The sequence below is a fragment of the Rhinolophus ferrumequinum genome, chromosome X (assembly GCF_004115265.2).
Source record: "Rhinolophus ferrumequinum isolate MPI-CBG mRhiFer1 chromosome X, mRhiFer1_v1.p, whole genome shotgun sequence".
In the NCBI taxonomy this organism is placed as follows: Eukaryota; Metazoa; Chordata; class Mammalia; order Chiroptera; family Rhinolophidae; genus Rhinolophus; species Rhinolophus ferrumequinum.
Window position 1 is genome coordinate 11,578,297 of NC_046284.1, and position 72,089 is coordinate 11,650,385.

The following is a 72,089-nucleotide window of genomic DNA, read 5'->3' on the forward strand; positions in this document are numbered from 1 at the left end:
AGATGCATTACAAAATACAAGTCTAATAGATCTATGTTTTAATGACAAAGCACAGTTAAAACTAATACCTTGGAATCAACATTTTAATGTAACTGTTCACATTAAAAAAGAATCTTCACATGCTTGCACTCTTCCCGACTCTAGTGTTTAGTATTGCTAAATTGGTATTGTATTTTTAGGGACACAGTTTTACTGGAAATGTACAATGTAAACAATTTCATCAACATTTCAATGAAATAAAAGACATTAAAGAATAGCAATCTTCACTCTGCCAACAAGAATGAATTCTGACAAAGTTCTAAAATCAATCGACAGGAAACTATTTACAAAACAGATCTACGTTGATCTGCCCAAAGTTCCATGTGACTACGCCATTCCTAGATCATCCTAAGCTCAGGACATCAAACCAGTCTTCATTACATTTATTTACTAAAGTAAACGGAAAAAGGAATCTTTCAGGAACAGGGAAAAGACTATTAAGTATTTCTCATGACCCTTTTACCTCTCTGCAGCTTTTGACATGCTAGTAAGTCAAGATGATATGATTTGCCAGATGACATACGGGAAGCCCAGTTAGTTACATTTGAATTTCAGATAAACAACAAATATTTTTTTCAGATAAATATGTCCCGTGCAATATTTGTTTTTAATTATTAGGTTCAGGTATACAAAACAACATAGGGATTAGATATTGACACACCTCACAAAGTGATAACCCCAATATTGGAGGCATACTTATACTAAAAAAAAAAATCGTTCACTGTTTATCTGAAGTACAAATGTAACTGGACATCCTGTTTTTTGTTCAATCCTGCAACCTTACCTCCTGCCATGTCTACAGTTGCTCCTCCATTATTTTACCGTTCACGTTCTTTTCACTGTGGGCACCAGACCTAAGCCTCTGCATTCACTTCTCACCGTCCCCACTCACAGCACCTTCCATTAACATTATGCTGGCACCTCTTGAATTGATATTTCTCCTAAGAAAAATTCTAAGCAGACATTCTAGCTGTCCGCAGGCTACCTCTGCTTGAGTATCTCACCTTCATTTCATACCTGACATAGCAAACATGAAGCTTATATGTTTAGCCTCCAAATGGTGTCCCCTGACCCATCATAGCTATTATTTCAAGGGGTGCCACCATTCTCCAGGGTCACAAAACTTTTTTGCTGAACTTCTATTGGAGGGGCAACTTCCCCTTGACCATCATATGCAGACAATTACTTAGACGTGCTGGTCCCTCCTTTGTAAGGCTTTATCTTTTCTACATTGCTGCTGTCATCACCACGTGTCCAAGCTCCCCATATAACGTGCCAAGAAACTAGTTTCTCTGTGGACTTCTTTGAGGGAGAATTGTTTACCCAGAATATTTACCCAGAATATTCAACCTGGCCATTGAATCAGGTGAGAAGGTAGTGTACTATAAGGTGAGGATAATTATACTTAGCCTACATAGATAGATGGAAAATCATCCTTATTATCAGTATTAACCACTGTACAAGGGTAACTATAGGGTAGGTTATGTGTTAAATATCAATCACTGTTATTGATATCACGGTAAGGCAATCGCTGTAAGGCAGTAAGACCACGCAAGTATATTTGCTCTCACCTGGGTCTCTCTCTTCCTTTGGAATTCTGCTCAAAACATCTCATGGTTCCACATCAATCTAACGTATCTATAGACCAGAACAGATATTTGAACAGGAGCGTGCCCTTCGTGTCAATGTCTGCAATTTAAGTACAGAGACAATTTGACTCAACTACAGAAATTTCAATTGTCTATAGTTTTAGCTCTTTGGGGGGCCTATTTGCTGTTTAACCCAAATGCATGCACACTCTTGAAATTCAGAGGTGTGGCTCTCCTCCAGTGTGAAGTCAAGCCACCATTGACGGACACATTGTCCATGAATATGTCACATAGTATTCCTTTTGTGGAGTGGAGGTTTCTGGACTTCAGTGGCGTTAGTTGGGAACAAAACTACTCAGAGAGAGAGAGAGAGAGAGAGAGAGTGCTACTTGAAAGCTAATTCCTTGTGGAGCTCAGAAATTCTTTCCTCTTTCTCATCTTCTACTGCCAAACTTGTCCCCAGTTAGAGTTAGTTGGGGGATAAAACAAAATGATCAGGGCTGGCCCGGTGGCTCAGGCGGTTAGAGCTCCGTGCTCCTAACTCTGAAGGCTACTGGTTCAATTCCCACATGGGCCTGTGGGCTCTCAACCACAAGGTTGCCGGTTCGATTCCTCGACTCCCACAAGGGATGCTGGGCTGTGCCCCCTGCAACTAGCAACAGCAACTGGACCTGGAGCTGAGCTGCGCCCTCCGCAACTAAGACTGAAAGGACAACAACTTGAAGCAGAATGACACCCTCCGCAATTAAGACTGAAAGGACAACAATTGACTTGGAAAAAAGTCCTGGAAGTACACACTGTTCCCCAATAAAGTCCTGTTCCCCTTCCCCAATAAAATCTTAAAAAAAAAAAATGATCTCTCTAGGGCAAAATGCTCCTGCTCTGTGGGTTTATTTCTTAAATCTTTCATGTGCAACGCACAATTGAAATATCGGTTTCTTCCTTCTTGGTCCTCCCCCTCTGCTTTAGCTTCTCCCAATTTATCTTACACTGTTGCTAAGCTACTCTTCCTAAAATCTGCCCCATCTTATTCCTCTATTAGCTTCTGGTGATTCCCTGCTGCTTAGAAAGTCATGGCCAATGCCAGGGCCTGATCTATGAAGTCATACGTCACCAGCCCCATCTTCCTCACCCACAAGTCCTCTCATCACACATTGCTTCCACTCCTTCTGTCCCTCTCAAAAGTGAACAGGTTTATTTGCTACTGCTGTCTGCCATCTTTTCTCAACCCTCGTGATTGCCCCACAGCTTATAATTACTTCTAGGAGAGCATATGATCTTCCCCCTCCATCAGGTCTTAAGAAAGATCACAAGCTAAGAGGGACCGTTTCCAGTGTTATGTATGATACTCTCCTTTTTGAGGCATTTTGCATTTTGTATCCCTAATCAAATTAACAGGGTGTGACAGGTTAGGACGGCCTTCTACTTTTTTTAATTAAAGTTTATTGAGGTGACAGTGGTTAGTAAAGTTACATAGGTTTCAAGTGTACAGTTCTGTAATACATCATCTATATATCACATTGTGTGTTCACCACCCCAAGTCAAATCTCCTTCCATCACTATATATTTGATCCCCCTTTACCCTCATCTACCACCCTCCTCCTCTCTTACCTTCTGGTAACCACTAAACTATTGTCTGTGTGTATGAGTCTACTTCTTTGAGTCCCACTTAGTACGGTCTTCACAAAGTTGATACCGCTAGGATGAATAAGTGAATGGTATAGTGGAAAGATCACTGGACTTAAATTCAGCAGATCTGGCTTGAAGTCCCAGTTTTACTGTTGACCAGATTGCATTCTTTCACACAAGTGATTTTAGACAGGATTGCCTATTCCTTTACCTGTAAAAAAGGAATAAACAACCTGCTCTAATTAGGTAAGTTGTAATGTTGCTGGTTACTGTAAAGACAAAACCAGATAATATTTTTGAAAACCATCACTGTGTAGCTTAAAGGAAATGCAAGTGTTAGTGTCATTGTGTGTCTAGTGCATTTACAGATGAGAGGCCTAGCAAATGCAAAGGCAAGGCCATTAAATGACCCTTCCAAGAACATGGAAATAAATCAACATTGCTTAGCTTTTCTAGCTGGAAGTCAGATCACTGTGGTAGATTTTCTATTTTCCCATATTTCATTATGATAATACAAAATCAATCACCTACCCATGAATTTATTCAGGGATGATTTCTATGTTGGCACGGTGCCTTCTGCATAAATCCATATTTTTCTTTTCCCAAAGGTCAGATGTACTACTGAACATCTGCTCCAAGAAAATGTTTATGGAGACAATGGTGTTCTAGAATAAGGCCCACTTAATGCTCCCAGAACATGCCTCCTATTGTCTCCCCCTTGTCTAAATGCCTGTGCCTAACTGAAGATGGTACTTCACCTGACACATAAAGCATGTTGGGATATGCAAAACTATCTTAAAGAATTCAATCTGTAAGACGAAATAGCCAAAGCATTTCTGAAAACACAACAACATATACGAGGTCTGACAGTTTGCGAATGTGTTGCAACGATGGTGCTGACCTTTTTTGATATCAGAGGGATTATTCATTATGAATTTGTACCAACTGGACAAACAATTCAGCAAGTTTACTATTTGGAAGTGCTGAAAAGGCTGCGTGATGATAAAGTGAGACGACCTGAACTTTTCACCAATTCATGGCTCTTGCATCACGACAATGCACCAGCTCACACAGCACTGTCGGTGAGGGAGTTGTTAGCCAGGAAACAAATAACTGTATTGAAACACCCTCCCTACTCACCTGATCTGGCCCCCAGTGACTTTGTTCTTTACCAGAAGAGGAAGGAAATATTGAAAGGAAGACATGTTGATGACATTCAGGACACCAAGGGTAATACGACGACAGCTCTGATGGCCAGTCCAGAAAAAGAGTTCCAAAATTGCTTTGAAGGGTGGACTAGGCACTGGCATCGGTGCATAGCTTCCTAAGGGGAGTACTTTGAAGGCAACCATAGTGATATTCAGCAGTGAGGTATATAGCAGTTTTTCTAGGATGAGTTCGCAAAGTTAATTGTTAGACCTTATATCTGTTCTTATCTGACTATAAGCATCCAATAAATGATGATGGAAAACATTTATATAGCAACTTATTATATGCCAGGCAACACTTTAAATCCTTTACCCAAAGAATTAGCTGCTACTATTATCCATATCTTATAAAAGGAAACTGAGGCACAGAGAGGTTAAGTGAGTTATCCAAAGGCTTACAGTTAGTAGATGGCTCCTCAGAATGCAAACCCAGGTAGTTGGGCTCTAGAGTTTATACTTTTAACCACTGCATTACGTGCCTGAAAGAATAATAAATTTTTTAAAAAAGGATTCTCACTCGTTCAATAAATATTTATCAAAAAAAGAATAATAATTAATTTTCATTTTTAAATTGACATAGTACTGTATTATATGAATGGGTCATAATTTATGTAACCACTTATTAATGAAAATTTTAGTTGTTTTATCCTTTTTGCTATTATAAACTTCTCAATGAAATCCTAGTACAACAATGCTTGCATATTTGTCTAAGTACTGCCTTGGGATAAATCTCTATATTTTCTGGAATAAAGTGTTCCATAAAGCTTATACTTTGAGATGTTATTTTCACACATAATATCTCATTGAATCAACACAGCAAACCCATGACTTGGGTACATTTAATTATCTCAGTTTTAGGTACAAGGAAATGGGAATCAGAAAGGTAAAATGAAGTGCTCCAAGTCAGATAGCTAATATGTGCTGACAGTGAGAATCTAACTTAGAGAAGTCCAAGGTCAAACCTGCTACTCTTTTCACTTATATTCCACTGTCTTCCTACAATCAAAGCTTGCACCTTCTCAGGTTACATGCAATGGACGGAAAGGTTTGTTTCCCCTTTGGGTCCAAGTCCACCCTGGGGGAGCTCCTCCTCCAACTACCCATCTTCATTTTGCTGTCTACAGAAAGCAAGGACAAAACCCAAAGCAAGAAATCTCATTTCACTTCAGACCTTCTAACCCCGCACTGCAATTTTTTTTCAGATTTTGAAAGTTTAATAAACAGATACTTTTGAATAAATACCATTCGTATGTCATAATATAACCATAAAATTACCCTAGGCCAAAAGCAGTAAGAAAAACAATCTAATGAAAATCAGCCATCGTTATTTGTGGATGTGACCTCTTATCTGCGACCTCTTCATAAACAAGCTCCAAATAAGTACTGTAGAGATAGGAACGTAGCTGAAGTAGATTAAAAAGGGGCTGAAAGGGATGTCTGGTTCGAAACGGCAGACTAAACATAAATGATTGCTACCACGCCTTCCAGAATCTTCAGTACAATGACAATAAAAGAAAGAGAAAGGACAAAACAAATGAGAGAAGAGAAAACGGCAGAGAAGAGAGGTTCAACAGCATGTGAGAAGATGGAAATCGGATGGGCCTTCATTAAGCACTTAGTAAACTAAGCAGATCTGAAACCTAAGTGCTTAATGACGTAGTCTGTGACGGTGATGAGTGACATACAAGGCCTGCCAATTACGTTCGCGAGCTCATCCTAGAAAAAGTGCTACATACCTCACTGCTGAATATCACTACAGTCACCTTCGAAGTACTCCCCTCGGGAAACCATGCACCGACACCAGTGCCTAGTCCACCCTTCAGAGCAACACGTCGTTAGGACTTAGACCTTTGCGTAGATGCTTCATCTTGACCCTGGACTGGCTCTGTGGTTTGCTTTAATCAATGGTGTGTCAGAGGAGTGAAGCCGCAGCAATTCTGAAGGTAGGAAGATCAGTTTTTTCCTTCCTGGCCCTTAAAAATCTGACATACATCCACTATGTAGGTGACTGGACAATCCTGTCAGAAGAAACTGACCAACCCAAGGGAAACTAACTCCAGGGAATCTAATTCAGGCAAATGGCGAAGGGGATTCAAAGATAGGCCTCAATGGAAATAATAGGATTCCAACTGTGCAGCAAGCCAGAGGACTCCAAGAATAGCTGTGACAGAGGGCTCTCTGAGGGGAAAAGATGAAACTGACATAACACTTGATGTGCTTGAAGAAAGATTTTACAGTTACTTTGGAGAGTTTGGGGTGGGAGGAGAAATTAATTATTTTATATTGAAGAGTAATCAAGTGGAAAATCAAGGCCATTTTTAATTCTAGGCAAAACAAAACATCTTAACAGACGTGGCTCTTTCATGGACAATTCTTATAAATACAAAATAATGCAAATACTGAGTATTCAGTAAACCACACATTCTGATAGTATTAGATAGTAATAGTAGGAAGACAACACCTAATGTCTAAAATTGAAAGAAAAAGAAAAAGCAAGTATTGGCAGCATATGTGTGTTATTTAGAAATATGGAAGGAACATCCAGAAGAAGCAGGGCAAAGATTTGGAAGTAGATTGCCTCTGAGGTATGGGGCTAAGATGTGTAGGCAGAAGAGTGCTGTTTTTCTTTATGAGCCTTGAAATATTAGTTTAAACTCTGTACGTGTATTGCTTGAATTAATACACACGATGTTAGAAAACCAAAACAAAAACAAAGGGGAAGAAAAGGAGGGCTGCATAAGTGGGAAGGGATAATCCCATTTGCTTGCAAAACTGAATGTGTAGACCTAGTAATTTTTTAAAATCTCCTCAAAAGACTGTTCAATATAAACACTGAGAATCTAAGTGCTGATTTTCTCTTACAATTACACTGGCAACGTCACACAATTTCCCAGGTTCAGACATTGACTAAAAAACAGTCTGCAGCCAGATTAATTTATATTTACAATTTATATGTTCCTTTTACTTTTATCCCAAAATAAAGTCTTTATTTTCTTCTAGATATTGGGCAAAATGAACCACATATGGGAGTAAAAATTATTTCCATTAAAAAATAACATTATGGCAGTTTTATTTTAGTGTTTCAGTTTTACCATCCTGGATAGCTAGAGAGAAAAAAAAATGCCCAGAATTTGTCTCCAGGCAACTACCCAAATGCAGCAAGCTGAGGAGCAAATGAAATCAGCAAGTGACAAGATATGGGCAGAAGCATAGGGAGAGATGGTGAAATTTGACTAATTGAAGAACTTGCACAATGTAGGGGAGACAGCCAACGAGTGGAGACAACAAAGAGTCCAATAAGATTTTGAGACAACTGGAAAATGTAAGACTTAAAATAGAATTGAAAGCATAATAAGTAGAATGGCAGCTTTCCATTTTTCTGTAATATACAAAAATAATCATCTGAATTGAGTATAAAGACAGCAAGAGAAAGCAAAATAAGCCAAGTAAAGTAAAGAGATCAAAACATCCAGGCATAGAAAGGAAAGAAATAGGAAAAGTGGATGAGAAATACCAATAGAACAAAAACCACAAAGCACAAATACTCTTCTTAGAATTACAGAGCTGCAAATAATCCATTATTGAACTTCCAGTCAGTATGGTCAACTAAGCTAACACAGAAAACGTCCCCCCTGGCTTCAAACATATAGTACTGGATGAAATGCTTTTTTCTTTTAAAAAGTGTACACCCAAGTCTCAAAGCGAAAAAGGGAAACCCCTAGTAACAAATATAGAGCTGGTCCTCCAACCCAGAAGGTAAGCAGGAGGGATACGATGAACTTGAGAGAAGCCCTGAGACATGTGTGTGGCTAAGAAGCTGGAACTGAGCTCCCTGAAAAAAAAGTCTACCAAATAAAGTCTACCAAAAATGGAACTGGGGGCGGGGGGAGTATTCCCACAGGTCCAAGAACAAGGTAAAGCATCTTTCCTGTCCTGTCCTGCCCTCCCCCCACCCCTGTCACGCTGAGGAGAAAAAGAGTGACCCTGTTGAAATGGAACTCAAAGATGAACCACCCACTGGAGAGTGAAAGGTCTACACTGAGAATTAACACGAGAGTAGAACTGGGGAAATCCTGCAGCAGTTAACGCAGAACTCCCCCAGAGGTATGCCTCCCACTTTAAGAGCATGAGACACCTCCACAGAAAAACGATTCTATGTTAATAAAGGAAATCGGACCCATAAGGGAGAAGTAGGATGAAAAAGCAAAGAAATTGTTTAAACTATATTGTTAAATCTAAACAAATAATGACAAGAAATAATAATAACAACAGTAGCGAAAATAATAGCAACGGCAAATTTGGAGGGGTTGAAAACAAGATCAAGTATCAGACACACATAGAATGGAAGATGGAATGGGAGAATTTGAATTTAATCTTTCCGAAGGCTTAAGGAGCAATGCTATTGATTATAGTTAGAGTTTAAATACGTGTGTTAAAAAGGTTAAGGGTTGACATTAAAGGAACAGAAATCGAAGCTTATACTGAATTTTTCCCATTTGCCCCTTAAAATCAGTCTCCGCTCATCTGTGTCCTGCTCTGTGCATCTAGAGACTTATCTCTAATAACTGCATCAACTGGCCTCTCTTGCTCTCTGATTTCTTGGCTTGGCAGTAGCTGTGTTCCTCTACTGAAGGTCACAGCTCCTATTGGATGGCACTCTCTGCAGCTGCTGCACTTGCTGGGCCCTGAAAATGGTCCCCTTGTCTTGCCGCTCAGACCTCAAGGTAGTAATAGCTTCTCTTTGTCTCTTACAGCCTGTTGTAGGAAGCCCCAGATTATCCATGATCCCCTGTCTTTGTTAACCCTGCCCACACCCTTGCGTGCAGTCCTTTTGTTAAATTCTTTTCAATAACCCCCTTTGAATGTGTAATTTGTGTATTGGACCCTTACCAATAAAAAGAAATAACTTTCAAGTCAGTATGGAGAGCAAAAAAGTAGGGCTGGAGCAGGTAAAGACAACTTTAAACCCTACAAAGACAGGGAAAATAAAGGTCAAGAAACCAAACAAGCGTGCTTAATAGAAACGCTACATGATGCAACTGAAGTAAGTCAAAATTATATAAACAGTGGGGTACCATTTATGTATATTTTAAAATGAACAAAACAATATTATATATTGATTATAGCTACATACATACATAGTAAAAATGATAAAAGCAGACTGGAATTACATATACAAAGTTCAACCTAATGGTTGCCTCCAGGAAGAGATCAAAAGGGATTCAAAAGGAAGAAATTTAAATGTATCTGAAATTATTTTATTTCCCATTCGAAGCAAATATGCAATATGTTAGCACTTTTGCTTATTTTGAGTGGTGTATATGTGGGTGTTATAAAACTGTCTTTAGGGCTCTGTGTGTCTGAACTATTTTATAATAAAAGAATCTATTATGCCAAATGAGAACTGTTTGGTTCTTACTCAAATCCTGGTGTATATTGATTGGGTTCTCTTTTATGTAACACTATTATTATCTTAGAATGTAAGAAATCTTAAAACGTCACAAGTGTAGCAACAGAGATATTTTCTCCTTTGCCCTGCCACCATTGACATACAAAATGTCATCCTCAAGTGTCTATTAAAACAACAGGTGCTGTGGGATTTACAAAACACTAAGAAGGCATAGTCTCAGCTCTGAAGGACCCAATAATAATGAGACTTTAACACCTCTAGACGATATTAATTAAAAAAGGAAAATAGTTGCGTTACAGAGACATGACATCCATATCACATTTTGGTTTGCTAAAAACCATCCACGGACATTTCAACAAAAGCCATACAATGATTTAGCACATGGAGAAAATAAAAGCTGGCTCCCACTGACATTGATAGGTCTTAATAAAATAAGATGGATTCTAATGGCTATCTTTCGGAGAACTAACTGTATTATTTACATTTTTCATTTTGGCATATGACGCTGTAGATATATGAAAATGTAATTCAAATTTCCTTGCAATCTTCATAGGGCTTTCTGCCCTAGATATAATATTCTGTTATGCTCTAAGAAACAGAATAAATGTAATAAAAATTGGTATAGTGTTACTTTGAGAATAATAAACATATTTTAATTCAATATTCTAATGCTTTATTATTTTCCCTGTGCATTTTTATGATCATAAAAGACAGGTCTCACTGGAACTTATATCTAGGAAGGATACCCATAAACCTGTGTATCATCTAATACAGAAGAGACAATACTTTCAATTAGTGAAAGGCTGATTTTCCCAAGTTTCGGGATTACACAAAGCCTCTGAGCTCCTTTTCACTACCAAGTAAAATATGGGGGAACTTTCCATGCACCTGCACTGCCAGTCCTCTTTCAATAGAAGAGTAGAATGAGTGAAAGAGAAGAAATCTCAATTCAGGCTAAATTTGACATGGCAGTATTCCAGATAGGTTTTCTTACAGAGAAGGATATTAATATAAGCCAAAATGGAATCTGGAGACTATACATAATAAATTCATTCATGATACCAGCTTCCCCATAAGCATGAAGAAAAGATTGACTATAAAGTGCTTAATCAATGGCCAAGTAAATAGTGAAATGTGCTCCTATTCTTAAAGAGGAAGGAAAAAAGGAGTTGAAACATTAATTTATCATCCCCTGTGGGTCATGAAGCTTTGAATGTATTATCTCATTTAATCCTGTCAACAAGCTTAATTTTATAGATGGAGATACTGAGGCTCAGCGACGCTCAACAATTTGTCCATGGTCACACAGCAATGAAGTTCTGGATCCAGGATTCTAGTACCAATAGTTAGGGCTCTAAATCACAATTGTAGCGATAAGTGGAATTGAGGGTATGGATTCTAAACCAGAATAAAAATTCCAGTATCCCATATTCTTTATAGATACCCATGCAGAAAACACTCCACTAATGCTAGATGGAAAAAATCAAGATTACGTCATCAAAATGGCAGCATGAGGTGAGCCTCTGGAAAGCTCCCCTGGAATTTACAACTAATCGAACAACAATAACTCCACAAAGGACTCCCTGCACAGCAGACAGGCAAGACGAAGAGGTCCACTACTGAATTCACTCAAAGGTGCGCGAGTCGCTAAAGCGGGGGAGGCGGGAAGGGGGAAGTGCGGAGACAGAGCCACGTGGGCGCAGGACACAGACCTGGCTCAGTGCTCCGAGCTCGCTGCATCCCAGAACTACCGCAGCTGTGGGAGAGGGAAGCACTCGGACTGCTAGGGCTCCGCTTATGGCCCACAGGGCTGAGGGGGCAGCACATGACATGGCTGAACCCAATGCTCATGGCAGAGACCTCGGAGCAAAGACTGAGGGAAGAAGGCTGAAAACGGTGGTTTAAGCCCTCACTGCTGCAGAGAATGGAAGTCTTAGGCTCTGAGACTAGCCGCCCCCTCTCTACCCTCCCAGAGCTCGCTCGTCCCCACCTGCTCAGTGCTAGAAGTGGACCAGTAGCAGTGTCAGATCAAAAGAACAGAATATTTGCTGTTCTGAGAACTGTGGACCGCAGACACAGATTCGCAGCCCAACTAGCTCCGGCAGAGGGGAGGGAGCTGTGGAAGCAGGACCGGCTGTGGTGGTGGTCACTGCCATTGTTCTGGGCCACCTCTCACAACTCACCCCGCCCCTGGCCCCACCTATCTGGGTGGATCCCTGCAGGAGTAAACAGAACTGCTGAAACTCACAGGCTCTGAATCTGGTGCAGGAAGAGCTTTGGAACTTCAGAAGCTCTCCGCATCCCCACAGGGACGCAGCGCCCTATGACCCAGGCGAACTGTTAACAGAGGAGAAGCCCGCCTTCCAGGGAATACCCCGATTGTGTGAGAAGCTGGAATAGTGCAGAGAAAACATAACGCTACAGTGTGAGAGAGAAAAAAGGGCTACACTCGGAGAGAAAATAAAACATTCTACCAACACATACTGGAAAACAAAAGAAAGACCTCTTCCTATCAACCTGTTGCAGAACCCACTCCTGTAGATGTCTAGGAAGAGAAATAATAAAACATTAATTGCCATGAATAACCAAGGCAAAAAGACAGCTCAGAAAGAAAGTGAAAAGTCTCCAGAAAAGGAACTTAGAAATATGGAAGTATGTGAGTTAAATGACAGAGAATTCAAGATTGCAGTTCTGAAAAAACTCAATGAGATGCAAGAAAATACAGCAAGGCAGTTTAGTGAACTCAGAAACACAATCAAAGAACAACATGAGCATTTTACCAAAGAGATTCAAATTTTAAAAAAGAACCAAATAGAATTTCTGGAGATTAAGAACTCAATGGAAGAAATGAAGAATGAAATAGCCAGCTTAGGAAGTAGAGTTGACCAGATGGAGGAAAGAATCAGTGACATCGAAGATAGAAACCTGGAAATGACATGGATGGAAGAAGAAAGAGGCTTGAGACTTAAAAGAAACGAAAGAACTCTACAAGAACTTTCTGACTCCATCAGAAAGAGCAATATAAGAATAATGGGCATACCAGAAGGAGAAGAAAGAGAGAAGGGAACAGAGAGTATATTCAAACAAACAGTCGATGAGAACTTTCCAAACTTATGGAAAGAACTGGATCCTCCAATCCAAGAAGCAAATAGAACATGTAATTATCTCAACCCCAACAGGCCTTCTCCAAGGTACATTGTACTGAAGCTGTCTAAAATCAACGACAAAGAAAGAATCCTCAAGGCAGCCAGGGAGCCAGGGAAAAGAAGACGGTAACTTACAAAGGAAAGCCCATTAGATTATCATCAGATTTTTCAGCAGAAACTCTACAAGCCAGGAGGGAGTGGAACCAAATATTCAAACTATTGAAAGAGAGAAATTGTGGGCCAAGAATAATATACCCAGCAAAGATATCCTTTAGATTTGAAGGAGGAATAAAGACCTTTCCAGACATACAGAAGCTGAGGGAATTTTCTAATACACGACCTGCACTACAAGAAATACTAAAGGAGGCTATTCAACCACCATCAACAGGGACAATTTGTGGCAACCAAAACATAAAAATGGAGAGAGTAAAGGCCTGAACCAGAATATGGGAATGGAGAAAGTAAGCGTGCTGAAGAAAACGGAATACTCTAAAATATCAAGCTTTCTTTTACATAAACTTAATGGTAACCACTCAAAAAAAAAAATCCAGAACTCCAATGTATACTCTAATAAAAGAAGAAACAGAGGGAAACATCATAGAATACCACCACACAGAAATAATAGACAACAACAAAAAGGCAAAGAAACCATGGAGACACAATCTTACAGGAAAACTAAAGATAGAATGATAGGAAATCCTCACATATCAATAATCACCCTAAATGTAAATGGACTGAACTCACCAATAAAAAGGCACAGAAAGAAATTCTGTAGCAGATTGGATGAAAAAACTAAACCCAACCATATGCTGTCTCCAAGAGACACATCTCAGCTATAAGGACAAGCATAGACTGAAAGTGAAAGCATGGAAATACACACTCCAAGCAAGTGGTATCCAGAGAAAATCAGATGTAGCCATAATGATATCAGATGAAACAGATAACAAGAGACAAAGATGGACACTTCATAATTGTAAAGGGGACTATACAAGAAGAAGACAGAACAGTCATCAATATTTATGCCCCCAATCAGGGAGCACTGAAATATACCAAGCAACTACTAACAGAACTAAAGGGAGAAACTGACCAAAACACAATTATACTAGGGGACTCAAATACATCATTGACAGCTATGGATAGATCATCCAAACAGAAAATAAATAACGAAATAGCAGCCCTAAATGACACATTAGATGAAATGGACATAATTGACATATATGGAGCACTTCATCCTAAAACATCAGACTATACATTCTTTTCTAGTGTAAATGGAACATTCTCAAGGATAGACCATATATTGGGACATAAAATCAGCCTCAGCAAATTTAAGAAGATTGAAATCATACCAAGCATATTCTCTGATCACAAGTCTTTGAGATTGGATATCAACTGCAAAAAGAAAGCAGGAAAAAACACAAATACATGGAGATTAAACAACATACTTTTAAAGAACGACTGGGTCAAAGAAGAAATTAGAGGAGAGATCAAAAGATACCTGGAAACAAATGACAATGAAAATACATCCTACCAAAATTTTTGGGATGCAGCGAAAGCAGTTTTAAGAGGGAAATTTATATCATTACAGGCCTATCTCAAGAAAGAAGAAAAATCCCAAATAAATAACCTCACGTTACAACTTAAAGAACTAGAAAAAAGAACAAATGAAACGTAAGGTCAGCAGATGAAAGGAAATAATAAAATCAGAGCAGAACATAATGAAATAGAGAACAAAAAGACAATAGTAAAAGTTAATCTGACAAAGAGCTGGTTCTTTGCAAAGATTAACAAAATTGACAAACCCTTGGCTAGGCTCACTAAGATAAAAAGAGAGAAGACACTAATTAACAAAATCAGAAATGAAAAAGGGGAGTTATCACGGACACCACAGAAATACAAAGGATCATCCAACAATACTATGAAGGAGTATATGCCACCAAATTCAATAACCTAGAAGAAATGGACAAGTTCTTAGAAACATATAGACTTCCAAGACTGAACCATGAAGAACTGGAAAATCTAAACAGACCCATCACCAGTAATGAAATTGAATCAGTCATCCAAAACCTTCCCAAAAGCAAAAGTCCTGACCAGATGGCTTCACTAGTGAATTCTACCAAACCTTCAAAGAGGATCTAATACCAATCCTGCTCAAACTCTTCCAAAAAATTGAAGAAGAGACAGTACTCCCTAACTCATTTTATGAGGCCAACATTACCCTGATACCAAAACCTGGTAAGGACAACACAAAAAAAGGAAACTACAGCCAATATATCTGATGAATACAGATGCAAAAATCCTAAACAAAATTCTTGCAAATCGAATACAACAATGCATTAAAAAGATTATTCATCACGACCAAGTGGGGTTCATCCCCAGGGCACAAGGATGGTTCAACATCTGCAAATCCATCAATGTGATACATCACATAAACAAAATAAAGGACAAAAATCATATGATTATATCGATTGATGCAGAAAAAGCATTTGACAAGATACAACATCCATTTATGATTAAAACACTTAATAAAATAGGTATAGAAGGAAAATACCTTAACATAATAAAGGCCATATATGACAAACCCTCAGCTAATCTCATAGTTAGCGGTGAAAAACTGAAGCCCTTTGCTCTACGTTCAGGAACACGACAGGGCTGTCCCCTATCACCTCTGCTTTTCAACATAGTGTTGGAAGTCCTCGCCAGAGCAATCAGGCAAGAGAAAGAAATAAAAGGCATCCAAATTGGGAATGAAGAAGTTAAATTGTCACTCTTTGCAGATGATGTGATGCTATATATAGAAAACCCTAAAGACTCCACCAAAAAGCTATTAGAAACAATCAACGAATACAGTAATGTGGCCGGCTACAAAATCAACGTACAAAAGTCCATTGCATTCCTATATACTAACAATGAAATTCAGAAAAAGAAATAAAAAATACAATTCCTTTTGAAATTGCAGCAAAAAGAATAAAATACCTAGGAATAAACTTAACCAAGGATGTGAAAGACCTATATGCTGAAAACTACAAGACATTTTTTAAAGAAATTGAAGAAGACATAAAGAAATGGAAAAACATTCCATGCTCATGGATTGGAAGAATCAACACAGTTAAAGTAGCCATATTACCCAAAGCAATATACAGATTTAATGCAATCCCCATCAAAATCCCAATGGCATTTTTTAAAGAAATAGAACAAAAAATCATCAGATTTGTTCGGAACAACAAAAGAACCCGAGTAGCTAAAGCAATCTTTAGAAAACAGAACAATACTGGAGGTATCACACTTCCTGACTTTAGCTTGTACTACAGGGCAACAATAATCAAAACAGCATGGTATTGGCAGAAAAACAAACACTCAGACTAATGGAATAGAATTGAGAACCCAGAAATAAACTCCCATAAATATGGACAGATAATTTTTGACAAAGAAGCAAAAAACACACAATGGAGAAACGACAGCCTATTCAATAAATGGTGCTGGGAGAATTGGAAAGCCACGTGCAAAAGAATGAAACTGGAATGCTATCTGTCACCATGTACCAAAATGAATTCAAAATGGATCAAAGACTTAAGTATAAGACCTGACACAATAAACTGCATAGAAGAAAACATAGGTACTAAACTTACGAACCTTGGGTTCAAAGAGCATTTTATGAATTTGACTCCAAAGGCAAGGAAAGTAAAAGCTAAAATAAATGAATGGGACTATATCAAACTTAAAAGCTTCTGCACAGCAAAAGAAACCATCGACAAAATAAAGAGGCGACCAACTGAATGGGAGAAGATTTTTGCAAACTGTGCCTCCGATAAGGGGCTAATATCCAAAAGATACAAGGAACTCATGCAACTCAACAACAAAAAAACAAACAACTCAATTGAAAAATGGGCAGACGACCTGAGAGACATTTCTCCAGAGGACATACAAATGGCAAATAGACATGAAAAAATGCTCAACATCACTAATCATCAGAGAAATGCAAATAAAAACCACAATGAGATATCACCTCACCCCAGTCAGAATGGCTATCATCAATAAGACAAATAGTAACAAGTGTGGGAGAGGCTGTGGAGAAAAAGGAACCCTCATACACTGTTGGTGGGAATGCAGACTGGTGCAGCCGTTATGAAAGGCAGTGTGGAGGTTCCTCAAAAAATGAAAAATAGAATTATCCTATGACCCAGCAATCCCCCTCTTAGGTATCTACCCAAAAAATCTGAAAACATTTATCCATAAAGACACGTGTGTTCCAATGTTCATTGCAGCTTTATTTACTGTGGCCAAGACATGGAAACAACCAAAATGTCCTTCGATAGATGAATGGATAAAGAAGTTGTGGTATATATACACAATGGAATACTATTCGGCGGTAAGAATAGATGAAATAGGACCATTTGTGACAACATGGATGGATCTTGAGAATATAATGCTAAGCAAAATAAGTCAGACAGAAAAAGCCGAGAACCATATGATTTCACTGATATGTGGTATATAAACCAAAAACAACAAAAGAACAAGACAAACAAATGAGACACAAAAACTCATAGACACAGACAATAGTTTAGTGGTTACCAGAAGGTAAGAAGGTTGGGAGGTGGGAGATGAGGGTAAGGGATCAAATATATGGTGATGGAAGGAGAACTGACTCTGGGTGGTGAACACTCAATGTGATTTATGGATGATGTAATACAGAATTGTACACCTGAAATCTATGGAACTTTACTAACAATTGTCACCCCAATAAACTTTAATTTAAAACAAAAAAAAAGAAAAAAATCTTATTTCCCTCTATCCCTTGGAATAGACTCATCCGTCATTTCAAGAAGAAAAACTGACCTCAAGGCTGGATCTTTACAAAATCAAAACATGTTACAAAATGACTTTCTTCACCAAAAAGTCAAGTAGAAAGAGGCTTTCATGGTCTGAAGACACAGCGTTGCTGACACACTTCATTCCTTAATAATTCAATCAACACACCTGTAGGGTTAAGACCAAGTGCAAGGCTTTATATTATAATGGCACGAATCAGAAAAGAATACTTTAGTCCTGGATGGCACCCAAGAAAACTAGTCCAGTAGTTTCAATGAGTCTCTCAGGAACTGTGGACGGAAGTGGGGGGAGAATTCAAGGTCAATAACCTAGGCCCTTCACCCCTACGTTAACCAGAGCAGTTCTGTTTGTATCTGTGTTTAACAATAAGCTTCTTCATGAGGCCTCATTTGAATAAATCGTTCCACCTATTATACCAGGGGTGTCCAAACTGCGGCCCGCGGGCCAACTGCTGCCCGCAATCCATTGTTAATTGGCCCGCAGCAAATTCCAAAAATATATTTAGTTTACTTAAATAAACCAGGTGAGGCAATACGTACTTCACCTCGAGAGAGTGGCCCGGCTGTTTGTGTATTTTACCGCATATGGCTCTTGGTGAAAAACGTTGAACAAAGTTTGGACACCCCTGTGTTGTAACAACTTGACAATTATTGTTCTGGTTCAGCTCACTCATTTTTCAGATAAGGAATACGGGTCCAATTTAGGGAAAAGACTTGCTCAAGCTTGCGTAGGTTAGGGCTGAGCTGGAATTTAAAAAAATAATAATTCTGCTTCACGTCTTATTCTACACTTCAAGCTCTTATGATAGTTAGCATACAATTAAAGGTCACTAATAAATTGTAAGCCTATGGTAGATCCTGAAAATCACTCTTACAGTGCATTACAGTCTTATGCGTTGTACGTTTATGTATGTCTGTGCTCATTACTTGTTCCTTATAGTTTTTTCTATGAGCTGGGCAATGTTAATAATAATATCCTTATTTACAGAAAAAGATTTGAGGGTCAGTAAGTGGTTGAACTAGGGCTAGAAACTACTGTGTTTCCCCAAAAATAAGCCCTAACTGGAAAATAAGCCCCAACATGATTTTTCAGGATGACATCCCCTGAACATAAGCCCTAATGCGTCTTTTGGAGCAAAGCTTAATATAAGACCCGGTCTTATTTTGGGGGAAACACGGTATTCTCTGAATTTTTACTACAGTACCCTTTCTCCTACTCCCGACAGTATCTCCGAATGTCTTTCCTGCCTCAATTTGGGATAAGCATCAGGACTATTTCCTTCCAAGAATATTTTGTACTTTCTAAAATCGCATTTATTTCTGTAAAGTGTTACTTAAAAGAACAAGGTGACTCGTGACCTTGATGGAAATTCCAGAACCCGCTGTCCTTGCAGTGAGCTAACTTAGAGGTAACATCCCTGCTTATTTGAAGAGATGGAGAAAACAACATTTTCAAACATAGATAGACAAACATCAAAGACCTATCATTGCTGATCAATGAGAAAAACCCACTTTAGATATTCTTCTCCACAAGGTTCAAAACAGAAACAGAATTTAGTGAAAACTTCTCAAGTGCTTTTTCCATAACGCTGATAATAAATTCAGATTCGTTTCATCAATCACATATTCTACTAAAAAGCAGCATTGTTACTCACCTTCACCATGGAGGGAACGTATGAAAAAAGAAATGCTATGGTTTTCTTTTTTTTAAAGATGGTAAAAGATGCTACGGCTTTCCTTTTTTAAAAGATGGTTTTCCTTTTTTTAAAGAATTGCCTCATATATACCTCTGCAACTGCAAATGGTAATTGAATCTTATCGTATCACAGCCCAAAGTCCTGACAGTTTCCTTAAGGAAAACATCACTTTTGGTTTGCTCTAAAACTGCTAGTTTTCAACCAACACAAGTATGTGGGTATATACACAAACATACACTCTTCATTTGGCGTTGCCTTCCATTCTGACCCTCCAAGTGACATTTAGATAGCTCTTAATTTTGCTTTCCATTTACTCTGATAGAAAGTGAATGCTGCTCTGCGTGCGACACAAATTTGTAAACTGTAACTCTTATTTAAGTGTACTGAATCACTATTACTAGATTTTTAACAATCTCAGCTGCTCCAGGAGAGTTTGGGATAATAGTCAGCCATAGCTTTTCACTTGAAATACTCATCCATCACACCATTTCCTCAATCTGCCCTGGTGAATATCTCATTTTGCATCTTCATTATCAAGTCAGTAAATTTTGCAGTGATAGAATTTACTAATTTTCCACTGAAATTTCATTGTTCTATGGTTAATCTCCTCTTCACATTTACTTGAATCAAAAAATAAGGGTTCTTCCCTGATTTCCTACTGTGTTCCCTCCATTTGCCTGAAGGAGTTGTTTACATTCTGCAACAGAAAGAGACCTGGAAGGACATTTAATCCAACTCTTTCTTTTGCCTGATAAGAGAAAGTGACTTGCCTAAGACAGCACAGTGACAAACTTTGTTTTAGACACTTGTCTTCTGATTACCAACCAATCCTTCTTTTTTTAACACCAAGCACAAGCAAACCGAAAAGGGTGACTTTCCCAGGAGAAAGCCGCTTCAAATGAAAATGGGTCAAAAGCTGTGCTTTATCTCTCATTTACATCTCTGGCTTCTCTCCTGAACGTACGGGCACCCAGAAGGCAGAGAGAGTTTTTCTATTAGTGCCAGAAAACACCACGCCATTATGGTGTACAAAATATAGTGGGCATCGCATATTCCATTCTATCAGCAGATTTTGTATAATAGGAAACACAAATTCATGGCTCTTCTGCTCTCCCATTCAATTATGAATGCACTAAAATAGCAATACCAATATTATGGAGTTTCCCCTAAGGGCTACTTCAGCTATGATTTTTGATGACATATATAGGCTTAAAGTATTTCACAATACTTACTCAAAAATAGTTACAAAAAGTGAATTCGGGAAAACAATTCCACCTGAAAACCTATTGAAAGCTTAAGACAAAGCCTTCACAAAAAGTGCAAATTCATTTTCATTCATTATGCCTCAAAAGACAAAGGGTAATGGTTTTATTCTGCATAAAATATCACCGTGAGGCATCCAGAGAACATTCTTAATGTATTTTGTTTGTCACCTTTTTTGAGAAAATCATGAAAACTCTTCTTTCCTCCTCCCCTCGAACAGAGGCCCTATTTTCTTCTTCCACACTTGGTAATAAAATATACCTGTGACTGGGCATTTTTCTAAAAATCGTACAGGGGAGAGGAAATCTGAACCACCATTTTCAATCTTTTGGGGGATCTTTGGTGCACTCACTGGACGCCTATCAGAAATGTGAAGGGGCACACTTGAGTGTTAGACTATACAACTCAAACTTAGGTATTTCGCAGCCCTCCAGGCTTTATTAAGGTGTAATTGACAAATAAAATTGTATCTATTCAAAATGCACAACCTGATGATTTGGTATATGTATACATTGTGAAATGATGACCACAATCAGGTTACTTAACACATAGAGCACCTCACAGAATAACCTTCCTTTTTTATGGTGAGAACACTTAAGATCTACTATTTTTGCAACTTTCACGTATGCAATACAGTACGAACTAGAGTCACCACGCTGTACGTTAGATCCCCAGAATATGTTCATCTCATAACTGGAAACTGCTACCTGCATCTCCCCATTCCCTCCACCCTTAGCCACTGTAACCTCCATACTTCTCTCTATTTTTATGAATTCAACTTTATCTTTTTTTTCTTTTCTTTTTCCTTTAGATTCCACACACAGTGTATTTGTCTTTCTCTGTCGGGCTTACTGGCTTATTTCACTTAGCATAATATCCTCCAGGTTCATCCATGTAGTCACAAATGGCAGGATTTCATTCTTTCTCATGGTTGACTAAATATCATATTTCATATATTATATATATATATATATATATATATATATATACACAAAATACCATCTTTATCTATTCATCGGTCAATGGACACGGGTTGTTTCCATATCTTGGCTCTTGCAAATAATGCTGCAGTGAACATGGGGGTGCAGATATCTCTTCGAGATAGTGATTTCATTTCTTTCAGATAAATACCCATATGTGAGATTGCTGGAGCATTTAATAGTTTTATTTTTAATTTTTTGAGGAACATCCATAACGTTTTTCATAATGGATGTAGCAATTTACATTCCCACGAACAGTGCACAAGAGTTCACTTGCTAGCACTTATCTCATATCTTTTTGCTACCATTTCCCTGAAAATAACACCTAGCAGGACAATCAGCTTTAATGCGTCTTTTGGAGCAAAAATTAATATAAGACCGGTATTTTATATTATATTATATTATATTATATTATATTATATTATATCATATCATATCATATCATATCATATCATATCATATCATATCATATCATATCATAAGACCCAGTCTTATATTATAGTAAAATAAGACTGGGTCTTATATAAATTTTTGCTCCAAAAGACGCATTAGAGTTGATTGTTCAGCTAGGTTTTATTTTGGGGGAAACACGGTAATAGCTATCCAAACAGGTATGAGGTGATATCTCGTGCTTAGAATTGCATTTCCCTGACGAGTGATGTTGAGCATCTCTGCATGTCTTATTGGCCATTGGTATGTCTCCTTTGGAAAAATGTCTGTTTAGGTGCTTTGCTCTAATCAGATTATTTGTTTTTTTGCTATTGAATTGTATGCTGGATATTGTTGTATGCTTATACTCATATATGCTGGATATTCATCCCTTATCCAATATACGGTTTGAAAATATTGTCTCCCATTCTGTAGACTGCCTTTTTATTTTGTTAATTGTTTCTTTTGCTGTTCAGAAGCTTTTGAGTTTGATGCCGCTCCACTTGTTTATTTTTGCTTTTGTTGCTTGAGCTGATGGTGTCTTATCCAAAAAGTCAATTGCCAAGACCAATGTCAAGGAGTGTTTTCCCTATGTGTTCTTCTAGGAGTTTCAAGTTAAATGTGCAAGTCTTTAATTTACTTTGAGTTAATTTTTGTGAGGGATGTAAGATACATGGGTCCAATTTCATGTTTTTGCATGTGGGAATCCAGTTTTTCCAACACCATTTATTGAAGAGAATATCCTTTCCTATTGTATATTCTTGGTCCCTTTGTCACAAATTAATTGACCATATATGCATGGGATTATTTCTGTGCTCCATTTTGTTAACATTGGTCTATGTGTCCATTCTTAAGCCAGTGCCATAGTGTTTTGATTACTATAGTTTTGTAATACAGTTTTAAATCAGGAAGTGTGATTTAAAGTCTCCAGCTTTGTTCTTATTTCTTAGGATTGCTTTGGTTATTTGGGGTCTTTTCTGGTTCCATGAGAATTTTAGGATTGTTTTCTATTCCTTTGAAAAATGCCATTGGAATTTTGACAGGGATTATATTAAACCTATAGATGCCTTTGGGTAGTATCGACAGTTTAACAATATTAATTATTCCAATCCATGAACATGTGATATCTTTCCATTTGTTTTTCTCGTCTTCAATTTCCTTCATTAAAATCTTGTAGTTTTAATTTTACAGATCTTTCACTTCCTTGGTTAAATTTATTCCTAAGTGTTTTATTGTTTTTGGTGCTATTGTGAATGGGATTGTTTTCTTTATTTCTTATTTTTCAGAAAATTTGTTGTTAGTGAATAGTAATGCAACTGAATTCTGAATGTTGACTTTACATCCTGAAACTTTACTAAATTTGTTGTTTAATTCCAACAGTTTTTTGGTTGGATCTTTAGGATTTTCTGTATGTAAGATCATATCAAATAACAATTTTACTTCTCCCTTTCTGATTTGAATGTCTTTTACTTATTTCCCTTGCCTGATTTCTCTAGGTAGAATTTCCAGTATTATGTTGAATAAGAGTGGTGAGAGCTGGCACCCTTGCTCTGTTTCTGATCTTTAAGGAAAAGCTTTCGATCTCTCACTATTGAGTGCGATATTAGCTGTGGGTTTGCCTTATATTGCCTTTATTATGCTGAGGCATGTTTCTTCTATACCCAATTTGTTGAAGGCTTGTTTTTGTTTTTGTTTTTGTTTATCATGAAAGGATGTTATATTCTGTTGAATGCCTTTTCTCTGTCTATTGAGGTGATCATATCATTTTTCTTTCATTCTATTAATGTGCTGTATCACATTTGCTGATTTACTTATATTGAACCATCCTTGCATCGCAGGGATAAATCTCACTTAGTGATTAATGGTTCATGATCCTTTTTAACATGCTGTTGAATTTGCATTGCTATTATATTGAGAATTTTTTCATCTATAGCCATCAGGGATGCTGGCCTGTAGTCTTCCTTTCTTGTAGAGTCCTTATTTGGCTGTGGTATCATGGTAATGCTGGACTTGTGAATTAATTTGGGAGTGTTCCCTCCTCTTAAATTTTTTGGAAGAGTTTGAGAAAGATTAGCATTAATTCTTCTTTAAGTATCGTTAGAATTCATCAGGAAAACCATCTGGTCCTGGGCTTTTCTCTGTGGGAGGTTTTTTGATTACCGATTCAATCTCATTACTCATTTTTTGGTCTGTTCAGACTTTGTATTTCTTCAAGATTCAGTCTGGTAGATTGCATGTTTCCAGAAATTTATTCATTTCTTCTCTGTTATCCAATTTTTTGGCATATAATTGTTCATGGTAGTCACTTATGATCCTTTGTATATCTGTGGTGCCAATTATACCATCTCCTCTTTCATTTCTGATTTTATTTATTTAAATTGTCTCTCTTTTTTTCTTAGTCTAGCTAAAGCTATGGCAATTTTATTTATATTTTCTAAAAACCAGCTCTTAGTTTTGTTGATCTTTACATTTATTTCCACTCTGATCTTTGTTATTCCCTTCATTTTGCTAACTTTGCTAAGTTTGATCTTTTTCTGGTTCCTTGAGGTGAAAAGTTAGGTTATTTGGCATCTTTCTTTTCTCTTAACATATGCATTTATCACTATAAACTTCACCCTATCAACTGTTTCTGCAGCATCCCATAGATTTTGGTGTATTGTTTCCATTTTCATTTATTTCAAGCTGTTTCCCTCTTTTGATTTCTTCTTTGACCTTTTTCATTGTTCAGGAGTATATCATTTACTTTCCACGTTTGTAACTTTTCCAGCTTTCCACTTCTTAATTTCTAGTTTCATAGCATTGTAGTCAGAAGGAAAATACTTGGTATGATATTAATCTGCTTAAATTTGCTAAAAGTTCTTAAATTTGCTAAGACTGGTTTTGTGGCCTATCATATGATCCATCCTGGAGAATGTTCCATGTGCACTTGTGATGAATGTGTATTATGGTGCTGTTGAATGCAATGTTCTATAAATGTCTGTTAGGTCAATTTGACCTAATGTATGTTTCAAGTCCAATGTTTCCTTGTTGATTTTCTCCCCGGGTGATCTATCCATTGCTGAAATTGGGGGATTGAAGTCCCCTATACTATTAATGTAATGTTGTCTATTTCTACCTTCAGTTCTATTAGTATTTGTGTGATATATTTAGGTGCTTCAATGTTGGTCACATATATATTTACCATTGTTATATCTTCTTGACCCCTGTATCATTAAATAGTGATCTTTGTCTCTTGCTACCAATTTTGGCTTAAATTCTATTTTGTCTGATAAGAATAACTACCCTGCTTTCTTTTAGTTTCCACTTGCATGGGATACTTTTTTTCTTTTTTGATCCCTTCATTTTGAGCCTATACAGGTCCTTAAACCTAAAGTGAGTCTTTTGTAGGCAGTATATAGTTATAGTTGTGTCTTTTTTTCTCTAATCCATCCAGCCACTGTGTGCCTTTTGATTTATAAATTCAATCCATTCACATTTGGAGTAATTATTGATATGTAAGGACTTACTAATGCCATATTATTAATTGCTTTCTGGATTTTTTTTTTTTTGGTATTTCCTTTGTTCCTCCTCATCCCCCCGCCTTCTACCTACCATTATAAATTGGTAATTTTCCTTGGTGATATGCTCTGATTCCCCTCTCTTTATCTTTTTTGTATCTACTATAGGTTTTGCTTTGTGGTTACCATGAAACTTATATTAAATAGCTTATAGATAGAGTCCATTTTAAGCTGATAGAAACTTAACTTTTATTGCATACAAAAGCTACACGCTTTTACCCCCCTTTTATGTTTTTGGTGTCATAATTTAGCTCTTTTTATATTGTGTATTTGTTAACAAAAATTACAGTAGTTATATTAATACTCTTTTCCTTGAAGTTTTATACTACAGAGGCACTTTTATTCATAGATGGATGCTGAAATTTAGTTGTTAAAAAGGGGGGCAAAAAGGAAAGCTGTCTTGTGCTGCTATGATGCTGATATCACTCCTCTCCAATTCTATTTTACTTCTTATTTGACCATGGGTTATTTAGAAATGTGCTATCTATTTTCCAGATAGTTGAGGTTTTTCAAAGAGATCTTTTTAATACTAGTTTTCTTTCTTTCTCCTTCCTTCCTTCCTTCCTTCCTTCCTTCCTTCCTTCCTTCCTTCCTTCCTTCCTTCCTTCCTTCCCTCCTTCCTTCCTTCCTTCCTTCCCTCCTGTCTCCCTCCCTCCCTCCCTCTTTCTCTCTCTCTCTCTCTCTCTCTCTCTCTCTCTCTCTCTCTCTCTCTCTCTCTCTCTCTCTCTTTCTTTCTGCAGGGTTTATTTTAGGCAACCTCCCTCCTGCCTGACCACTGGCTGTGAAAGGGCCCACATTCCCAGGCAGCCACTCTGAGAGAGCACACCCCCTCCTAGAGTGTTATCGTGCCTCTCCTGGACTTCTGCATGTGCACCTACCTGCACCCCTTGGGGCCTCAGAGGAAGCTTTCCCGGGAGCCACATTGGTAAAGAGAAAAGGCTGGGGCTTGGGAGTGTCCTTGGGCCTGCTGCCAACACCACCGCCACCTGCAGGCCTGCTCTAGCTTTACCATGCTGGGAGCAGCTCCCTGAAGCCTGCTCCTGCCTTCCCTCTGCAGGCTGTGCTGTCCAGGAACCACTGGGCCTGGGCCTGTGGGACAATATTGCTGCGTTGCTGCAGGAGATGCAGCTGTGCTACAGATGCCTCTCCCACGAGGACTGGGCCTCCCTGCACCAGCAGCTGCCGAGCCAGCTGGGCCTCTGCGCATGCACTGTACCCAGGTACCAAGTTCTTCGGAGCCTCTGACAGCGGGTGCAGACCTGCCCTCATTCCCCTGACACCCTGTCCCTTTTGCCCCCACATCCCTAATAAAGGAACGCTGCTGCCGCCTCACCCCAGCTGCTGCCTGAAAGGTGGGGGGGAGGCAGAAGACTGGGTTGGCTTTGCTGTAGGGAAACAGAGCCACTGGAATTGAGGGCAGATCGGGGCTGTACCCACTGCTGAGCCCCCCGACCCTGTCCCCAGTGCAGCCCTGAGCTGCACTGGGGGCATGGCTCTTTTTGATATTACTTTTCAATTTCATTCTACTGTGGTTAAAGAATATACATTGTAGTATTTGAATTTTTTAAATTGAGACTTTTGGGGGCAAATACCAGGGGTGCCAAAAAATGTACACAGGTGGACACTTTGGTCAACGTTGCTCAAGCATTAGTTCTTCGTAATCAGAAGTGTCTGGACGCTAATGGTAACCACTCTGAGCACCTCTTGTAATTGCAGAAGTCAAACGCGACTTGTATTCATCTTTTGTTATCAGTATATATTCAGTATTACAATTTTAATACAGTTTTCCTTTCTTAAAATGTGTATACATTCTTTTGGCACCTTCTGTATTGTCTGCCTTAGTAAACGATGGTCTATATTGGCAACATAGTCTGTCCTGATAAAAACGTTCCATGTGCTTTTGAAAAGAACGTGTATTCTGCCATGGTTGAAGGGAGTGCTGTATAAATAAACATGTTATGTTGTTTGAAAGTGTTTTTTATATCTTCTGTATACTTACTAATTTTCTACTTGTTCTATCAATATTGAGAGAGAGGTATTAAAATATCTGATTACAATTTTGGATTTTTCTTTCTAATTGTAGTTCTTTCAGTTTTTATGTGATCTGTTTTGAAGTACTGTTATTAGGTGCATAAATGCTTAGGATTAATTGACACTTTTATTATTATGACATGGCCGACTTTATTTCTGGAATATTGTTTCCCTGAAATTGACTTTGTCTGATATTAATCCAGCCACTCCAGTTTTGTTTTGTTTTGTTTTGTTTTTGTTTTTGTTTTGTTAGTATCAGAATGACAGATCTTTTTCCATGCTTTTTTTTAAAACTTATTTTTGTCTTTATAGTTAAAGGATTTTTCTTGTAGGGAGAATAGTGTTTTGCTCTTTTGCCCAAGCTGACAATCTCTGGATTTTAGACAGTTTATACTTAACATGATTTTTGATAGTTAATCTTAAATCTATTATCTATTTGTTTTCTATTTGTTCTATTTTACCTTTAGTCCCTTTTTTCTTTTTAAACTTATTTTTATTGATTGTACTTTGTTATTTTTATGCTCTTTGTTGAATTATATTCTATAACTTTGTTTTTTGTTGCAGTGGTTGCTTTAGGGTTTATAGTATACAGTTTTTAATTTGTCACAGTCTACCTTCAAGTGTTATTATACCATTTAATATACAATATAAAATACCCATGAAATAAAATACATCCATTTCTCTCCTCCAGGTCCTTGTGTTACACTGTCATATATTTTACTTACACATGAATTGTAGATAATACAATCTTTTCATTATTTTCGTTTAAACAGTCGATTACAGTTTGTTTAAAATAAATTAAAATAGCAAGAAAGAAACTCTTATATATTTTTGCATGTAGTTATCATTTCCAGTGATCTTCATTCCTTTGTGTATATCCATAATTCCATCTGGTATTTTTCTTCTGCCTGAAGGACATTCTTTACCATTTCTTGTAGCATGAGATTGCTACTAGTAATGAACTCTTTCACCTCTTGTATGTCTGAAACATCTTTAATTCATCTTCATATATTAAAAAGTATGCTCACAAAGTATAGAACTCTAGGTTGCCAGTTTTTTTTTCCTTTAGCACTCTAAAGATGTTGCTACGCTTTCTTTTCCTTTGTTCTCTTCCTTAGGAGAAATCTGATATCCTTATCTTTGTTCCTTTGTATGCATTTTTCTCTTCCTGCTTTAAAGATTGTTTTCTTTATCACTGATTTTTAGCAGCTGATTATGTTGTGTCTTGGTGTAGTTCACATTTTTTTCTGCTGGGATTTGTTGAGCTGCATGGATCTGTGAGTTAATAGTTTTCATCAAATTTGGAACATTTGGAGCCATATTTCTTCAAACACTTTTCTGCTCCCCCGTTCAGAGGCTCAAATTGCACATATCTTGGAGAGCTTGCAGTTTTCCACAACTCACAGATGCTTTTTCTCAATTTATTTTTGTTCCTCTCTCTATTGCATTTTGAATAGCTTCTAGTACTATGACATCAAATTTATTAATCTTATCTTCTTTAATGTCTAATCTGTCTTTAATTCCGTCCTGCACATTTCTATTTCAGACATAGCTTTCATCTCTAGAAGTGTGATCTGAGTCTTTTTTATACCACCCATATTTCTATTTAACTTTTTGAACATATGTAATGCAGATATGATAACTCTTTTAATGTCTTTGTATACTAATTCAAAACATCTGTGTTAGTCCTGGGTTGGTCTTGATTAATTTGTATCTTCACTATGGAATTTATTTTCCTGCTTCTTTGCATGCCTGAGAACTTTTCATAGCTATCAGACCTTGTAAATTTTATTTTATTGGTTGTTGGATATTTTTGTCTTTCTATAAATATCTAAACGTCCTCAAGCTTTGTTCTGGAATGCAGTTAACTTATTTGAAAACATTTTGATCCTTTTTTTGGCTTTACTTTTATGATTTGTTAAGTGGGACCAGAAGTGTTTAGTCTAAGGCTAATTATTCTCCACTACTGAGGAGAGTCCCTTCTGAGTACTCTATCTTATGCCCCATGGATTGTGAGTTTCTCCTATCTGGCTGGTGGAAACTGGCACTATTTCCAGCCCTTTATCAACACTGAGTACTGTAGCCTCTAAACCACTCAGATGGTTCTTTCTCTGCCCTGGGATAATTCTGTCATATATACGTCCTCTACTGAATATGTGGATGAGAGCCACTGTAGGTGTCAATGCTTCTATTTCTGTTCATTTCTTTCTTCTCCAGTACTGTCCTATGGACTCCAGCCACCAGACACTTAGCTCAGTCTCCTCAAGTCAGAATTCACCTGGCTCTAGCTTGATTTTGTCTCTGTGGTGCAGCCTGTAACCTCTTTTAAGGAAATAAACTGGAACACTTGTAAGGCTCACTTTGCTTATTTTTCATTTTTAAGGCAACCCTATTTACTGTCACTTGGTATTATCCATTGTCTTGAAAACCATTGTTTCATAAAGTGTGTGTGCCTGTTTTGTCCAGGTGGTGTTTCAGGTGGGAGGGTAAACCTGGATCCTATTAGGGTATGTTTTTATATAGAGAATTCTGTAAATTATAAATCATCATACCCTGATATATCCATGAAATCACCAAGGTGGCATAATTATTTCAATAATCACCATGTATTAACTTCCAACTGTATACAGAACACTAATTTTAAGACAAGTGACAGGAAAAGAAACTCAATCATTATCATGACTTCTAAGCTAAAGATCATAATCTTCCTTTCCAGGCCATTTATCTGACCTTTGTGGTGCCACACATAAGCCAAAATATCCATACAGTACCCACATAAATAAGAAAACACCACTATGGGACTTTTCCCTGTTGTATATGAATTATTTCCCTATCAGGAGGATTCCAGTAAGGCAGATTATTTCTCAGTCCCAAAGCTCCTCCCAAAATCATCACATCTAGAAAAGAATTTCAGAACCAACAAACTTTTTGAACATTTTTCTAGAATTCTATGGTAGTTCCTTAATGGTTAGGTCAAACACAACCAAATGTCCCTAAAACGATCCCTACATCTATCTTCAGTTTGGAAGATAAACTAGGCAGTGTTTCCCAAAATTCCTTATAATAATAGTCAGTTGGGGAGCTTGTTAACAATCTAGCTTGCCAAGCTTGTCTTGGAGACTATGCTTCAGATTGGTGTGGGACTGGAAATTTGTTTTTGTTTTAGAAATTTCCCCCAAATGATTAATAACATCAGGCCAGTTTCGGAAACAACAAGTTAGAGGAGCCCTTGACCAGTGGGTACCACTCAGAAATGTACACTATAGTTACAATCTGCCTACCTACCTTGTACTTGGTCTATTTTTTTCTGTGGCCAAGACAAATCGACCCTGCGTGGGTACGAAGAAACACTCCCTGATAACAGATGAGAGTGAAATGACATCTATGACCCAATAGCAAAACCAGATTGCATTTCTATAGCAAATTTTAGGGAAGAATAAATCTTCATAGTTCCTTCATTTATTTGATATGTTTAAGGGTTATTTTCGAAATTTCTGTACTCATCATTTGCCAACTTGAATAAAATACCCCATGAACATAAGTGCTTTGCTTGATACTAGAGCATTTGACATCTTGAAATAAGTCATTTACAGTGGCTTCATCATTCAATGTGAACAGCGGAAAATATGAACAAGAAGAAACAGACAACTGAATTACACTTGATGAGACTCCAGGATTATGTCTTTCATCTTTCTCCCTAAGAGCACTCACAGGAGATGAACTCTATTTAGCCAATCTTTCCAATCTTTGATTTTCTAGTTTTAAAGAACATATGTTTGGGCTATATCAAAGGCATGGAAGTCAGAGGTTTGCTTGGATGGCATGACAGTCAGAGGAAGACCTGGGGATGGGCGATAATATAACATCTGGAAGCCGGACTCTACCAGCCAACAATTTTTGAGCAATAAAATGCCGAGCATCGTGCCAAGTGCTTTACATATATCATCTTACTTAATCATTATAATAACCCTAATGGAAAATGAGGCTTTGATTTTGGGTTACCAAGGGCCAGTCATCCCTGGTGCGGTAGGTGCACAACCTGATATCTCTCCATGGATAGGTTGTGCTGAGAAATTCAGAGGAGGTGTTAAATACTCAGATTACCAGTTAGCAAAGAGCCTAGCCTTGGGAGAACCAAATGTTGTCAATCATAGACAGTGTCCTACAGCAAAGGCCTGGGTGAGTCTTTTTGGGAGGATAGGAAAGGCAGTTGAGGGAAACTATTCCGACCCCTCCCACCCCACATGTTATCCATTAGTCAAGGCTGTGGAAAAAAAGGAAAATTACACATCTCAGCCTTTCCCCATGCTATTATTTATCACAAAGCCTAAGGAATGTGTTAAGCATTTATATTTACTTGCCATTCAGCAGTCACTGATTTAGGTATCTTATATTCTAATGATCTCAAGTAATACAACCTCAGAGGTGTGTGTGTGTGTGTGTGTGTGTGTACGCTTGTACAAGGGTACAGGGATGCATCTGTTCACAACATCCTCCAGGCTTTCAAAAACCATTTCCTCTAGGCGGAACTATGAAAATGTGTGTGAAACCTGGATAGGCTTCAGATCTTCTGGGTACTATTCCTTTCCTAACGCATAGTTTTGGGAAGTTCCTTAAGATATAATGGGCAATTATTTCAACGGACCTTCCGGTGAACTAAGATACATATCATTTCATTACTTGCAGAGGACGTTCATATGTTCTCACATCTGTAATTGAAATTGTCATATTCTAGTCCTACATGATGCTAATGCGATATGACATGTCATGTTACACTTAGGCAAGCCCAGTCCCCGCGGGCTTTGCTTCTAGCTAGAGCAACACTTAAGAGCCATTTCAGGAAACCAGTTGGTAAGTCTTAAAGGCAAAAGACCACAGCACTTAAGTTTGGAGACTTCCAAAAGCTATTTATATGTTATTATTATATATCAGGTATTTTAAGCCATAAAAAGAAGCTATGGAGCAAATGTCAAAGTACTTCACAATACTCTTTAGTGTTTTGCTTTTGATGTATTATTAATTCTTCAAATTAAATAGCATACAAATATTAAAACATATTTGAGAGTAGCACACCCTTCCTAACCATTGCCCTAACCATTCCCTTTAGTAATCTGAATACCTATAAATACCTATAACTTTATAGTTAGCACATACATTCGATCTCTATTATTCTCCACAACTTTGGGAACATAAGGATTTCCAATGAAATCCTACAACAACTTAAGCTAAATCAGGAAGTTGTCTACATCCGTGCTGTCCAATATAACTTTCGGTTATGATGGAGTTGTGCTATATCTACACTCTGATTGGACAGTAGGTAGCCACATATGGCTGTTAAGAAACTGAAAGTACATTAGTATGAATGGGGGTCTGAATTTTTAATTTTATTTCATTTTAATGAATTTAAATTTAAATAGCCACATATTAGTGGTTATCATACTGAACATTTCAAGTCTATGCCAATAATATTTAAGACAACTATCTGCATCATGGTAAAATATCATGGTAAAATATGAGCACCAAAAGAAAGAAAGATAGAAAGAAAGAAAGAAAGAAAGAAAGAAAGAAAGAAAGAAAGAAAGAAAGAAAGAAAGAAAGAAAGAAAACTGCATAGCATGTGACAACTACCTGGATTCTCTCCTTTCAACAGACAAAGTTTGCTACACAAAGCTAGGAGGAAATTTCCCCTTTAGTGCTCTAGGCTGTGGGAGACATGCATTTCTCATATTCTGTAAAATGGCAAAAGTTAACCAAATTTCAAACCACACATTTGGAAATAAGACTATATGCCATACCCATACCCCATGCCAACTTATATTGTATATTCATCAGTATATCACACAGAGGCGACAACTAAAGAGGGCACTTGACTCAGTGTTCGTTATTCAAATAAGAGACTGTGAGGTCTGACAAGTTCGAGAACTTTGTGACAACGATGTTGCTAGCCTTTTTTGATATCAGACGGATTATTCATTATGAATTTGTACAAACTGGACAGACAGTGAACCAAGTTTACTATGTGGAAGTGCTGAAAAGGCAGCATGAAAAAGTGAGACGACCTGAACTTTTCGCCAACAATTCATGGCTCTTGCATCAGGACAATGCACCAGCTCACAGGGCACTGTCTGTGAGGGAGTTTTTAGCCAGTAAACAAATAACTGTATTAGAACACCCTCTCTACTCACCTGATCTGGCCCCCAATGACTTCTTTCTTTACCCAAAGATAAAGGAAATATTAAAAGGAAGCCATTTGGATGACATTCAGGACATCAAGGGTAATACGACGTCAGCTCTGATGGCCATTCCAGAAAAAGAGTTCCAAATTGCTTTGAAGGGAGGACTAGGCGTTGGCATCAGTGCATAGCTTCCCTAGGGGAGTACTTGGAAGGTGACTGTAGTGATATTCAGCAATGAGGTATGTAGCACTTTTTCTAGGATGAGTTCACAAACTTCATTGTCAGACCTATGGTACAGGTGAAGTGCTGGTTCTGGCAGTGCCATGCATTCTAAATATCATGTTGGTGGTGGTGAGGAGTGTGGAGCATCAATAGCTTTTGAACTGTGCACAATACAAAGCACACGCTTATCCTCAGAGCACCAGCTTAAGTCAAGAAAAGACCACTTCCTTGGCAGAAAGCTTTCTCTTTAGCCTGGCTCATCACGATCTCTGTATAACAGTTATCATTTTATTTCCTTCTTTCTTCCTGCAATATGCACTTACCTAACCTGACTGGCAGAGGTTATTACATTCTAAATCCATAATCCAATATCTCTAAATGGAATGACCTCTAACGGAATAGTGCAGTATTTGAAGCTTCAAAAGCTAGCCCAGTAAATAGGGTATAATGGTTTTCTGTGGCCTTGGAAAAAAATCAACAGCAACATCTCAATGCGGCCAATACAATGAAGGAAGTTTTGGTATTCAGTATAGGAACTTGAACATCCCTTTTAAGAATCTTTAAAAGAAAAGGAATTCTGATACCGCTGGTGATGCTACAATGATTCCTCACGCATACTTCTTTATCAGGCTTCTCAGCACGGTTAATATGTATTCCTTCTCCATTTGTAAAGAGCTGGGTTTGCTCTGTTGCATTTATATGTCCTGTTCCCTAGTTTGATCCTAACTACAGGTTTTTTTTTTCATGACTCTCTTTCTTTCTATTTCTCAAAATAAAAATAGAGGACAGAAACCTTTCATTATACTGGTTGGAAGTAGACAGCAATATGTAAGCACTTCCTTTGCTCAAGCAGTGAGTGTCTTCCTGGTAACATTGATAAGGAGAGTCAAGAGATGACTGAGAGGGGTTGGGAGTAAGCTGCAAAGAGTGGCATTTCAGAATATGGAAAAGCACAGGGCATGATGGAGAATGGATTAATGAAGGGAGAGGAAGGGCTTGAAGAAAGCTTAATGTGTGAGCACGTAAGGGGAGAATTTCCAACATAGTAAACAAAAGAGTTTGAGACAAAACAAACTATTTTGTCAGCATCTGCCTGTTGGTCTCTCCTACTAGACGTGAGCTGCATGGGCAGTGTGTTGTTTACTTTTATAATGTACTGCTGGCCCTCCTCAACCCTCCAAAGCAGTAGCTTGCATGCTTGTTGACACTTGTATTATTGAGGAAATGTGGGACAAGGAAATGAATAACTGGAAGGTAGGAAGGAAGGAAAGAAGGAAGGAAGGAAGGAAGGAAGGAAGGAAGGAAGGAAGGAAGGAAGGAAGGAAGAAGAAAGGAAGGAAGGAAGAAAGGAAGGAAAGAAGGAAGGAGAGGGGAGGGCTGGAAGAAACCACAAAGATCACCCCTGGAGGCAAACATCTGATGCTTTGATACTGTCTGAAAGGGAGAGATCAGCAGCTTCCTATTGTTAACCCTTCTCCTGGAGAACTCATAGCATGACACAGACACACAGGGTGCTCAGAATGGAGAGGAAAGCCCAGTCGTGTGGCTCCATTTATGAGTTCTGCTTACCTTGCAATGTCGAACTCAGATACAAATCAGAGGAAACAAAATATTTCCATCTAATGCATAGCCTGGTGACTATAGTTGATAATACCGTATCAAATTATTGAAATTTGCTAAGAGAGTAGATATTAAGCATTCTTACCAAAAAAAAGTAATTGTGTGAGGTAATTAATGTGTTAATTAATTCAATTATGGAAATCCCATACATACACACACACACACACACACAGGATGCCAAAAAAAAGCATACACATTTTAAGAAAGGAAAAAACTATATTAAAATTGTAATACTCAATATATACCAATAACAAAAGATGAATACAAGTCACGTTTGACTTCTGCAATTACAAGAGGTGCTCAAAGTGGTTGCCATCAGCGTAATTTTAATACAGTTTTTTTCCTTTCTTAAAATGTGTATACATTTTTTGGTACCCTCTGTGTGTGTGTGTATGTGTGTGTGTATGGGATTCCCATAATTGAATTAATTAACTTAAATTAATATATATAATATAATATAATATAATATAACAATAAATTTATAATATATTAACTTGAATTAATATATATTATATATAATATATATATCATCCCATTGTGCTCTTTAAATATACTATAATTTTATTTGTCAATTACGCCTCAAAAAAGTTGGAAAAAAAATAGATGCAGTGACCAAAAACAGAGAAAACATTTCAACACAATTTACTGTTTCTGACCACACCAGGTTAAATGACATATTAAAAGTTATCTCTTTTTTAATTAGTTCAATCCCTATCAAAATACCAATGGCATTTTTCACAAAACTAGAATAATCCTAAAATTTATATGAAACCACAAAATACCCCGAAGAGCCAAAGAAATTTTGACAAAGGACAGAGTCGCAGGTATCATACTACCTGATATCAAATTACACTACAAAGCTATAGTAATCAAAACAGAATGGTACTGGCATAACAATAGACATCTAGATCAGTGGAACAGAATAGAGAGTCCAGAAATAAACTCATGCCTATATAGTTATTTAATCTATGACAAAGGGACCAAGAATTTACATTGTGGTAAAGACAGTCTATTCAATAAAAGGTGCTGGGAAAACTGGACAGATGCATGCAAAAAAAAATGAAACTGGACCACCTTCTTATGCCACATACAAGAATAAACTCAAAATGGATTAAAGACTTAAATGTAAGACCTGAAACCATAAAACTCCTAGAAGAAAATATGTGAAGTAAATTCTCAGACACTACCCTTAGTAATATTTTTACTAAGATATATTATGGTAATATATCTCCTCAGGTGAGGGAAACAAAAGAAAAAATTAACAAATGGGACTACATCAAACTAAAAATTTTTTTCACAGCAAAAGAAACCATCAACAAAATGATAGGACACCGTACTGAATGGGAGAAGATATTCACCAATGATACATCTGATAAGGGGCTAATATCCAAAATGTATTAAAAAACTCATACAACTCAACACCAGAAAAACAAGCATTCCAATGAAAAAATGGGCAGAGGACCTAAACAGACATTTCTCCAAAAGGGACATACAGATGACCGAGAGACATATGAAAAGATGCTCAACGTCACTAATCATCAGAGAAATGCAAATAAAACCCACAATGAGATACCACCTCACTCCTGTCAGAATGCCCATCATCAATAAATCAACAAACAACAAACGCTGGCGCGGATGTGGAGAAAAGGGAACCCTCGTGCACTGTTGGTGGGATTGCAGATCGGTGCAGCCACTACGGAAATCAGTATGGAAGTTCCTCAAAAACTTAAAAATAGAACTACCTTATGACCCAGCAATTCCACTGCTGGGAATTTGTTAAAAAAAAACCATACAAAACACTAATTTGAAAAGATATATGTACCCCTATGTTCACTGCAGTGCTATTCACAATAGCCAAGGTATGGAAACTGAAATGCCGTTCAATAGATGACTGGATAAAGAAACTGTGGTACATTTATACAATGCATTATTACTCGGTCATAAAAAAGAATGAAATCCTACCATTTGCAACAACATGGAAGGACCTAGAGGGTATTATGCCAAGTGAAATAAGTCAGACTGAAAAAGACAAATACCATATGATCTCACTTATACGTGGAATCTAAAGAACAGAATAAAAGTTATCTATTTTAAACTCCCTTCTATGCTCAATCTCTTCCCACAAAAATCCTGATATTTTGCTTGAGCACTCCATTGATAGAGGTTCTCTGCTTTCTGAGACAACCGACTCCATTTTAAGAGAGCTCTAGTGGTAAAAAATGTTGAACCAAATATTTCTCTTTACAACTTTTAATGTTCGCACTTTTCTCTCATACCATAGTTTAGTCTGTCTTCTACATGAAGACACATATCTATCAGGATACTGGCAGGAGACACATGTCACATTAGAAGTTATAATGAAAGAGTTTAATAATGAGACTACGTGTATTTGTAAGATGGTAGATGAAAAGGGAGTTGAAGAACCCTGGGGCTAGCAAGTTGCTGAGGGATTAAGAAGAAGGAGTCCAGAGAGAAATATACCTCTAAGAGAAGGAAGCCCAACAGGAACCATCATCTTCAAAAGAGGAGCGCAGGCATTGCCACATCGAAACGCAGTAGGTAGGACATGGGCAAAGAAATACCCTGACTTTCCTTTCCTCCTCCCTGGCAATCTCGTACTGATGCCTCTAATTGGCTGAATCCCATCAGAAGCCAGAGAACCAGGAAGTAGAGAAGGGTGGGAAAGGGATCTTGAAGGGCAAGGAACACAACATATTTAAAGGCAGAACTCATATTCTCCCTGAGCCTTCTCTTCTCCAGCCAACCATGCATTCTCCATCATTGATGCCTATTCTTTTTTTTTTTAATTAAAGTTTATTGGGGTGACAATGGGCCACAAAACTACAGAGGTTTCAAGTGTACAGTTCTATAACACATCATCTATACATCACATTGTGTGTTCACCACTCAGAGTCAGTTCTCCTTCCATCACCGTATAATTGACCCCCTTTATCTTCTTCTACCATTCTTGACCCAACATGGTCATACCAGTGCAAGGACTCTGAGACTACCATCTCTCTCAGTCTAGGTAACATACTTCCGAAGTGGCATAGCTGCAGAACTGCTTCAGTGGCTACACAATATAGTGACCCCTTGTGAATTTTACAGTCCTAAAATGTCTGCCCACCAATCCCACTAATTAATGTGAAGCTATGTCTCCAACATTCTGTAGGTGTGTAGTTTACGTTTTGGACCCAAGAACAGGAGCAGAGTGTTATCCATTTTTACATTTCACTCAGATAATTATTAGTCTCCTGCTATAGCTTGCTGCAATCTTTTTTTATTTTATTTTTTTTTTTGGATTTCACAAAAAACAGCTTTTTAAATTAAAGGACATAAATAACATCTACTCCAATTCTGTGTAAAGACAAACCGGGACCCAAAGAACAAGAAACTTGGGCAAGTGAGTAGCAGAAGAGGGATAGGATCTATTGGCTTGTAACTCAAACCTCACAGAGCTTTGATCTGGAGTCAGTGGAATTTTTAGCTTTGCTATACATATGTTTTCCTCAGACATAGGACAAAATAAACTCTTATTTATTCTGCTGAATTGGCTTTTGAAGGCATGTCTGCTGTCAGGTTGATGACAGTGTTCTCTCGAGCTATTAGGTAGCAGGCAATTTCTTGTATCCAAAGAACTTGTTGATTCATTCTGCTCTCGCAGTGAAAGCCTATTAGATGAAAAAGCCTGAATAGGGCCTCTCAGACCTCTGAAGCAATATTGCAGACTTACAGGGCAATGAATAATACTATTAAGAATCGGAAGTATATTGCTGGATGTTCCTAAGAAAATTACCCTTCCACTTTTACAAATCCCAAGAAAACACAGCCGAAGTCAAGCAAAATTCATAAGTCAGCTCATCCAAGCCCCCTATTTCACTTTTGTCTGACTTGCCTGTAAATTTCAAAATGTGTGACTTTTACCCAAAGCAGAATATTAAAACAATAACAACAACAATAAAAAAACCAAACCAAACATGTAACAAATAAAATTAAAACAACAAACAAAAAACGCTGGGGCCTAACTCCTTAGTTCCCCACTGAGTGCCTTTCCTGACAATGAACAATGCTTCTCTGCACTTTATGATAAGCAGCTGTTGAAGAGGCTTTCCATTTCGTTGTCTCATGCATTTGGATCCATGTGATAAATTCTTTTAAGAATGCAATATCTACCTCAACCCGTCCCCTCCCAATCAACAACCCCAGAAGAATTTAGTAAGCAAGATGTAGTTTTTCTCCCATAAAGAAAATATACATTGTCTTTGTATCAGCTGCTATGTAGGAATTGTGGAACACACTGTGTTTTCTTTTCTATCCTGGTGGCCAAGAAGGTCACACTGAGCCTGAACATCCGGCCATCGTTATTATATCAGTGAAGCCCTCCTCCAGGTGATTACTTCCTTCTCAATCTCCATGGGGGTTTGTTTTTTTTGAGTATTATCATAAACATATTTTTATTGTAAGCCACCTCAAATCATCTTTGCAAGCGAGCGGGATAGGTAGAACAAAGCATCTAATCACCATCATTAATGGAGATAAAATAGGATATTGGAAGAGGCTGCCTCCAAATCCTCACTCACTGCATTTGGTCAGGACTGGACGCTTCCAAACATCTAGTTTATCAACAGAGACAGTCTGTTCTGAAAGCTGATCTGGAAAACACAGAGAAAAGTCGTCTTATTTATCATTTAACTAGGCACAAAATTTCCTTGAGAGCCTTGGCTCTCGGTAATAACCAGGCCTACACTATAATCTAGTTGTATCAATTCAGAGGAATAACAGTTGGGGATGGTTGGGAGGGGGTACCAGGATAGTCATCAGAAAGGTGGTGATAGCTGATGGAAAGAGCAGGAACCTATAAAGCTGTAGTGCATTTTTAAGTGGTCTAAATATGTGCAAACCAGACACCATGCTGTTGATAACTTTCAGAGTCTATAATCAATGCTACTTAGTCTCCTTGATGTGAAAATTCAAGTGCAGATAATTCTACCATCAGAAATAGAAATGAGGACTCCTATAGATTCAAGTACACCAGTGAAAAGGGTGTATATACATAACAGCTAGGACCAAAGAGTTCATCTTATTTACTCAGTCACTTAATTTCCAGTTTTGTAGCTCAACCAGATAGGCAGAGAACCAGAAGCTTGTTTAGATGTGCAGAAGAAAGCAACCATTAAATCAAGCCTCCACTGTGGCAAAATTACTCTCATTCAGCCTTATAATTCCATCTCTCCCAACTGGACCACAAATCATCTAACACAAGAATTCAAAGAGATCAAAAGAAGCCAACAAATTTCTAGCAACCAAAGCCACACCCCGTCATGCGGCAAATATCACCTCCACATAAATAACAGATTGTTAATCAGCAAAGAAGAAGCCCATCTCCCATGTAGGTGAAGAAATTCTACGGAAGACAAGCAAGACTTTTTGTAAATATCTGGCCATTTAAAGTGACCACTCTGCCTGAGAATTCCAAATTTCAAGAGGGAAATGGGAGAATGGCTTGAGGGATGGGTATACCAAAATGTTCTGTCCATTTATGTTTATTTCAGTTCTGTGTGAACAGTACATCTCTGTATGATTAATGTTAGACCAGCATAGCATCTTAGGTTTCTTCTCAATTAACTGATAATATACCACAACAGATTTCACTTGAGCAGTCGTGGGAGCCAGAGTAGTTTTACCACTTCCCTGCGACATTTGTCCGGGGGAATCCTTAGCTGGTACAAACTCGTTTTCGGATGGCTCTGGAGGAATTGCTGTTGTCAGGTCCTCCTATAAGGATGTCTTGCATGTTCATTGGCTTGTTGACAAGAGCACAGCCCAACTGTGCACTAAATCTTATCTCAAACATACTCTGATCTCAGTTATAAGGACTATCACCCACCTAGGTGAAACTCCATAACTTTAGGTAAAGACCAAGTCTGGTAGCTCCCATGAATAGAAATATGGATAGAAACACCATGGATCATGTGATTTATGTTGCTTTCGAGGTCCTCATCTTTGCCTCTGTGGAGAGACATAAGATTCATGGATGCTTCCTGGAGTTGGCTGAATAATGGTCATCCCAAAACATCAGGTCTCAATCCCTGGAACCTGTAAATATTTCCTTATAAAGAAAAGGGTTCTTTGTAGATGTGGTTAAGTCAAAAATCTTGAGATGGGCAGGTTATTCTCGATCATCCAGGTGGTCCCTATATGGTATCACGTATATCATAAGAAGGAAGCAGAGAGAAAATTGTCAGATACGTAAAGGAGAAAGCAAGATGTGAAGACAGAGCAGAGAGAGATTTGAAGGTGCTAACCTTGAAGAGCGGGGTGATGTGGCCACAAACCAATGACTGTTGGTAGCCAGCAGTAGCTGGAAGAGATAAGAAATGAATTCTTCCCTAGAGCTTAAGGAGGTAGCATGGCTGGGCAAACACCTTGCTTTCAGCCCAGTGATACTGAGTTTGGACTTCTGGCCTCTAGGATTATGAAAGAATAAATTTCTGTTTGAAGCCAACAAGTTTGTGATAATTTGGTAAAGCAAGCACAGGAAATTAATAAAATTATATATAGAAATGATCTTATATGTCATCTCACATTTAATCCTCACATTTACCATATAGGAAAGTAAGGAAAGAGTTATTCATGTTTTTGAATACGAAAAGACTTTACGTGATAACCTTGCCTCGTCATATTGGTTCATCTTCACCAACTACATCCAGAGTCTGAAGTTTCTAGCCCTAAGGGGAGGTCCCCACACAACCCAGAAAAGAACAGTGAATTGAATTCTCAGCTTTGAGTTTCAAAATAACCAGGGAAGACAGAGCAATGACGATACAGTTGACCCTTATTATTCATGGATTCTGTATTTGCGACTGTGCTTACTTGCTAATATGTATTTTTAACCTCAAAATCAATACTTGCAGCGCTTTCCTGGTCATGAGCAGACATGTGCAGAGCAGTCAAAATTTTGAGTTGCCTTACCCGCGTGCTCTCAGCGGAAGTAGAACAAGGAGCTAGACTTCTGCTTTCTTAGTTCAGCTCTCATCCAGAGATGACCGGGGACGTGGAGACAGTAGGGGGCGGTGCAGAGTAGGGCCCCAGCTCTGGGGCCAGTTGGACAAGGTTTGAATCCCAACTCCAACCCTTCATGGGGTGGGGGGCAGCTTCCAGAAAGACACTTAACACTTTTGAACGTTGATGACTCATTTTTTTAAAAAACGGTAAAGAAAGTGGAAACTACCAAGATAAGTTGATCTTACAGTTTAAGATTATAATCTATGTGAGATATGTATATACATACATATCCACCTATTTATGCGCGCGAGCGCACGTGTGTGTGTGTGTGTGTGTGTGTGTGTGTGTGTGTCTATTTTCCCCGTAGGAGCTGTGGTTCAGTATTCACTAATTCAGTGTTCATTACTTTATAAAATATAACTAAAAGAATAATGAGAATTGACTACAAACCATAGAATAGACATGAATCTACAATATCAAAGTAAAAGCAATCAGATGATATGTGTTCTTTCTCTGATGTCAGAAGGATATGTAAGCGCCCCCCCCACTGCCATGCATATCACCCTGGGTGGGGGGGGAGGCAGGGAACTAGAGAGGAAGGAAAACAAGACGGAGGAGCCTCTTTAATTATTTACCCAAGAGAGGCTGAAGTATAAAACCTGCATTAACCAAAAAATTATTGGATTAGACTGAGGAAATGCATGCAGTGTACTAAATTAAGTATTCTAGAAGGCTAGGGACCAAGAGTCAGCAAAAAACCTTTTTACAAAATGGAAAACAGAGAACAACCTAAATGTTCACTAAAGGATTGTGAAAACAAATTCTGAAACATGCATCCCAGGAATATTATGTAACCATCAAAAAGATTAAAGTAGATCTGTTGATATACACACTGACACAAAAATGTCGCCATATAATATTGTTAAGTGAATTGTATAGTTCATAAAATTGACCATATTGCATGACTGCAATTGATGGAAACAAAACAGCATGAATGTACGGGTGTGTGCACAAATGCCATGTGAGAATCCACACAGACTAATTACACACTTGGATTTATCGCATCATTTCATCAACTCTCTTATCTCTATTTATTCATGTTTCTAAAACTATGTCACAGAAATGCTGAATAACAAGGATTTGCATGAGGCAAAACAGTTTGGAAACTATTTGTTTTACCTGCTTGGTTTTTCCTGACTGTGGTTGTCTGCCCTCGTGCACTCAGACTTTGGCCTTGTCCCCATTCCATGGGGATAGGCAGCCTTGAGCTTACTTGTCATCACAGAACACAGCAGCACATAACAGAACAGGCTATCTTGGCACCTTGCTAACACAACAGTCAGTATCTGGACTCAGGTGTCCTTTTCCCACCTTCCGTCATCTTCACCTATCCATCAATTTATTCAGTCCACACATATGCATATGTATTATGCCAGGTACTGTTCTAGGAGATATAATGATGAATAGAGTAGGCACCATCCCAAACCCTCATAAACCTGACAGTCTACACCAGGGTCTCTCAACTCAGGCACTGTTGAGATTGGGGCCCGATGATTCATTTCTTGTGGTGGGCAGTCCTGTGCATTGCAGGATGCTAAACAACATTCTCGACCCCCAGCCACTAGATGCCAGTAGCACAGACATTAACGAGAACTGTGACAAACAAAAATGTCTCCATGCATTGCCAAATGTTTCCTGGGGGTCAAACCCTGCTTTTAATAGGGTCATCAGGAAATCCATCGAGGTCTTGGTCACTCGCCAGTCCTTGAGTGTTCTTCCACCAGAACAGAATAAGGAGGAGCCCAGCATGGAAGGATCTGAAGGGTGAGTGCTCCAGGCAGAAGGAACAGAACGTGGAAAGGCCCTGAGGTGAGAACTGAGGCAGGTGTAACTGGGACACAGTGCGTGACAGGGTCAGACAGAAGAGTGGCATGCAAAAGCTTTCATCCCTGTTCCCCACATGCTCCCCATTCCTCCTCTTTTAAAATGTTTCCCGACAAGTTTAGATTTTTCAGAAATGGGGATGACTCTCATTTTCGTTCATGTGGGAGCTCCAGGAACTTTTAGGACTAGAGAGTGTTGTGTTTCGAATGTTCTACTCTATTTGTGTTACAGATCAAATGAACATCTATGACTACATACAACCTAAGAATTGTGTTTACTGATAGCACATGATTTGAAGGGAATACATGTGCATGAATTTACATCACTTGCCATTATCCAACTTTTGGATAATGTGTTCTTTTCGCTGATGTCAGAAGGTTGAAGCTTCTGTACCAGGAAAGATGCTCTTTTGAATCATCTCGCTGCTACTCTACCCCATCTTTCACCATTCCAGCATAAAACACGAGAAAGGAGCAAGCATGCTACGACTCACAAGGGAATGGAATTCCTCTCCAAGGTATTTTGGGCAAATTCGATTTTCAACTCCAGTACTCTACACTGAAAGTTTCCAAAAGCCTGACCCTACATTGGTCATTAGGAATTGTGACACAAAGATGAACATGACCTGTTCTGTCCTTTTAAGGAGTCGACACTCAGCAGCAGTGCCTTGCCCCTCACTTCTTCCCCTCTGTCCTGTGGCAATGTCAGGCAAGTGGCATGCCACACCCCTAGCCAGAGCTGCTCCATTTTCTCTAAGGCAGACGCAAAGCTCCAAGGAAACTCACAAATGTCATGGGTGCTTGGAAGCCCAAGCTTCAGTGAAAGATAGGCCTATGCTGAAATCTGGCTCTGCTATTTCCTAGCTTGGGCAAGAAGCTTTCCACTGAGTCTCAGTTTCCATGTCTATAAAATGGGAATAATAACAGTATGACTTTCATGGAGATTCATGAAGATTTACTAAAATAATTGACCTAATGTGCTTCTACAATGCTAGGTACACAGTGGGTCTCAGTGCCCATTGTCACAAGCAGACTGAGGTCCTGACAGAATCAGAGAAGCCTTTTATGGCCAACGCTCTCATTTTAATGGGCCTCAAGTACTTGTCTGCCATCCTCAAGGAGATCCCTGTGATGATTTCAAACTGGACTCTTAGCAGACCGAGACACATTAGGCAAGTAGCAGGAGACTGCACATTGAATGGGGGGACTGAATTAGATCTTAAAGCTCTCGGCCCTTTCAATGACTCATATTAATGGCACATATTTTAACAACTGGCTCCAAATACAGGGGAACATAATATAACCTTCAATATTATACTCACAGGAGACCTGGATTCTGGATCCAGCTTTACCTCGAAGGAAGTTGTATGCCTTCTCCAAATATCTGTTTACTTGTTTATAAATAAAAAGAGATTGGACTGCTAGATGCTGCCACTGTATCCTGAGGGGCACTGGTGTGGGGCAAGGGTGGGTTGTCGTGTTTTTTCATAAAGCACAGAGCCAAGTGGAGCCATACCTGGACCTGATGGAAAGGACCGTTTCACCTCACCTAAGATGGATGTAATAACCAGATGGGACTTTCGGCTACTATCTACCTACGGGTGGGATAGATAGTTAATGTGCTGTATGTGTGGGAAGAAAAGTGAAAGGAAACTTGGTAAGCAGAAGAGTGGGTTATAGCAAAGCATTCCTGTAATCACTAGCATCTGTTTTCTCCCTTTCTTCCTTGACACACCATTAGACTACATTTCCTGGCCCCCTTGCGATTAGGTGAGTCCCCGTGGCTGAGACTTCCAGTGCAACGTGCACTGAAGTAGATGGGTTTCTAGCACCTCTCAAGCCATCCTCCATGGTTTGTCCTTCCACCACCTGCCAGTGGGATGCAACAAATCCAGTGAACTCCAAGGCCCTCTAAGAGGGTGAAAGCTCTTGACGGAAGGGTCCCGAGTCGTTCAATGACCACATGGAGAAGAGCGCTACTGTTGACCCAGTTAGACTATGCGGGCTGACAATTAAGCTCACGAACTCATCTTACAAAAACTGCTCCATACCTCTTTGCTGAATATCACTACGGTCACCTCTGAAGTACTCCCCTTGGGAAGCTATGCACCAATACCAGTGCCTAGTCCACTCTTCAAAGCAATTTTGGAACTCTTTTTCTGGAATGGCCATCAGAGCTGTCATCGTATTACCCTTGATGCCCTGAATGTCATCCAAATGTCTTCCTTTCTATATTTCCTTTCTCTTCGGGTAAAGAAAGAAGTCATTGGGGGCCGGATCAGGTGAGTAGGGAGGGTGTTCCAATACAGTTCTTTATTGACTGGCTAAAAACTCCCTCACAGACAGTGCCGTGTGAGCCGGTGCATTGTCGTGATGCAAGAGCCATGAATTGTTGGCAAAAAGTTCAGGTCGTCTAACTTTCTCACACAACCTTTTCAGCACTTCCACATTGTAAACTTGGTTCACTGTCTGTCCAGTTGGTACAAATTCACAATGAATAATCCCTCTGATAGCAAAAGAGGTTAGCAACAGCGTTGCAACAAGTTCGCGCACTTAATTGTCAGACCTCAGATGACAGGAATAAGAAATTAAACTTTGTTGTGTTAAGCCATACATTCATACATTCTGAAGTCAGCCATTAGCCCAGCTACTGCATAACTCCTCCGAAATGTGGCCTCATCTACAGTTGGAGGAGAATACAATCTACCCTACAGGGATGTAGGAGAAGTAAACGTATCAAATGTCTCACACAATATCTGGCCCACTGTAAGTCCTCGATAAATGTAGTGATCCTCACCCTTAGCTATTCAAATCAACTTCTGAAGATTTTTCCTGTTTTGCTTTCTGACAATCCCATCTTTATGTGGTAGAAATATTGACCTTTTAGAGTGAGTCTGAGTTGTTTTAAACAGGTGCGTATAAATGGCCTTGTGCTTTATTCTTGAATAATGTAAAACTGAAGCCATTGTTAAGCACTAAACAAGTTCACCAAAGCCTCATTTGCGGCTGATCTCAGAAACCACAAACAACATTCTTATGTGGGGTAAGAAAAATACGCCATTCAAGCTGGTGACTGTAAGAAAACGTCTTCCTTCTCTGTGTTGATTTCAGTGTGAATAGTGTGCATTTTGAAACAAAACAAAACAAAACAAAACACTATTCACATTCACCATCACAGGACTAAATCACAGAACGTAGGCTGGAACCAACTAGGTTTTCATATCTGCTGCCAGAAAGTGATTGAGGGCTGGCTTGGAGTCCTGTGTGCTATTTGTAATGGCTCTATTTTTTTCTTAATTGTCCCAGCAAAGACATATTCTCATAAAACAGCTGCAGTTCCCATAAAATCCATTGAAATAAAAGAGACACTCAGGTAACCCATTAATTATTCTGGAAAAGCATTTGTAGCTTTGACAAAATAATTGTATAGAGAGTCAGACTGTTAAAAATTCCATTGATTTTCTACATATTCAGATAAATAACACATCAGAAAATGGACTGGTGTTTAAGGGTCCTGTGCTATCAATCAATCATTTATTGGGTGCTGGATATGCACGAAGTACCTACTAGAGGCTACATGACATCCAGCTAAACAAAAGCATGAAAATGGAGGAAATATTATTCAAGACCCAGCCCTCTTCAGATCTGTTTCTTGCTCAAAAAATTCCCACAAGCTCCCTACTGCTTATTAAAATAGTAGAAACCTGTTCTGGTGACATTCAACGGCCTCTGCAGTAAAGACTTACCCAACCTTTGTGAACAAACTGGACTAGTTGCTGGTGCATAAACTTAACCCGAACTTTCCCACCACCACCTTGTTCTTATCATGACGCATCTTGTACCTAAATGTCCTCGCTCCCCTGTCTGTGCCTGTTGAAATCCAATCCATCCCTTAAAACTCATCTCCAGTCCTAGAGATTTCACGGGGGCTTATTTGATTACTTCTCAAAACACTTCAAAGAGGTGTCATGTCTCCTTGAGCACGTCTCATCCTCATCTACTCATTCTTTGAATATTTGTCTCAGGCGCCCTCCTGCTACTACTCCTGAAGGGTCAGAACCATCTTATTTTTGATCCCTTATAGTGTCAAACGCAATGCCCTATACGTGGGTTGCATGCTCCTTAAACATTTTCATTAAACATTTTAAAACCCAACAAAAAACCACACAGATCATTTTAAAAGTGGGTACATGAGCAAAGTGTCTTCAAAGGAAATGTACAAACGGCCAAGAAGCACATGTAAATAGGCTCGACATCTCTAGTAATTGTGGAAATGCGCATCAAAACCACCATGAAATCAAAACCACCATGAACTACCACTTCACACCTATTAGGATGGTTATTATTTAAAAAAATAAAATAAAATAAAAAACAGAAAATGACAGATGTTGGAGAAGATGTGGAAAAACTGGAAATCTTGTGCATTGCTGGTGGGAATGGAACATGGGGCAGCTGCTGTGGAAAACATAATGACCATTCCTCAAAAAATTAAAAATGGGATTACCATATAAACCAACATTCCCGCTCTGAATAATATATCCAAAGGAATTAAAAGCAGGAACTCAAACAGACACTTGTACACCAGTGTTCATAGCAGCATTATTAATAATAACCTAAAGGGAGAAACAATCCAAATCAATAGATGAATGAATAAACAAATGTGGTCAATACATACAATGGAATATGATTCAGCCTTAAAAAGGCAGGGAATTCTGGTATATGCTACAACATGGATGAACCTTGGGGACATTATGCTATGTGAAATATGGCAGACATATAAGAACAGATATTATATGACTCCTCTTATAGGAGGTACCTATAATAAGCAAATTTACAGACACAGAAAGTATAATAGAGGTTACCAGGGATTGGGGATCAAGGGGGTCAGGCGGGTTTTAAGCAGTGAACTAGGGGGACAGTAGAAAAGAAATAGATTTTGTTTGAAAACAATTGGTTGAAATGGCAGATAAGCTGACACAATGAATGCTTAGGAAATGAATATTTCCAGGTAGCAGTTGGGTCAGTGATTAGCAGGTCTTATCTATGTTATGTTTATTAACTATGATTGGTTGATCTAAGGGAGTAGAGCATCTAATTAAATGTAGTGAAAGATACAAAAGGCCTACTACTATTGTAAGAATTAACAAATAAGTGATCTACAGAACAGATTTCTCATCTCTTTATTTCACATTTTGATGTGAATGCTAAATCAACATTTAAAAATGTAATGCCTAGTATTCCAAAACTATCCAAAAACCAAACCACTCAACCTCTTATTCCAACTAGATTTCTTTTTGTTTTTCTTCGCTTATGAAGACTATTAATACTGCTTAAAAACCAAATAAAAATCAATTCACAAAGGTTTAAAAATACTAAATGAGTAAAATAAGCCTCCCCGCTTAAAAATGAATTAGAATTTACCAAGAAAAATTATCTAGAAAGTAGAAAAAATATTTTGGGAACATCAAACATGCTCTAGAGTCACCTTGACATGAACTAAAGTCACTGTTACGTGAACTATTGGCTGGTTATGTTGCTCCTGACCGCTCTACTTCCTGGCAATTCTTTTACAGCCACGGGCAAAAATGTAAAATTCAAGCAACGTTGAAAAACATGCAGAGCTGGTATAATTGGAAAATTATACCTTTTTAATTCAAAAAAAAGAACAAAATTTATTAACAAGGAAACCCACTTGGCAACCGCAAAACTTTCCCATAATTTATAAAAATTATCAAAAACTATTTTCATAAGAAGGAAAAATGGCCAGAAATGCATTAAAAAAACATAAACACATTTCAAAATTGCCTGAGGGTAAAGAAAACTCTGTGTGTGTGTGTGTGTGTGTGTGTGTGTGTGTGTGTACGCGCACATGTCTGGGTATGTGTGCGCATGTCTGGGTATGTGTGTACGTGTGCATACAGTTGTCCAGTTACAAGAGAAATTCACTTTTGACACATATGCTGTATTGTCTGGCTTGATTTTTTTTTTTTGAAAAATATAATCAAATTTATGCAAAGAACTTAAGATACCCAGATTTTGTTTTCAGAACAACTAAGAAGAGGGCTAATATAAAATTAATCGATTTTCATGTTGAAATTCAATTGAATAAGACCTTAAGCTTTGAGTGACAAAGTGTCAGTAGTTGACATTGCAATCTTCACCTTGCTTTACCCTTATTAAAGATTTTGACGTTAGAGAGGATGAATGTCAGGTATCTTCTATTTTCACTAACACCTCACAGTTCTCACTAGATTGATTAATTTGTTTCCTCCTCAATGTTCTTTGCTATGTTTATCTTTTTGTTGTTTTATTATTATTATTATTATTAGTTTCCGGTGCACAAAACAATGTAATACTTAGACATTTATCATTTATATCCCTCACACTGTGTCAACCCCACTCCCACCATCCACTATCCCTCTGACATTGCACGCTGGCTTGATTTTTATCAATTTCTTTTCTTTGACAGTATCTTTTTGACAAATTCACTGTCAATTCTGGCAAAAATGGATTGGAGTGGGTGGAGCCAGGAAGAATAGTTGGGAGGGTGCTACAATATTGCGAGTGCAAGGTGAGGTGGGCCTGCATCCCAGCTCTGTGAGGGGCTTTGCTCATTCTCTAAGCTGAACAGCTTTGAACAGGAGGCTGAGCTAGGTCCAGGCTCCTCACAGCGCCTTTGCTAATTTTCGTTATAGGACTTGCCACACTGTTCTAAGCATCTGCTTACTTATGTTTTTCCCACTAGACTACAAGCTTCTAAAGGGCAAGAATTTTTTTTTTCATTCCTATACCCCCAGTGGCTATCAGAGCGTCTGGCGTATAGTAGGTCCTCCATAGTGTTTGCTGTTTAAACAGAATGTTTACATGATTCCTGTGACTCATTAATGGACACTTTCTCCTCCCAAATTCTGCAGCATCAGCTATGAAAGAGTCTTCAGTGACTCTCAATTAGGGAACAGGAGTGGAGTATAGGATTCAAACGGGGGTTCTTTCGAAGTGAGCTCAGCATTCTTTCCAAATGAGTGTCGATTTGCATACCAGACAAAGAGACTATTTAATGGCAGCTTGCAAGTGAATCCAAATCAAATACGAGGGTGGCAAAATGTAAAGGAAGTGGGAAGACTGCATCAACCAAGTATGGCTGCTTCTGTGGTCTGCAGAGATGACACATGTTGGGGTTCCACGTGGAGCTTCGTGACCACCTCAAAATGGTAGAGGCTGAAGACTGAAAAAAGTTCAAGGAAAAGTAAGAACGACTCCTTACTAAGATAATGTATAATAACAGGTAACATTTATTGAGTGCCTCCTCCCAGCCAGGGATCATTATAAATCCCATTTTACAAATGAAGAAGCTGAGGCACAGAGAAGGTAGATAACTTTGCTGAGGAATGTCAAACATGCTCAGCAAGAAAAAGGAAGAGCTTGGATGCAAACTCATGAACTTTGTCTCCAGAGTCTGTGAAGTCAACCACTGTGTTATATGAGTTAGAAAAATCCATGGGGCATCCAGAGCTCTGAGTACGAGATTAGAAAAGACAACTAACTATCCCCAAGTCTCCCATGATGGCAAATAAGCCTTCTAGTCTGAGGGCATTGTCCCTCTGACTCTGGAGGGGTGGAGGGACTCTCTGGTCCTAGAAGACGTTATGTTCATCCAGTCACTGAAAAGAATTCTGAGCAATATTCCCATGACTGAATCTGGTTCATTCAGAGAGTTGTCTTGATATCTCAAAGGTATTTCTACTTCTCATCCCCACTGAGGCAAAACCAGGGTGACTCAAATGAACCACATACTAAGCTTTGTTCTGATGTGCTCACAGTTCCCTCCCATCTCCCAATTTTGTCATCTATAAAATGGGAATAATACTAACCTCTACTTGACAGGGTCACTGTGGGGAACGTTGCATAAAAAGTACTCAGTGCAGTACCTGGCGCAAAATGAGAATTCATGAGTACTGTATTTAAAATGAGTACTTTAGTTAATCTTGAATGTCTTGTCTCTCTCACTAGGCTATGAGCGTGTCAATTGCAGGAATCAGGGATTTCATGGATATTGAGCTCTGCCTACTCAACAAGCCCCACTGATGCGAATTATATAACCTATTGAAAGTACAAATTAAAATACTCACAGGCATAAGTGAAAACACAAAATTATGGGGTCACAAAAGTAAGTGGAATAGAAACTGCAGAAGTTTCTGAAGAGGAGAGGAAAATAACCTTCCAATGGGAAAACCCCATGCACCTTGTACAGGGAGAAGAGAAATTAGGACAACCCCAAAGGGACTCTTGAATTTACTGAAAGTGCCAGACTGACATGCACACATTTTAACACCCTTTTCCTGCTTCAGTGCACATGTGTGAATTGCCAACATGCTAGGCTTTACTTGTATAATGGCTGGGACTCAAATATGCATCTGAGATACTTCCCAATAGTCAAAGTACGGACAAAGAGTACCGTGAAGAACAAGAGTATAATTCTACCCTTCACAGACTTTGATAACAGGTGAGAAAGGTAATGCACTTAGATTTGCATCCTGCAGCCTCTATGGAAAGCACATTTCTAAGAATCCTACAACTTTGACTCTTAAGCATTTGTCTGCAAACTAGGAATCAAATGTTTACTCTTTAATATCTGCTTGTGCACTTTTTTTTCCTTCTTGGCTCCAACAATTCAACCAAGTGCACACTGCTCCCATCATGGGGCTAGAAAAACACTTCTCTAAGACATCTGTTTTGGAACAATGAATCAATCAAGTAAAGGAACTCACAAAAACCAGGTTGTACTTGGACAGTCTTAAGAAACGGGGAAACAGTGAGCAATTAGCCTGGTCCCCTTGCTTACAAGGTTGAAATATTTTATGTATTTAATACGTAGATAGCACTTACCAAGAGCCAGGCACTGTTCGAAGTTCTTACAAAATCTAACTCATGTGATAGAATATTTAAAATGTAGGTTTCAGCTAACAGGTTTATGTTTCGGGGGGGACAAATGTGTTTGAGTTATATGTATGTACTAGTGAGATGCATTCTCCGGAATGATCAAATGTTCTTTGAAATTGCTGGTGAGAGGAGTTAACAACTGCAGTCTCTCTGGAAAGGAGGCAGTTGTATTAAGTTGTATTAATGTATTGATTTCATCCCCCAGACAATGGGGAGTTTCCATTATTGGAGAAACAGGATCCTGTTTGTGAAGAGGGAGTAAGGGTTATGACGGGGCTGGAATTTCAGGATTAAGATGTTGTGGGGACAGAGCCAGGAGTGCAGTTTCCAGGCTCTCGGCCTCACGTGGAAAGGTGCTGGCTCAGGTAGTAAATGGCCATCAACTGTGATTGGCTGGCCATCAGCTGTGGCTAGTTGGCCATCAGCTGTAACCAGTGAGCCATTGGCCACTAAGATAACGGCCATGGCTAGGCTAGCAGAAAATGGGGGCTAGCAAGGAGATGGTGGCTGAGCTAGCAAGAGTCGGTTGGTTGGCAGAAAAGCGGACAGCAGGTCATACGACGTGCAACTCCAGCCTCCAGTGAGACTATAGTGGTATGACTCCCCTATCTATTGCCCCGTTGTTGTTCCTTTTTGGCCTCGCCATATCCTGTGTTCTTGTGTGGGGAGCCGGAGCTGAGACCCTGCAGGCCGCCCCGTGTGACAGATGTTTTATTCTTTGATGCAATAGAACCAAGTTGCGTCCTGGCTGTGTCTACATATTGAAAAGGGAAAAGAGAACTGAGAGAATCGTCCAGCGTTGGACACATTTTAAGTTGTCCATAGATGCAGTTCAGTGAATAGGAGGATTAAAGTTTAGCTCAGTTGTGCCTTAATTCTCTTGATAATTCATGAATAAATGGATGTGGGTTTCTTTGTTTAATTTGATAGTCTCTGTCTCTCTCTCTTTTAATCTTGTCTCCATGCACTCATTTTACTGATAGAAAATTCCAACCATATGGATAGTATTCATAATAACAAATACCATTTCTTTTTTTTTTTTAAAGATTTTATTGGGGAAGGGGAACAGGACTTTATTGGGGAACAGTGTGTACTTCCAGGCCTGTTCTCCAAGTCAAGCTGTTGTCCTTTCAATCTTAGTTGTGGAGGGTGCCGCTCAGCTTCAAGTTGCTGTCCTTTCAGTCTTAGTTGTGGAGGGCGCAGCTCAGCTCCAGGTCCAGTTGCCGTTACTAGTTGCAGGGGGCACAGCCCACCAGCCCTCGTGGGACTCGAGGAATTGAACTGGCAACCTTGTGGTTGAGAGCCTACTGGCCCATGTGGGAATCGAACCGGCAGCCTTTGGAGTTAGGAGCATGGAGCTCTAACCGCCTGAGCCACCAGGCCGGTCCCCAAATACCATTTCTTAAAGGCCTACTTTGAGCCAGGTGAATGCTTGTGCTTCACATGTATCTTATTTAATTCTTACAGCTTGGTAGGTGTTATCATCATCTCACAGGTGAGGGAATTGAGATTCAGAGAGGTTATGCATCTTTCCAAGATCACTCAGCTGGCAGCTGGTAGAGTTGGGATTCTCACTGCTCTCTCTATGCCCTTGACTTGGATGGCACTACCCTGCTTGCCATTCCCTGGCTACACATCCTCCTTTTGATCCTCAAAGATTTTTGTTCTCTTTTCCTTCTGTTTGGAAAGTCTTTCTGGATCTTCTGTTCTCACCCCTCAGGGCCTAGCTCCAATATCGCCTCCTTTGAGACAGTGTATCCCCACCCCATCTGCAGGAACTGGTAGTTAGTCTTCAGTACTAAGTCCTTATATTTACACTGAAAAAGAACTAGTAGGTAGGCAGTAGGGAAGGAGGGCCTACGAAGAGGTTTCTCTCTGTAGTCGGTGGATCACCTGGGAAATTATTTTCTACTATTGGATCAGAGTCACTTGGATTGCTAGCACTGAGTATGTGTGTATGGAGGGGGAGAAGGAAGAAACTTCTTACCTGGGTCCCATTCCAGACCTACAGAATCAAAGTGTGGGGACAGAGCCCCAAAAAGCAGTTTCCAGGCTCTCGGCCTCACATAGAAAGGTGCTGGCTCAGGTAGTAAATGGCCGTCGACTGTGATCAAATGGCCATCAGCTGTGGCTAGTTGGCCATCAGCTGTAACCAGTGAGCCATTGGGCACTAATATAACTGCCGTGGCTAGGCTAGCAGTAAATGGGGGCTAGCAAGGAGATGGTGGCTGAGCCTGCAAGTGGAGCAGTGAGGGTTGAGAATTGTGTTGCTCCTGGTTCCTGTGTCTCCAACCCAGCCGCCAGTGAGAGTATAGTGGTATGACTCCCCTACCTATGGCTCCGTGGGTGTTCCTTTTTGGCCTCACCATGTCCTGCGTTCTTGTGTGGGGAGCGGGAGCAGAGACCCCGCAGGCCGCCCTGCATGACACATGGCGAAGTCGGCAGGATCCCCTGCACGACACAAAGTCTCTAGTCCTAAATCCCTGGAATAGCAAGCACCCCAAGTCATTCCTAAAGATACAAGGTCTGAGAATCTTTGCAAGCATTAGACCTACAGTTTCCCTGGTGACAAGGTCCCAAGACACGGGCGTGGTGCCTAGGTGGAATTCAACTCCTTTTAAATAAAAATCAATTATCACCTACAGGAAAAGGAAAAAAGAATTGCTGAGATTGAGCCTTTGGAATTAGATTTAAGGCAACTTTCTTTGATGGAATCTCTTTAAATGTAATATAAATAAATGTAATCCAAAATAACTACAAGATATTTTTTTTCCAAGTCAAGTTGTTGTCTTTTAAATCTCAGTTGTGGAGGGGGCCGTTCTGCTTCAAGTTGTTGTCCTTTTAGTCTTAGCTGTGGAGGGCGCAGCTCAGTTGCTAGTTGCAGGGGGCGCAGCCCACCATCCCTTGTGTGAGTCAAACCGTCAACCTTGTGGTTGAGAGCCCACTGGCCCATGTGGGAATCGAACCAGCAGCCTTCTGAGTTAGCAGCATGGAGCTCTAACCGCCTGAGCCACCGGGCCGGCCCTACAAGATTATTTTTATTAAACCTGTCAAACATATTTATTGTCGATTTACAAATTTCCTTCCTGAAATGTGGGCTTTTTAGAGGTAGAGATGGTTTCTTTTACCTCTCCCACCCAAGCCCACAACCCTATCCAGACCCAACACACAGCTGGGGATAAAAATATATACTCATGGAAACAAATCACTGAACAGAAAGAAAGATTCCTACCACAAGCATTGCATTCCACCCAAGGGCTTCTTCCAACAGTTTGTGGCCAAGTATTGGATCAGTTGTAGTACCTGGCCTCAAGGAGGTCACTATGGAGCAGAAAAATTAACACATACACAGAGAACTATAATACGGTGAACTATATGATGAATACGTTGGAGGATTGAGGGAAGTTATTTTCTACTATTGGATTTAGTAGAACGGCATGGATGAAGAAGCATACATCTAAAAATACAGTAGCCTGTATCCTTTAAGAAAGAAAGTAGGTAATAAATACTTCTGTTTGTACATAGTATGAATTATGTTCAAATAAAAATGAGCTAGGAAGGCAGCAGACATTTGTCCTTACTTTTTACACCAGTAAGTACAGATTCCATAGGCAGACTCTCTGATATAAAAAAAATTCTCTAACTAATAAAACATCAGCAATGTATTAAAAATTCTCAGGGAGGAGAATTATGAAATAAACATAATAAATCACCTTAATGGTGATAAAACCAAGACAAATCAAAGTCCCACTGTTGACTTTCCAGCTATCTTTGAACAATTTTGTATCTTGAGAACAAATGTCGACATAATTCCAAAAACTTATGAAGGACAACATGTAAATTATATTAAACAGTTTTTCATTTAAAAGACTTGCCTGCCTCACATTTTACAGCTTCCCCATTCAGAATGTGAATTTTTGCCTGGAAGTTGCTTTGTTTTAGTATTTCTGCCACATATGCTTTTAGAGAATTTGTGTAGCTGAATACTAATACAGAAATTCTTCTTACATTTTTTAATTCCCTAGATGGAGTTTAATTTCTTTGCTATGACTACTCAAGCTCTTTGAAATAAAGTAGAATTTAAGGCGCCTGGATTTATCCTTACTTTGGGGCACCTTAAAGTCTACGAATATCAAATGCTAGGCACAAGTTATCCACAGGTTTAATGCTTCCCACTTTTCTTTTGTTAATGAAATGTTTGCACAGCTGCTGCTGTGTGTACAGGAAGATTAAAACCTGCTGTCACTTTGTTAAGACAAACCTGGGGGAGATTTAACACATCTGGCCTGAGGATTAAGGAAACCTGGTAAAATCAAAATTGCCCATTAGTTTACAGGAGCTTCCACCTGGGGATTGGAAGCAGGAAGGAAGATGTGATGACCTTTAAAACTGACCAAAATCAATTAACCCATGTACCTGTCAACACTTCATGGCTGGTGCTTATGCTGTAGCCAGCTTTCACATTCTCATGAATTCCTATCTGCAAACAAATTCTTCACCGTTTTAAGATGGGGTAAAACAAAATGAAATGATAATTATGTGACGGAGGTGTCAGCCCACACTACGGTGATAATCATGATGTAATGTATAAATGTATCAAATCGACACGCTGTACACCTTAAATTTACACCATGTTATATGTCAATTATAGCTCAATGGAGTGAGAGATAGTGTGAAATAACTGAGCTGAGAAAACAGCTTCCCATCTGAATCGCAAATGCAGTTCCTGTCAAGCAGGGTACAGTCCTTGAGAAAAAAATAAAATAGCAAGCCACTGAGATAGATCAGATAAGTAGTGTGACAAGTTGTGTCATGGGTGTGAAACAAAAAGAAGGGAAAGTTCCCAGAGACATGCACCTGCAGCAATAGTGAATGCACAGTTCCCCATCTCCATGTCAAGATGTGTGAACAAGAGAGAGTGCAGATTTGGGGTGGAAGGACTTATCCTTCCCCTGAAGACTAAAAGAGCTCCTGACTGTAAGTTTGCACACCCTTCTGAACTAATAATTTCAGGGCACAGTTGAGGGCGTGCAGAAAGCACCGGGTACAGCAGGCCTGGAGGATTTCACATCTTGACTCTTTGTACTTGAGTGGGTCTTCCACTGAGGAAACCCAGCAGGCTTTCAGGAAGCAGACAGGAGAGCAGAGAGGCCTAGAAAGTTGAAACGACTTGCCCAAGGCTAGTCAGCCTGGCTTTGACAATGCCGGGGAGGAGGGAAATCAACCTCTTTGTCCTAACCACCAGCCCAAGATTCGCTCAACAAAGCTTGCTTTTCTTGGAACAATAGAAAACGCACTGTGGTTAAAAGAAGACTAAATGAAAGAGTTAAAAACAAACAAACAAAACCCACTACCATTGAAAACAGAGTCCAGTGGGTTGCACCAATGCAAATGGCTGATTTTAAAACAGTTACAGTTCATTTCAGCACCCAGCTCATGTGCAGGGCTCTAAGAGTGCCCGTGACCAAACCTGGGGGTCGCTGGGGTTGTTCTAAGTGGGGGCTTGCCAGGCAATGTTTCTGCCCTCTCCTGTCTCCTCTGATCATGTTTGAATTGAGAAGCCACAGCAGGGTGGGATTTATCATTAGTACAAGAGGCTTTGGGCCCAGTGGGGTCCTTCAGTGAAGATAATGGCTGGTCTACGTTTTGAGAGTTTCTGAATGGGAAATTTTCTGCCCTATTTCCTCCAAGAATCCCTAATTGATCAAGCCAGCTCTTCGTTTCTTCACTTGTAAGTCCTATTGTTGTTTGTCACCAGTACGCTCTGAGGTGAAGGGCAGTTGGCTTTCAGAAGTCACCCGGCTAAATTCGAATGGCAGACAAGCGACAAGACAACAGATGGACGCTGCCGGAAAGTCGTGCCTCTCTCTCAATCCTCCTTTCCACCTGCTGTCAGAACCTGCTGCTTTTTCTCTGCACAGTCTGGTTTGTAGTTCTGCCTCTCTCTCTCTCTCTCTCTCTCTCTCTCTCTCTCTCTCCCTCTCTCCCTCTCTCCCTCTCTCCCTCTCTCCCTCTCTCCCTCTCTCCCCCTCTCTCCCTCTCTCTCCCATTCCCCTGGCAGCTCAGCAGGAGACGACCACATTCTCCTCACAGCTCTATCTCCCTGGTCCAGTCACACTCCACAAAGCTAATCTTCAGGGCCTCCGCTGAAGTCACGTTTCTTGTATTTGACATTTTGACCACCTCACTCTGCTCATTCCTGGACGTGTATCATCTTTCTGTGAACTCCAAGATGATTAATATCACAAAATAAATCTCGTATGTGTTGCTTGATGTAAGTGACTGAAAAATTACCCACTAATTAAGAGCTCAGACTGTAGAGCCTGGGTTTGCTTGGGTCTGAAACCCGTCTGATGCCACCTGCTGTCTATGTGCCTTAGTTTCCTCATATGCAAAATGCAGATAATAATAGTATTTACCTCACACGGTTGTTATGTGAATCAAATAGGTGAATATTTGTAAAGAGCTTAGAGTAGTGCCTGCCCGACTGTAAATGATACATAAGGTTAAATACATGTAACATACATGAAATAGCATAAATATGGTTGCAATATTTCTGTTGTTCTAATATTTACATGAGAAAACAATTCTTGCCCAATAGGAAACAAAAAAGATCTAAAATGACCACCACAATTTCATATAGAATAGTCCTTCTCTGTAATCATAGACACAAATGTTGCTATTTGAAACCATGTGCTATTAGGAGAGTTGTTTTACGGGGTCTTTCTCAGAACCACTGAGGGTTCTTTTAGAAATAAGCCCCAAGCTCCTGAGAAATGCCTTACAGATGCTACATACTCCCATCTCCCTCTGTTTGCTCATGCTTTTCTCTCTATTTCAATTGTCTGTAGAACCAACCTTTTCCTGTCACAACCCCGCACATCCACCAAGGCTCCAACAACATGCTCTTTGCTACCAGTGGTTCCCCGCCCCAAGCGGACACGAATGGCTTCCTCGCTTGCCCTCCCACATGACAGCATGTCCCTGGATGAGAAGTGCAGAGCACGCTTCCAGTTGTACGTTGTTAGCTGCCTATGTAAGTCCCTCTTCACTGAGCTGAGAACTGTGTAAGGAAGGGAATAGTTTCGTTCATCTTTGCATCTTCGGTGCCTGCAGAGCTCAGGATCTGGCAAAGAGTGTTGCTCAGCTAATGTGGAAGAGACTTGTTTCATTTAGGTTTCTTAATTTTAGGTTAGCTGAGTGGCATTTGGAAAGTATGAAGGGCAGGCTCTCTTTTCTAGCTATTTTAAAATCCAAGGACTTGAATGACACATACATTTGACCCTACTTTTCTCTCTCTCTCAAAAAAAAAAATGGTGCTTCCTCAGTAGTTCTTTAACTACGCTTGTCTTACACTCACCCTGCATTTTTCCATTATATTCCCTGGTAGTCACACAGAGGGTGCTAAAAACAATGTATACACATTTTAAGAAAGGAAAAAACTGTATTAAAATTGTAATACTCAATATATATCAATAACAAAAGATGAATACAAGTCATGTGTATAATTTTTTTGGCACCCTGGTATTTTAAGATTTCAAGTTCTTTGCATGTTACTATAAACCTAATCTCTCTAAGCCCCATACATAGACATTGCTAGTGATCACCAATATTTGTGTTCCTCTCTTCTTCCAAGAGTCACAGGAAGACTGTATCTCCCAGTTTCCCTTATATTTAGGAGCAGCCACCATATGACTGAGTTTAGCTAAAGGGATACGAGTAGAAGTGATATATGCTACTTCTGGGCCTGGCTCATGTCTCTCTCATTCTGTATCTGTCCATTGAATGTGAGAGGCCTCCAAGGACCAAGAAGAGGGTGACTCAAGTTGAAAGGGGCCCAGTTCACAGAATGGCTGCATGAAGAAAAGTCTCTTCCACTGACCCATATAGGGACTGCAAGCAGAGTACAAGTTAAACTTTTATAGGGTTAAGCTGCCCAGACTTTAGGGCTGTTTGTTAGAGAAATTAGCTTTTCAAATAATACACCTTAGCACTTAACAGAGTGTCTGTCACATTGTAGTCTCCTAGTAAATGACGAATGAATGACTATATTCAATTGTTGTTGGCTAAGTGAGGAATAAAATTCATCTGAAAGACCCTGAGTTCCTTCTGGCTACAATAAACTAGAGAGGTGACAAGGAAACCCAAATACGAGGTCTGACAATTAAGTTTGTGACCTTGTTGCAACGGTGTTGCTAACCTTTCTTGATACCAGAGGGATCATTCATTATGAATTTGTACCAACTGGACAGACAGTGAACCAAGTTTACTATGTGGAAGTGCTGAGAATGCTGCGTGAAAAAGTTACACGACCTGAACTTTTCGCCCACAATGCATGGCTCTTGCTTCACGACAATGCACCAGCTCACGCGGCACTGTCTGTGAGGGAGTTTTCAGCCAGGAAACAAATTACTGTATTGGAACACCCTCCCTACTCACCTGATCTGGCCCCCAATGTCTTCTTTCTTTACCAAAGATAAAGGAAATATTGAAAGGAAGACATGTTGATGACATTCAGGACATCAAGGGTAATACGAAGACAGCTCTGATGGCCATTCCAGAAAAAGAGTTCCACAATTGCTTTGAAGGGTGGACTAGGTGCTGGCGTCAGTGCATAGCTTCCCAAGGGGAGTACTTCAAAGGTGACTGTCGTGATATTCAGCAACGAGGTGTGTAGCACTTTGCCTAGGATGAGTTCATGAACTTAATTGTCCTAACTTGTACACGAAAATATACCACCAGCAGCCCAGAGTCCTGCTTATTGGAAGTGGATTAGGGAGGCCCTGTAAGCCCACCCACCCCATAAAGAAGCCTGTCCTCTTGTAACTTGGAGGACAGTATTGTTGAGCCAACAGACCTGCTCCCCTCAGACCTAGACTCATCAATGCAAATCTTCATTCATAATAAAGTGGATTATCAGATGTGGGGAAAACAAGGAAAATGAAAGAAAAGGACCAGGATATGTAAACTGAATAAAAGTCCACAACTGACTCTATAGGAAATATGTAACTTAGGGAACAAAGGAGATGTACACACTTAGAAGAATGTGAAAGGAGATTCAGCCATTAAACAAGAAAAGACTTCTGTGAAGAAAAGCAATGCAACAGCAAAAAATAAATAAGTAACATATATTTAAAAACTAAAACTATGACCAGCAAAATATGGCATTTAAGAGAAGGGCTGAATAACAAAACAGAAATAGAGAGACTAAATTCATGATCTGGAAGATAAAGTTGAGGGAATCTCTCAGAATGTAGAAAAAAAATGACAAGACATGGAAAGAGGGAAGGAGGGGCAGGGGAATGTTCACAGATAAACATTCCAACAACCACTAACAGGAGTCAAGAGAGCAAAAACCAAGTGAATGGAAAGAGGAAATAATCTGAGGGTGGAGGAAACACAGAATATTTGAATGTGAAAGGACCCACTGAGTATTACACAGGGTAAATGGAGAAAGGACTGTCCTCCACATCGAGACACATTCTGGTGATATTTCAGAACTCTAAATCTGAAAAGCTGCCAAAGGAAGAAAACAAAAATCAGGCCAGCATCAGGTTTATCATCAGTAATTCTGCATGACTATGACTTTGAACCTAAAAATCGATATCTAGCCAAGCTACCATTCAAATGTAAGGATACGCTAAAGACATTTTTGGACAAACAAGAAATCAAAAAATTTACTATCTAAAAGACCCTCTCTGAAAGAAATAGTTGACAACATATTTTAACAAAATAAAAAATGAGAGAGAGAAACAAAGAAGGAAGAAAGAGAGAGAGAAGAAAAGGAGAAGAAAAGAAAAGAAAGAAAATGAGGCAGAGAGGTAGGGAGGATGGGAAGAAGGAAAGTCTATTGCCACACAGGGGACCTCAGGGAATGGAAGAAAGTAATAGACTTTCTTCTGTTTCAGAGGGAGCATAAAAATATTGATTAGTTTTAAATGTTCATAAAAAAGCAGAAGTTTAAATATGTGTAAAAATGTTTAAGTATTAGAAAATAGAAACAGTAGAAAAAATGGAACAAAGAAATTTTGATCAATCGAACAAATGGCAAGGGTTGAGAAAGGAGAAAACAAAATAATAAAAGCATGGTAAACAGACAACATAAAATTTGGTGGCAGGAAGAAGATCAAATGAATTGGTAATAACAGCAGATGTGTGTGTGTATTAAATTCCACTATTACGAAATATGTGCTTCCAGAGTCGATTTTAAAAATCCAGGTATGATTTATTGATATAAGGTACATCTATACCAACAGGACAGAGAATGATTGAAAATTAAAGAACAGAAAGAAAAAATGGATATATCAGTCAAAGATGTAGAGGGAAAAAGCAGGTGTGTTGATATTAATACAAAGGAAAATTCACATCCAAAAAGATTAAATTGTACAAACTGGGTCATAGGACAATTTTTAATATTGAGAAAATGTTCAACCTGCCTAAAAGAGATAGCATTGAGAAATCTTTCTGAGCCTAGCAACAAAGTCCAAAGTCAGCAGAAGAAAGGAAATAAAGATTAGAGCTGAAATATATACGCCACATCTTCTTTATCCATTCATCTACCGATGGATACCCAGGTTGTTTCCTACTCAGCCATAAAAAAGAAGAAAATCTTGTCATCTGCGACAACATGGACTGACCTAGAGGGTATTATGCTAAGTGAAGCAAGTCAGACAAAGAAAGATAAATACCATATGATCTCTTTTGTATGTGGAATTTAAAAAGCAAAACAAATGAACAAACAAAACAAAAATGGAAGGAACTCATAGATACAGAGAACATTTTGATGGTTGCCAGATGGGAGAGGGGTTGGGGGATGGGTGAAAAAGGTGAAGGGATTAAGAAGTACAAATTGGCTGTTACAAAATAGTCACAGGGATGTGAAGTACAGCATAGAGAATACAGTCAATAATATTGTAATAACTACGTAGGGTGTCAGGTGAGTACTAGATTTATTGTGGTGATCACTGAGGAAGGTACATAAATGTCTAATCGCTATGTTGTACACTTGAAACTAATATAATATTGTATGTAAACTTTAATTAAAAATAAGTTTTCAAAAAAAAAGGTTAGAGCAGGAATAAATGAAATAGAGAATTAATAAACAATGGAAAAGATTGACAAAACCAAGAGTTTGATTCTTTGAAAAAAGAAACAAAATTGATGAAACTTTAGATACACTAATGAAGTTAAAATACGGAGGACCCAAATAAATAAAATTACAAAAACAAATTTTTTAAATTGTAATACTACACACTTTTGTCAGTGAACATTTAGTTTCATATGTTATTGAGGATAAGATAAATGGTTAGTCTTTCTGGAGGACAATTTGGCAGGGTCCAGACACAATTTAGATGCACAGATGCTTCTAACCCATGATTTGGTTTCTGGGTATTTATCGTTATGTGACAATGTTGCTCACGAGATCATTGTTGGGTGACAACCTAAATGGCTATGAATTGGGGAGTGGCTAAATAAATTGCAGTATCATTTATACTATAGATTCATGTGCTACATTTAAACACAATAACGTACGCACTGACATAGAAAGATCTGTAATATATATCATTTAGTGAAACTAAGGGTGGTGGACTAATGCATAGAACAAAGTCCAATTAATCTCAGAATGTTTATTTGTACATATACACAGCTAGAAACAGACACTAAACTGTTCGCAGTTGTTGTCTCTGAGAAAGGGGAAATTAAAGGCACACTTTCCATTTTTATACTATATTTGGCATGTTTGAAATCATTTTTCACTATAAGATGGCATCTACACATTGATTACATAACATGAAATTAAAATATCTCTACTTTCCTAAATCCTTCTTCTAAATAAATCATATTTCCATAAGCTTTATTGTATCTTTTCATATTTCCCTTTAATATGATAAGTGCAATTACACATTTAAAAGTTTCACTGGCTTCATTATTCTAAATTCAACTTTTTAACCCTAATGAATTTATTCTGCTAAGTTGGAGAGCTATAAAAGAAAAAAAAAAACACACAAGGAAACCTTGCCTAACTGCCTAATTTCATTAGTTTCCCTGGGCTAAAAATTCACTGGACATATTTTCAACAGTCATATCACGGCCAACGGCTTGTTGATGAGTCTAATCCAGTAGCCAAATGCCAATGGTAGATAATTCACTGTTTCTTCCATTCCTGAGTCACTGTATCCACTAAACCCTCATTATGAGTCACAATCAAATTAGTTTTTGCACAAAAATAGAGTCTTAACAAATATGAACAACTGGCAGCTTTTAATACTTAAGCAGGGCATGCAAGTATTATACTTCAAGGGAGTTTTCATTAATGAATATTTCATTTTCTTTTGCATCTCATGCAAATGGAATAAAGAAACAAATGTTCCTCACTTGTTATTATGCACTAAGCCGTATTTGATAAAAAGCATAGACAAAAATAACAGATGTCTTCTTGTATCTTGTCAGAATAAAATCTCTCGAGCCATGTTGTATCATAGATTAGGTCTTGGTCAGCCTCAAATGACTCAGGATCTAACGACAGCTTGTTTGCATTTTCCTGCTACGTGACATTGAAAAAAACACACATCACTTCTATGAACCTCATTTTCCTTACAGATAACACTTGTTCTTGTCCCCTCACAATATTGCAAGAAGATTCACATGAAATATTGGAAGGCAAAATCTCTCAAGTACAAAGCAGTATGCACACGAGAGGTGGTGACTATTAGATGAAAATCAGCTAGCTGATGTGGGACCGATATAATCATCAGAATGCCAAGCTATTGAAGCCCTGTGTTTCTCTTTCAAATACTTTTTTCTTGCACCATAGAGTTAAGTCACAAGGATAAAATGCAGTAAATGCATTTCCAAGGCACAGTCATTGGGAAGACAAAGCCCCATAGGGGAGTACAGGCTCCCTTACTATTCTGAATGGTGTGGAAACAGCTGTCAGTTCTTGTTACACCATGTTATCTTTTGGTCAGCGATGCTCTTTGGTGTTGGAACTGCTGCTTTAGTCTCCTGGGAGAAGGGCTCAATGCGTCTGGTGCAGTGGGAGGTTTGCAGAGAATAGAGCTAAGCAATAGTAACTGTTGGCGGCGTGATGATTCAATGCTTTCCTTTAACTAGACAGAACATACATTTTAAAAAATCTTTCGCTATAACAAACATTTTAAATGCTAAGACCCGAAAAAAAATGGAAGCTAGCTTTAAATGTTTGTGCACGTGGCATATGATCTTTCTGTTTAAAATAAACGAGACTGTAGGTTTGAACACCTGTGATGAGAAAGGGTGGAGGAAACAGAATCGGGAGAGGAGAACCTCAGACAGTGATGAGATTGAAAAATTAGTGGCCAACTCAAAGCAGAGCCCAGGGGCAAAGAAGAAGAGTCAGAGAGTTCCACTTTGGCCGAAATGGCCAGGCCCTTGTACCTCTGCCATTTTCAGTCATTGGCAAGGGCTTACCTGGAAAGAATGTGGCCTGGCCTGGAAAGCTGAGATGTTTCCTGGAGGGGCTCACAGTTGGAAGCTATTAGCTAGCTGTACTCCTTGCAGTTGAACAGCAAGTTCTTTGTTGTAGGGAGGTCCAGGCACACACATCCATGGCTGCCACAGAGGTGCTGGAGGTCAAGTGAGAAAGATTTGGCATTAAAAAATGTCTTCTAGGAGTGAGGGATAAAAGGAGTGTATTAGGTTACACAGAGTAGGATTTCTGGGTAGCACTGAAAACACACTTGACATGAGCGGTCATGGATTTAAATGGAAACCGGTCAGCATGATCCTGTGCTTTCCTCAGTTTATGTTAACCTACCGCCGTAAGTAAGTGGAGAGTTGGATTTACCAGAGTTGGGATTTTGTCGTTTAAGTTAAACAGAGGGCACTGTCTGTATAGTCCATTCAGTTCCAAAATTCTACAATTTTAGGTGTCTAAAGGTGATCTTTCACCCCAGTGGCTCCCATATTGATTCCAAGGGTCGGCAAAATACGGCCCATGAGCCAAATCTGGCCTATTTTTGTAAATAAAGCTTTATTGCAACACAACCAAGCCCATTTGCTTGCACATTGTCTATGGAGACTGTATGGCACACAAAGCCTAAAATATTTACTTTCTGGCCCTCTATGGTCCATGGCCACCTGGCATAGATGAGGGCATTCTCTGATCACGAACAGAGAAGCAGCTGTAACCCTTGCTAGATCCCTCAGGCCCTAGAAAAATGCTTAACATTTAGGTGGCACACGATACATTCTTGTCGAATTAATCTGTATTAAATACCAACGGTGCCAACAAAATGTGTACAAGCGGACACTTTGGTCAATGCTGCTCAAGCAGTAGTTCTCCCTAATCAGAAGTGTCTGGATGCTGATGGTAACCACTTTGAGCACCTCTTGTCATTGCAGAAGTCACACGTGACTTGTATTCATCTTTCGTTATTGGTATACATTGAGTATTATAATTTGAATAGTTTGTTTCCTTTCTTAAAATGCATGTACATTTTTTTGGTACCCTCTGTAGTATCCCAATTTTGTATTCATTCACGTATTCTACAAATATCCACACCCATTATCAATGCCAAGCCACTGTTATAGGGGCTAGGGACACATAATCAGGGCATCATTGTTATCCAATATGTTATCACAACTATGTATTGTTATCCTATTTTCCAAGTGAAAATAACACTGTTCTTCCAATATATATTACCTCCCTATATATAAATAGTACCTAATGAATAATTCTGTATTAAATATAAGCCAACACTTCAAAAAGCAAAACCAGGGTTCTACAATTCTGCTGAAACATTTATTGTACTTTTATTTTATGTGCAGCTTTGCATGCTAAGTTTATAAACAACTCCTATTTCTAGCGCCATTCATTGCTGACATTAACCTCGTTTCATGGCATTCATTCAGCAGGCATTTAATCAATTAGTCATTCAGGTGTGAACTTTGGGAAGCGGTGTGGCATTCACAGTTCACATGCCTTATCAAGTTGCAGAAAAGGGAGCTGAGACAAAAGCGTCCATCTCCGTGTCTACAATGTGGACAAAAGAAGTCAGCTTGCCACTTTCAGGAGGCTGTGGAGATGGGAGAGGGAGAAAAGAAGGATTATGGATTGGGGAAATGGTGACGTTGGGGGCTGTTGTAGGGAGAAGTGAGAGGAAAAAAAATCCACGGAGGGCAATGCTAGAATTGAGGAAGGGCGGACTGTTCAGAAGACCAGGTCATGGTTACCTGGGGCTGAGTGATACATTTCTCAAGTGTAGGAGCAGACATTAGCATCGAATGCGATGCTAGGTGCTCTGGGCTCTTGGGAGAAGGAAGAGTCTCTGACATCTCCTCCACCAGAAAAAAAATCAGAAAGGACAACATTGGAAACACTGGACAACACTGGGAGCTTCATATGGCGAATTGGGCTTTCATTCGTGATCTGCAGAAATGACAGTTGTTTTATACTTTCTGTTCGTTACAGTTCTCTCTATAACTTTGCGTGAATGCTTGCTACGCAGGACAGGAAGGAAGGTCGGCTGCTGTTAGGAGCTGAATTGTGTCCCTCTTCCAAATTCACATGTTGGAGCCTCCAACCCCAATGTGGCTTTATTTGGAGATAGGGCCTTTATGGAGGTAATTAAGGTTAAACGAGGTCGTAAGAGTGGGGTCCTAATCCAATAGAACTGGTATCTTTATAAGAAGAGGGAGACACACAAGAGATCTCTCTCTGCACGTGCATAGAGAAAAAGCCAGGTGAGGACATAGCAACCAAGTGGCCATCTATAAACCAGCAAGAGTATTCTTACCAGAAAGAGAATCTGCCAGCACCTGGATCTCGGACTTCCAGCCTCCAGAACTGTGAGAAAATCAATTTCTGTTGTTTAGGTCACCCAGTCTGTGGTATTCTGTTATGGAAGCTAGCGTAGACTAATACAACCGCCCAGAGTCTTATAGATGAGGCTTGTTGCCAAGTAAAGCCCAACACAGAGAGAAAAATGAAACCGAACTCCTGTGGTCAGGGATAGCTATGCATGTAAAGAGGTTTTCTCATTGATCTCCATGTATCCAGTCCATCTTGCACACTCAAGTAGCAGGGGTGTCTTTCTAAACGATGTCACACTCACAAATTGGCATGGGCTACCACCTATAGGACAATAGCTATAGAACAAACCCCATGTGCCTTACCAAATTCTCCACAATCCTGCTCCAACTTGAAATTTGGGGCAGCCACCCAGGCCTCTTTGTACCTAGACACCCTAAACTCCCGCTGTATCAATTGTACTTCCTGAATATGCCATAGTCTTGTATGACTTTGAGTCACCACCCTGTCTAGAATGTCCTCCCCCACCCACATCAATCCTCTGCTCCTCAACTGCCTGCCACACCTCTTCTCCCCCTCCCAGGGCCAACTCAAGTGTCACTCTGTTTTGATCTCTCATACCTTAGGTGGAACTAATTGCTCCCTCATTTTTGTCCTACATAGATTACCCTTTCATAGCACCTGTCACATGAAATTGCAGTTGCTTTTGAGAGTGTCCACCCCCCGCAAAGAATGAGCTTTTCAAAGTAGAGAACATGTATTACTCATCTTTGAGAGGAGAACAATACCAGCTCAATAAAAGCTGCTGAATGAATGCTGGATGAATTTACATAACTGTTCAAGAAGATCAGTATTAAAGAGCAACGAGACCCCTTACGAATAATGAAATGAGTAAGTTGCCAGTATATTCATACAAGATCCCATTCTCGGACGAAACCCCATAGCTATCATCTCGAGTTTTAAACAGGTAAGAAGTCACATTTTTACGAAAAGAAAAGTCCATGATTCTGGCCGATGATTAGGAGGCCTGGGGCCAAAGAAGAACTGACTACAAATACCTGTGAATGAAAAAAATGCAATGGCTCCCTTATTGTAAGAGGAAAATTTTAGGTGAGATGACTTCTCAGAGTCTTCCAAAGCCCGAAGTATGATTCACCAGATAGGCAACACAATACCCACCTCCCCAGCCCCAGGTTTATCATTTTGCAATTATGATCTGCTGAAGAAATCAACTCCTCATCCTCACCAAGGAGATGGTTAACTGGAAAGGGTTGCGTTGAATATATACTTAAAAAAAAACAAACCAAAAACAACCCAGTACAGCACTCGATTATGCAGCTGCTTGCCTGGCCTGCCTTCCTGGACCCAATAAGCCTTCAGATTTAATGAGTAGGGTTAGCGGGGGCATTTCCTGCATGTCTAAATATCAACAAGACTGACAGGCCACTGCTTTTTGAGACTTTGGGACCAATGCAAAGTAGGTGTCAGATTTCAAATGTAGAACCAAAGCACTGGTTTTAAAAAAACAGAAGTGAGAAGTATGCCTTTCAAACAGTAGAAGTGTCTTATCCAGATAGTTGAAATAAATCTCCTTTAAAACCTCAACTACACTGTCAAATTAAATTGCTAATTGCTTAACTACTTCACATTAATGGTGTAGACCCAATTCAAGTAGATCTGCACGCAGAGTTATCATCATCTAAGTTGTGTCTAGACAAGCTATTAAGAACATAATCATAGAAGTGTAGGCTAGGAGGAACCTCAGAGGTCATATTCATTTTACAGATGAGAAAACTGAAATCTAACGAGGCTTAGCTGGTCTACCACGGTCTGGTGTTCTTTCTAGTACGGAAATGCATTATGGCACATATGTGTGCATTTCTGAAGATGTATTCAGGACATTGCAGACTTCCGAGTTAGATTTATTAGCGTAAAAAATCATATAAACACCCCTCCACCCCACACACTCGTAATCTGTCAGTAACTCCTGGTTGTCTGCAGGATAAAATATGAGACCTGACAATTAAGTTCGCGTACTTGTTGCAATGATGTTGTTAACCTTCTTTGATATCAGAGGAATTATTCATTATGAATTTCTACCAACTGGACAAAGAGTGAACTGAGTTTACTATGTGGAAGTGCTGAAAAGGCTGCATGAAAAAGTTCGACGACCTGAGCTTTTTGCCGACAATTCATGGCTCTTGCATCACGACAATGCACCAACTCACACGGCACTGTCTGTGAGGGAGTTTTTAGCCAGTAAGCAAAGAACTGTATTGGAACACCCTCCCTACTCACCTGATCTGCCCCCCCAATGACTTCTTTCTTTACCCAAAGATAAAGGAAATATTGAGAGGAAGACATTTGGATGACATTCAGGACATCAAGAGTAATAGGACGACAGCTCTGATGGCCATTCCAGAAAAAGAGTTCCAAACTGCTTTGAAGGGAGGACTAGGCACTGGCATCAGTACATAGCTTCCCAAGGGGAGTACTTCGAAGGTGACCGTAGTGATACTCAGCAATGAGGTGTGTAGCACTTTTTTTAGGATGAGTTCGCGAACTTAATTGTCAGATCTCGTACTTGCTCCTTAGCTTGGCACACAAGATCATGTGTGACTTGGCCTCTCCTACCTCTGTGACAGCACT